The sequence below is a fragment of the Coregonus clupeaformis genome, chromosome 11 (assembly GCF_020615455.1).
Source record: "Coregonus clupeaformis isolate EN_2021a chromosome 11, ASM2061545v1, whole genome shotgun sequence".
NCBI lineage: Eukaryota > Metazoa > Chordata > Actinopteri > Salmoniformes > Salmonidae > Coregonus > Coregonus clupeaformis.
In genome coordinates, this window is record NC_059202.1 from 49,960,921 (window position 1) to 50,021,868 (window position 60,948).

Genomic DNA, 60,948 nt, shown 5'->3' on the forward strand with positions numbered 1-60,948 from the left:
CAACAGCTCCATATCACATAAAGTCGTCACTCTTTTCTACCCAAACTGTGCCATCCCTCCCAGGCTCATGTCTCACCGTGGCAGTTGGGATCACCATCTCAGTTGCCTCTGTTCTGTTTTTTCTGCGGCGAGGCTCTGAGGGGAAATTATATAAAATATATACAATTTCCAGCCTTTCGTAATAAAATAATTAGACTGCCCATAACGCCCACAATTCTTCATCAAAATTACACTATTGTTCAAAATTCAATCATCCTCTTCACCCTCATTATTCAGATCAATCCAATTCAATCACCCTCTTCACCCTCCTCATCATTCAGTTCACTGAAGTCACATGCACATTATCAGTTTCTATCTGGTTTCTATCGCCCATTCATCCATTGACGACAGAATAGTATATTTAAATTATACGTTTATTATGTTACTAGTTTTTGCTTAGTAGCCAGAGCAATGCTGCCGCGCAAGTGGTCATGCGGTGAATGCATGGATAGCACGGATATTCTTGGGAAAAGTTACATTTGGAAATAGAGCTGCACCTCTTGAATTATGAGAGTTATATGACAAAGGTAAGTGTAATCCAAATGTTTTACCTGCATGTGACTCTGAAGAAGGATTTGATAAAGTGATGCTCCTTTCCCTGTATCTGTAAATTACAAGATGCGCCTTGTCTATAGGCTAACTCTTATTATGTGTGAAATTAGTTTCGGTATAGTTTAGGTGTAGGTTAGATGGGCCGGCTGTGCAGGCTGACTGGCATCGTTTGTTTCTGCTCATCAACTTGGATAGTCACGGATATGTTTTGCTTTATTCTAAAGGCCTACTGCAACACATAGCATGTTTTGATTTCCCTTACAATAAATGTGATTAGTAACAGAGTTACAGTAAATAAAACAGTCCTGTAACAGCTTATTTTTACAAAGTAAAACGTAAAAGAGAATGGTATCAACCCGCAAGGCGCGCGGTCAAATTATTAACATGAGCGCCAACGCTAATAAAAGGCATAACACAACCTCATCATTACACTATTGTCTTTCTAAACTAAATCAACCTATTCACCCTCCTTATCATTCAGTTAGGCATAATTAAATTCGATTGTGAAGTAACTTGCATAATTATCGCCCATTCCACCCATTTGTCATTCATTCAGTGGGCTGGCATGTTTGTTTCGCTGGATAGAGTCAATGATATGTTTTTTTTTTTTTTCACCTTTATTTAACCAGGTAAGCCAGTTGAGAACAAGTTCTCATGTACAACTGCGACCTGGTCAAGATAACGCAAAGCAGTGCGATAAAAACAACAACACAGAGTTACATATGGGGTAAACAAAACATAAAGTCAAAAATACAACATAAAATATATATACAGTGTGTGCGAATGTAGTAAGTTATGGAGGTAAGGCAATAAATAAATAGGCCATGGTGCAAAAATAGTTACAATTTCGTAATTAACACTGGAATGATAGATGTGCAAAAGATTATGTGCAAATAGAGATACTGGGGTGCAAATTAGCAAAATAAATAACAATATGGGGATGAGGTAGTTGGGTGGGCTAATTTCAGAAGGGCTGTGTACAGGTGCAGTGATCGGTAACTGATCTGACAACTGATGCTTAAAGTTAGTGAGGGAGATAAGAGTCTCCAGCTTTAGAAATTTTTGCAGTTCGTTCCAGTCATTGGCAGCAGAGAACTGGAAGGAATGGCGGCCAAAGGAGGTGTTGGCTTTGGGGATGACCAGTGAGATATACATGCTGGAGCGCAGACTACGGATGGGTGTTGCTATGGTGACCAATGAGCTAAGATAAGGCATGGATTTGCCTAGCAGTGATTTATAGATGACCTGGAGCCAGTGGGTTTGGCGACGAATATGTAGTGAGGACAGTGGCGGCTCCTGAAAAAATTCTCAGGAGGGGCAATTTTTCTGATGATTTAGGTGACCTACACACATTTAAAAAAAAGATATGTCCAGCAACAACATGAAGACAGGGGCAGCATATAAGTCAATACCAGAAGCATTTGTTGACTGATCTCAAAAGTGTTGGCTTACCAGGGTTGGTGGAGCCCTCAGTTTCATCTTTGCCTCCAAAGCTAACTCAAACACTCCGCAAAACTTCACACACTGGATTAGCCGGCTGAGGATGTGGCGGTTCTTGCTAATGTCGTAGTAAATATATTTGTTATAGTGAATATGGAATATGATATGTTGAGTAAAATGTTGTGCTAAGATCTATTTAGGTCAGGAGCTGGTTATAAGTTCTGTTCCTATCCAATAACAATGGACAAAAGGGTCCTATCTTGTCAGCCTTGTCAGCAGGTGGCCAAGGACAACACCCACGCCATAGGCCTCTCAGTTCTTCCAACTCACGAGTTCTTGCTCTGAGGACACACACACAAACACACACACACACACATCATCACTGTTAAACACACACACACACACACACATCATCACTGTTAAACACACACACACACACACACAAAAATCCCTCTCTTAGGCTGAACATTTGAAGACAGAGAACCCGACTCAGAGCCAATGCAACAGTGACAGTAGCCTGGAGGTGACCTCGCCCAACTCATCAGGACCAATCAGAAGATCAGAACTACTAGATTGAACCTACTTCATTTATTGCATAAAATGTCTGCACACAATGTTTCGGGGCTCTCTTCAGATAATAATAATAATAATAATAATAATAATGCCATTTAGCAGACGCTTTTATCCAAAGCGACTTACAGTCATGCGTGCATACATTTTTGTGTATGGGTGGTCCCGGGGATCAAACCCACTACCTTGGCGTTACAGCAGCACCATGCTCTACCAGCTGAGCTACAGAAAGTGGATACTCATGGATGCGCATTGCAATTGTAAAATGTCAACACAATTGGAGACACCACGTCATTTTTGGAGACATGTTATTGACAGTAAACTATTGTAGATGCGACTGCTAACTAAATAAAACATTTTAGCTGGCTAGCTAATCATCTTAGCTAAATGTGGGGCAAACAATTCAGTTATTTACCGTTAATTTGAGGGATTGGGGTGAAATAAATCGAGTTACATAGTGATACTTTACGATATACTGTATTGACAATATCGCAATATTTTAGCGCTAGTTGGCTGTACCTGCACCAAAACACCATTATTGTTCCTTCATAGCTTGTTCTCAATCTTTTCACATTGGGAGCCAATTAGTTTTCAGCACTTTTATTTCCATGACTGATCAAAACTCGTTCTCATGGCTTTCTGATCCCTCTGCAACAGACATATGGTGCGCAATAAAATCACAGTATCGATCACGAATACGTATAGAATCATGAGACTCGCAATGCTGATGCATATATCTTATCGTGAGGTTCCTGGCAATTCCCAGCCCAAGTTCATTTGCCACAACAAATCTCTTCGCTAGCAAACGCTAATATTTTGGTAAGTGATGCAAATAGTGAACTATGTAGGGCCAGGATGTAAAATATATGTAGCTGCAGCAATTTCTCTTATCTGATATGGTAAGTAATGGGGCTTAATTTATAGCTCCCTAAGAGTTTGACGAACGGGTCCGTGAACGCGATTCCAGATATATTTACCTCTGAATAAACTGCCTTTATTACACCATATCCACATCCAGTAAACTTGTGATTATCAACACTAACCTCATCGTTGTGGCGGCGGACAGCTAGCCTGTATCCCTCGTCATCCAGTTGAGTGAGTGGCAATGTCTTTTTCGTTCGTACCAATTTTTGGAAAATCCCCGGGTGTAGGACTTTCCGCCTTTTAGTAGAAACCTGTTGAATTATTAAATTTGGTCTGGGAGGTCCTAATTGTTTCGTTGCCAATTTATCTTCATTTGTTCGCCGACAAAAAGGAACTTCTTTCAAAGACACAATCGAGTTGGACTGAAGCCTAGCCATTTTGATAGTAGTAGTGAATTGATTGAGGCTGCTACCTGGTCTTTTCTTGAGTTACGTTCATTCGTGGTTACGTTATGTATGACGAAGCGTAAGTGCAAGCCCACAGACACCCATAGAGAATGTATTGAAAGCTTTGAAATGTGAAACAAATAGATTTTACATGACAGGCTATGAGAGACTTCTGGGCGATTTTCAACCTGACTGAAATCGCCCAAAAAACGGGCGGGGCCATTTGAAGCACGACTTTAGCCTGATTTGACATTTAGTGGCTGTCAGATCAGACGTGAACACTGATAACTGCTGTTGCCGTGATATAATTTTTTATAAATTTATAATTTTTTTTTATAATTTTATTTTATTTTATTTTTTTATAATTGATTAGAAAAAAAATCCCTTCCTTTTCCCGTTTGGCAGTGCGTCGCCCATATCGCCCTATTGAACAAGCCGTCCCTGAGTGAGGACCAGCCAACAAGAGCGTACAGGTCACAATGGTGGGTAGTATATGGGGCTTTGGTGACAAAACGGATGGCACTGTGATAGACAACATCCAATTTGCTGAGTAGAGTGTTGGAGGCTATTTTGTAAATGACATCGCCGAAGTCAAGGATCGGTAGGATAGTCCGTTTTACGGGGGTTATGTTTGGCAGCATGAGTGAAGGAGGCTTTGTTGCGAAATAGGAAGCCGATTCTAGATCTAACTTTTGATTGGAAATGCTTAATGTGAGTCTGGAAGGAGAGTTTACAGTCTAACCAGACACCTAGGTATTTGTAGTTGTCCACATACTCTAGGTCAGACCCGCCGAGAGTAGTGATTCTAGTCGGGTGGGCGGGTGCAAGCAGCGTTCGGTTGAAGAGCATGCATTTAGTTTTACTAGTGTTTACCTTACAGTAAATTCGATTAATAATAGAGTTATAGTAAATAAAACAGTCCCATAACAGCTTATGTTTTACAAAGTAAAACAAAAAAGAGAACGGTATCTGCTGCTGATAAATAGGCATAACACAAACTCATCATTACACTACTGTCTTTCTAAATTAAAATCAACCGCTTCACTCTCCTTATCATTCAGTTAGGCTTAATTTAAATTCAATTGTGAAGTAAGGTGCACAATTATCGCCCATTCATGTGTCATTCGAGAGAGACGCATTAGCGCCTGCCTACAGCACATTGCTTGGAGGTTAAATTAGGAATAGGTGTGAAAAAAACAGGTAAAAAGGCTCTAAATACTTTTAAGTGTGTGATTAAAAAATTCTGACAAATGAGCAGTGTAAAATACAAACATTTAGGAAAAGTCAGGGAATGAGCAGGACATACCTGTTTTTTGGGCTGATTTTTTTAAGTTTACAAAATCAAACGTGAGTGGCAGTTCGTCTATGGCGGTTCTAGTATTAAAGGACCAACTCATGATATTGACCTGGGCCCGTGTGTGTGTGTGTGTGTGTTTTCTACTCTCCAGGGGACTGATTGCCCTTCAGACTCTGCAGAAACTGGAAGCCCTGACAGGCAAACCCATCTACCAACTGTTTGATTACATCTGTGGTGTCAGCACAGCACAGCACAGGTACACAGTGCTCTTGCCCTACATTATATCTGGGTTATAGAGTGTATGTGACGATGTGCCTGTGAGCCATCTGTACATTTCCCTCCATTTCTCCCTACACAAACGGACTGATTGTATGGTGCAAACATTTGCTTGCTAAATAGACTATGATTTCGCTAATCGCCTCAAAAAGTGCATTGTGTCGTGTAAAGAGCACAAACGAATTCCTAATTCTCCTGTTCTATTGTTGTTTATAAAGAATAATGCTAATCTTTGCTGTGAGACCAAGGAGTCCGCTTACACTGTACTTTGATTATAAAGGTTTATTTATATCACAAGATTTCAGCATAAGTTTACAGACGTCTGCAGGCATCTGGAGAACAGCGACCCAAAATAATATGTTTGTTCTGACCTCCTTTGTCTCAACCAAGTATTTTATAATCTTTACCATGATATGGGTGGTTTCCCATACAGACCAATCACCTGTCTCCACACAACATACTTCCTCTGTTCTATGGGGTGTCCCTATAAAACTGCTCCCCAGATGCTCCCCTAAGCTGAATAAACATCCTCTCAGATACCATTTGAAAACGTTAGCAAAGTCATACATTCCTCAGATACCACACTATCGCCAACATGTTCTACTCACCACTATTTGTACTTGGTTTATCCCATTTAAGGGGTGTTTCATTGTTAAGCTAAAATAATAACGTTTGTGCATATTGTGTCTTTGTTTTCATTAATGAGTTAACGATCGGACATTGTGTGTTATCACTGTCATTGAGAATTTGTCTGTTGAAAGGTGAGAATGGTTTATGCCAGGTTAGGGCAGGTCCATATAGGTTCCTCCTCCTCATTCACGGAGAGCTGCTTGTCAGATAACATGCTGTTTCTATAGGTCTGCCATATTCAACAGATGTGTGAGTTTATGGACGTTTTGCCTTTTGTTTGAGGCATGCTGCCTTAGTCCTGGTGTGGAGGTTATTCTGCTAAAGGTCATTTACGTTTGTAGTTTTCAAATTATATATTTGACAACTATTTTAAATAATTTTTCATTGCTTGTGTATTTTGTCAATAAATTACAACCTCTGGATCCAGTCTTCTCTCCTCACAGTCTTCTCATCACCTGCACTATGCTCCCTCTAATTCTGTCTCTCCCTCCCCTCCCAGGAGGACCTGAGCCCTAGGTCCATGCCTCAGGACTACCTGGCCTGATGACTCCTGGCTGTCCTCAGTCCACCTGATCGTGCTGCTACTCCAGATTCAATTGTTCTGCCTGCAGCTATGGAACCCTGACCTGTTCACCTAACGTGCTACCTTGTCCCGCACCTGCTGTCTCGACCTCTGAATGCTCGGCTATGAAAAGCCAACTGACATTTACTCCTGAGGTACTGACCTGTTGCACCCTCTACAACATCTGTGATTATTATTTGACCCTGCTGGTCATCTATGAACATTTGAACATCTTGAAGAACAATCTGGCCTTAATGGCCATGTACTCTTATAATCTCCACCCAGCACAGCCAGAAGAGAACTGGCCACCCCTCAGAGCCTGGTTCCTCTCTAGGTTTCTTCCTAGGTTCCTGCCTTTCTAGGGAGTTTTTCCTAGCCACTGTACTTCTACATCTGCATTGCTTGCTGTTTGGGGTTTTAGGCTGGGTTTCTGTATAGCACTTTGTGACATCTGCTGATGTAAAAAGGGCTTTATAAATACATTTGATTTGATTTGCACTGTTAAATAAATTCCACCTATTTTAGCACCTGAAACCTCTAACTCCGTCTGAACTGTTGCTGCTCCACACTAAATAGGCTGCAGGGTCCTCTATCTTAACAGTGTGCGTGCGTGTATGTGGCTCGCTTGCAGGCGGGCGGGTGTGTTCTCTTGTGTGTGTGTGTGTGTGTGTGTGTGTGGCGCACTCGTGCATGTGCTTGTGTGTCTGAGTGTGTTATTGTGTGTGTATCTGTGTGTGTGTACATGGGTCTTTCTATAAACTAGGGTACCAGTGAGCATTTCTTGTAGTGGACAACTGTTTGAAACGGTTACAAAATCATTAATAATAATTTGCCTTTTTTTCAGGTGAATACTTTAAGATATAAAGGGGGAACATAGATACATTCATGAGTTGAATCAAAGCCTATGTTTAAACCCTTTCTCATACTTGGAGTCTTCACAGATTTGGCTAAAATCGTGTGACATAAAACACGACCTTTCTTTCCTTACATTTATGTAAGTCGCTCTGGATAAGAGCATCTGCTAAATGACTAAAATGTCAATTTTAATTATACTGCTGTTTGTCATTATATCATATACTAAGCATTTAACAATTGAATTACACATTGTGTCACGCCCTGGCTCTGGGGACTCTTAAATGTTGAGCCAGGGTGTGGATTTTTCTATGTTTAGTTTTTCTATGTTTTCGTTCTAGATCGTTTAGATCTGTGTTGGCCAGGGTGGTTCCCAATCAGAGGCAGCTGTAGCTCGTTGTCTCTGATTGGGGACCATACTTAGGCAGCCTGTTTTCACTAGTCATTGTGGGATCTTGTTCCGTAAGGTTTGTTTTGGTGTTAACCTAGGACTTCTTGTATCGTTTGGTTTGTTGTTTTGTTCGTGAGTTAAGTACGTTAAATAAATAAAAATGTACGCTTACCACGCTGCGCCTTGGTCCGTGTTTTCATCAGTCAACGAACGTGACACATTGAACTTGATCCTATAAAATTCCTGGATATTGCTGTCACTCTTTTTTGTATGGAGATCTTGGAAGTGCACTGTAACCTCATAATATTTCGTATCTCCCTATGTTATGGTGTAAAAACAGTTTTCATGGGCACACATATCCAAAACAATGTATGGATTGCAAAATCAAATGCTTTTAACAGAAAGAGTAACTTTAACAAGATGAAATCAAATAAAAATCGATACTGTCAATAACATGGTTCTTCAATAATTATGCATAATTGTTGTTCGATGCGCAGTTGATGTTTAGTTATGTGGGGAAATTATAGTGCAACATCAGCTGATTCAGAAAATGCTTTTCTAAATGACAGTCAATTGATAAAGAGCTGGTATGATAATGCACGCGATTGAACAACAGCCAAAGTGCAGGAATTAATGTTGATCTGGAGAATTGACCGAACATTTTGGTGTCCATGTTAAGGCGGTCAAGATAATTAGCCTATTACTTGGACAACATATTCCTAAGGTAAGATTGTGGTCCGTGTATGTTTTGATCATTTGTTTTCCGAGTTAAAATGGAGTAATCGGGAACTGCTTGTTTATTCGTTTTTGCATATAAAACCAAAACACACAACTTGATATTTCAATTTTCACATGTGGGTGGGGTTAAATGTGGAATGCCTGTCATTGGTTAAGTGCACAGCCAACACTTCCTGTACTTTCAAAGTAGTTCACCCTTCTAACTCCATTCTATGAATCTAGTATCTATTAATTAAGCAGTTAATAGCTGCCCATACCACAGTGCCAAGATAAAGTAAGATTTCTCAACTTCTGCATAAGATTTAGTGTGTATTGACTTATTAATGAACTGCTGTCACTGTAAATGGTTAGCTGACTCATATATTCTAGTTACCTAACGAACCATTGGTAATCTTAGTCCATGATGCCATACAGCCAAAACAGCAGTATCTGTTGCTAGACTAGAGATATGCCCCTAGCTACAGTTAGTCAGTGGTTGCACATCTAACTAGCTGGAATGAAGCAAGGGTGTGAATTGTAGACATGTAAATACAGTGGGGGAAAAAAATATTTAGTCAGCCACCAATTGTGCATGTTCTCCCACTTAAAAAGATGAGAGAGGCCTGTAATTTTCATCATAGGTACACGTCAACTATGACAGACAAAATGAGATTTTATTTCTCCAGAAAATCACATTGTAGGATTTTTAATGAATTTATTTGCAAATTATGGTGGAAAATAAGTATTTGGTCAATAACAAAAGTTTCTCAATACTTTGTTATATACCCTTTGTTGGCAATGGCACAGGTCAAACGTTTTCTGTAAGTCTTCACAAGGTTTTCACACACTGTTGCTGGTATTTTGGCCCATTCCTCCATGCAGATCTCCTCTAGAGCAGTGATGTTTTGGGGCTGTCGCTGGGCAACACAGACTTTCAACTCCCTCCAAAGATTTTCCATGGGGTTGAGATCTGGAGACTGGCTAGGCCACTCCAGGACCTTGAAATGCTTCTTACGAAGCCACTCCTTCGTTGCCCGGGCTGTGTGTTTGGGATCATTGTCATGCTGAAAGACCCAGCCACGTTTCATCTTCAATGCCTTTGCTGATGGAAGGAGGATTTCACTCAAAATCTCACGATACATGGCCCCATCCATTCTTTCCTTTACACGGATCAGTCGTCCTGGTCCCTTTGCAGAAAAACAGCCCCAAAGCATGATGTTTCCACCCCCATGCTTCACAGTAGCAGAGGTGGGACAAAGTCATTGTTATGCAAGTCACAAGTAAGTCTCAAGTCTTTGCCCTCGAGTCCCGAGTCAAGTCGAGTCAAAGATGAGGCAAGTCCCAAGTCGAGTCAAAAGTCAAAGCCATCAAGTCTCAAGTCGAGTCCAAAGTCCTACCATTTTAGTTTCGAGTCATTTCAAGTCCTCTTACCACAGAAATAAAATGTATACAAATCATGTATGTCTGTAAGATTTGTATTTATTTAAACCTTTTTATACAATAACATTAATCAAATACAGCAAAAAACATAACATTTAATTTTCACAAAAAAAATGCTTGTATTTGAACAGCATATTGCACTAGAACAATGCAGAGAGAGAGAGAGAGAGAGAGAGAGAGAGAGAGAGAGAGAGAGAGAGAGAGAGAGAGAGAGAGAGAGAGAGAGAGAGAGAGAGAGAGAGAGAGAGAGAGAGAGAGAGAGAGAGAGAGAGAGAGAGAGAGAGAGAGAGAGAGAGAGAGAGAAAATGGTTTACGGGGAAGGACAAACACCAAAGCTCTGGAAGTAAAAACAGTGTGGGAACCTGCACTGCAAATGAACAGATCTTACTCCATGTGAAACTCCTACCACAGGAGAGAGAGAGCTGTGTGGACAGGTGATGAGCAGAGAGTGAGTGTGTGTGCGCGCATGCGTGCTGTGGACAGGTGGAGGGAGGCCCCTATACTGCATTGCATTTGCAAAAGATCAAATTGGCCAAAAGTCTGTCAGTCATTTGTGCCCGATGGGGACGCAGAATGATGCCACCATGGCTGAAAACTCGCTCCACTGGAGCACTAGAAGCAGGCACTGCCAAGACTCGGATGGCTACTTGAAAGAGTGAAGGAAGAGTCTTACTGTTCAGTGCCCAGAACAAAAGGGCATTCTGTCCTTCTGCCATGTCAATGTAGTGACTTAGCTGTACTGCTGGTGGGGTCCCAACATCCCTTTTCTGCCTCTTATGGTATGCAGCAAACAGCCCTTCTCCTTCCATGTCCTCTAGTTCTTCTTCAGCAGGCACCGGCACAGGCTGCTCTGTCTCTGCAGCATCTTGCAGGATCAATTCTAAAAATAAAAATAAAACGTGTCACAACAGCAGAAACAAAAGAGCCCTTATTTCTGATGTTGATGATACTGTTCAAGACTGAAATTTTTTATTATTGTTAAAGTCAGATTAATATCACATTAGATCCTATATCAGATTAAGATCAAATTATTGTACGTTGCATTTAAGTTGCATTGCAAGTCAATAATATTTACCTTTAACTCGTTGTGCCACCTCTGCCTTGATGTCACGGTTGACCAGCACATGGGGCTCAATCCACAGCAGACAAAAGGCTGGATCCAAGGCAGCTGCTTTCAGGTAGACTGTGTCTGAAAAGGGGGCAGTGATCCCTTCTTGAGACTGGGCCATTTTTACATTAATGAAGATCCCAAGAAATCTTTTTTTCAGGGATGCCTGCAGACCTCTGACCAGGCCACTCAGGAAACGAACTTGAGGCTTCAGCTTCTCAAGATGGTGATTGAGGGACAAGATGGATGGAACAACTGCACTGATTGTAATGACTTTCTCCCCCTGTGTCAAATCAGTTGCTTCTCCGAACGGTTTTAAGATGTCCACCAACTCCTTCAGCAGATTCCACTCTCGTGGTGTGAATGACAGTTCTTTATGCCCGGCCTTCTCAAGAACTGCGCAGAGCTTTTGCTGATCACAATGAAGGACTGCTTTTACCTGCCGCAGTGTGGAATTCCACCTCGTGCTCACTGCAGCAGGGATGCCTCTGTGCTCCCCAAATTCACCATCGAAGATGTCTTTAAACGTTGTGCTTGTGTGGAGCAGGGAGCTAAGTTTTGATAACTTGGAGAGAGAAGGACATGCCGCTTTTGTTTCTTTCAAACCGTCTCCCACAACCAGCTGCAATGTGTGTGCAAAACACTGCAGGCGCTGTTTCTTTGCCATAGCAGCATCGACGGTTTGCTGGTCTTCTTGGGTTAAGTCATGCCATAGCTCAGGATCATCAAGATTATCTCCAGCATCTTCATCTTCCTCCTGTTCGCTGGGGAAGCAGACTGTAAATGCCTTGCGCATGTTAGCAGCATTGTCACTAATTATATAGTCCAATTTAGCTTTGATGTTGTATTCATCACATATTGCCTCAAATTGGTCACAGATTCGCTCTGCTGTGTGAGAGCCTTTGAAGCGGTTGCAGGCCAAGAGATTAGTCTTTAGCTGTACCCTCTCTGCATCTCGCTCCATCCAGTGCACAGTGACACCAAGGAATCCCCTCATCTTTCGATCAGACCAAATGTCCACAGTGACTGAAACATGGTCAGTGTTGCTCAATTGAGTTTTTAACTTTGACCGTCTCTCCTCAGCAAGGCTCTCTGTTTTTGTGGTCAGCGTTCGGCGACATACTGGGGTATACTTGCTGTCCAGCACAGCCAGAAAGTGACGAAAGCTCTTATTTTCCACAATAGACAGAGGGAAATTGCAATCAATAATCAAGTCAGACAGTATCGCATTGGAGATGGCCTTCTGCTGTGGGTGGGTCAGGCTGTAACGCCCTACACGAGTGTCAAGGAATTGTGAGATTGAAGGCTGTTGTGGTTCATCTACGATGATTTTGTTCATCTGGTATTCTTCATACCTGTAACAGAGAAGAATATGAAACAGATGTCAGAAAATCCTTTACAGCCACACATGTTGTATTTGAAACTACTCTTTACTCATATCAATGTTGTTGTGTTAATATTCATTGCCTATTGTACACTACGGTTTACGATAATACATTTCAGTTTCAGTGTATGCAATATTAAGAATATTTTCACTGCTTCAAAATTCATAAGAAAGCCCTTTCCCTCAAGAAACTGAAGTCATATGCTTTATAGCAGTGGTTTTCAAAGTGGGGACGGGGACCCTTGGGTGCCGCGAGGGGGTTCTAGGGGGGCCATGGCAAGTTGGCATGAAAAGTATAGAAAAACAAAATAATTGAATAAATTAAATAACTAAAGTAAACCAAATTAAACCAAAAATAAGCTAAACAATATTCCCATTAGTTAAGAACTGCACTATAATAATCTATTGCATCTCTGAACATTACTACTATAATCGTTATTATTTTATTATATACTGTATATATCCCAGTGGTGCGCTGCCTCACAGACCTACTGTAGACTACGGTAGCACTCTGTCCATGCGCTGTCTGCTGTTTGGGCATGATATGAAAAGGGAAGGCTAATGGTGGATCTACTGTGACTGTGTTATCATTTTCCTCTTTACAATGTATACGTCTTACTATGTTTCCTGTTGTACTTGGATGGGTTTAGGGATGCACCAACTACATCCGAGTTGTGAAAGGGGGTGCATTCATTGTTTAATTGTGATATTTTGTCTTCAGCGACAGTTCTGCTTAGTTGTGATTAACCAAAATTACATAAACGACCTCAATGAGGCAGCACACCAGCAACTCTGAAACTGAATTCTAAAACGCTTAACGTGAAAACCGCAACGTTGCTTAATGCTTAATATACTAAGACAGTAATATTATAAGACCAAACTCTGCAAATATCATATTAATAAAGCATACTATGTACAAAACATCAGATGAGCCCAGAATATGAACGAAACACGTTTAATAACACGTTGCGTTTTCCTCCCATAGAAAACCATTATAAGAAAAGGCTTAACGTGTCTTATGTACTAAGACAGTGTTATTAAAAGACCAAACTAAGTAAATATCATATCAATAAAGTATACTATGTACAAAACATCAGATGAGCCCAGAATACATAGTAGCCTACATAAGACATGTTAAGCCTTTTCTTATAATGGTTTTCTATGGGAGGAAAACACTTAACGTGTTGTTAAACGTGTTTGCGTTCATATTCTGGCCTCATCTGATGTTTTGTACATTTAGTATACTTTATTAATATGATATTTATAGTTTGGTCTTTTAATATTACTGTCTCAGTATATTAAGACACGTTAAGCCTTTTCTTATAATAGTTTTCTATGGGAGGAAAACGCAACGTGTTATTAAACGTGTTTGCGTTCATATTCTGGGCTCATCTGATGTTTTGTACATAGTATACTTTATTAATATGATATTTACAGAGTTTGGTCTTTTAATAACACTGTCTTAGTACATTAAAGAACGTTAAGCGTTTTTTCACGAAAGCGTTTTAGAATGTCCATATAATAGCAGTTCAAAAATCCATATTTTTGTAAGCATGAACCAGCAAGGGAGACGTGCGTTTGTCTCGTTGATACAGTAAATATGCAGCAGCTAGCTAGTAAGTTACGGTACATCCGATAAGGTGCGTAGCATTCGTTCAAAACTTACCTTTCTTTGTGCAATTTCAGGTGTCGAACAAAGTTGGACGTTGTGGCAGCTCCGTCTGTAATCTTCGATCCGCATGTTTTGCAGATTGCAACTCGTTTTTTGTCGACTACCTCGTAATTTTTATAGCCAAACCAAACTATCTTCGGTATCATTTTGACAACTGGCGCGTTGTTGCTTGATGTGCTTCATTGGTTGTCTTGCAATGTGCCTGCTTAGATGCTGTCGAATCAAAACAACGTGGGACTACAGTGATTGGATAACGTGCAGGCAGCGCGCTCTCTGTATGCATACAGGTGGATGGTGCAAATTTTTTTCACAGATGCAGATAAACGGAGAGCGGCGCGGCCGTGTGAAAAATTTTTTTCCCCAGTTTTCATGGGAAGTAGCAAGTCTTCTCGAGTCATAAGGCGCAAGTCCAAGTGAAGTCACGAGTCATTGATGTTAAAGTCCAAGTCGAGTTGCAAGTCTTTGTACATTTTGTCGAGTCGAGTCTGAAGTCATCAAATTCATGACTCGAGTCTGACTCGAGTCCAAGTCACATGACTCGAGTCCACACCTCTGCACAGTAGGTATGGTGTTCTTTGGATGCAACTCAGCATTCTTTGTCCTCCAAACACGACGAGTTGAGTTTTTACCAAAAAGTTCTATTTTGGTTTCATCTGACCATATGACATTCTCCCAATCCTCTTCTGGATCATCCAAATGCACTCTAGCAAACTTCAGATGGGCCTGGACATGTACTGGCTTAAGCAGGGGGACACGTCTGGCACTGCAGGATTTGAGTCCCTGGCGGCGTAGTGTGTTACTGATGGTAGGCTTTGTTACTTTGGTCCCAGCTCTCTGCAGGTCATTCACTAGGTCCCCCCGTGTGGTTCTGGGATTTTTGCTCACCGTTCTTGTGATCATTTTGACCCCACAGGGTGAGATCTTGCGTGGAGCCCCAGATCGAGGGAGATTATCAGTGGTCTTGTATGTCTTCCATTTCCTAATAATTGCTCCCACAGTTGATTTCTTCAAACCAAGCTGCTTACCTATTGCAGATTCAGTCTTCCAAGCCTGGTGCAGGTCTACAATTTTGTTTCTGGTGTCCTTTGACAGCTCTTTGGTCTTGGCCATAGTGGAGTTTGGAGTGTGTCTGTTTGAGGTTGTGGACAGGTTTCTTTTATACTGATAACAAGTTCAAACAGGTGCCATTAATACAGGTAACGAGTGGAGGACAGAGGAGCCTGTTAAAGAAGAAGTTACAGGTCTGTGAGAGCCTGAAATCTTGCTTGTTTGTAGGTGACCAAATACTTATTTTCCACCATAATTTGCAAATAAATTCATAAAAAATCCTACAATGTGACTTTCTGGATTTTTTTCTCTCAATTTGTCTGTCATAGTTGACGTGTACCTATGATGAAAATTACAGGCCTCTCTCATCTTTTTAAGTGGGAGAACTTGCACAATTGGTGGCTGACTAAATACTTTTCCCCCCCACTGTATATCATTTCACTGTTTACAGCAGGTCTCCAGCTACCCAGACCTGTCTGATCAGCCTGATAGGGTACCGTGGGTGTGTCCAGTTTACACCTGTGCAAATCCATGTGTGTCTAGCAATGGAATGAAACATCCAACCAATGCCTCGAGTCGTGCTGTAGGTCCACCACACACCCGGAGGGTTGTGGCGTCCTGTCCAGAAACCACTCCTAGCCGCTATCCATAGACACTTATGGAGATCTGAGAGGATTGGACAGGTTTAAGCAATACCGCAAAAATTCCACCAAGCCTTTCAGAGGGTAAGGTGGAGCTCTCACCATGTCACGACCACCCATCAATCCCTCTGAGATCTCCACAAGTGTCTTGACTCTGGGCAGTAGGGGCTAGGGGTTGTTTCTGGACAGGCCATGGCTATTATGGTAGCGCAGTCAGTCAGTCAGTCTGGCACTGTCTAAAAATGGTAAAGGGGCAGTGCAGTTAACTAGATTTTCCTGTTTGTAATGATATTTCCGCACACACTATGAAGTAGGAAAGCACAAATAGATCCTCTACTGTCTATGGATGTGAGTGCGGACAAAGTAAGCACAGAGATTGATAACAACATCTGCCAGTGCCACACACTCAGTCAATGGAGAACATTGGATAAACTTGAACGCAGTGACCGTTTGACAAACCACACACACATACTACTGTACCTGGTTCGCCCTCCGTCCAACCCTAATGCCCCAGCCTTTAACAGGGTTGTTGTAACCCACCAGAGTGAGGGCCTCCCTGACCGCTGCCTTCAGAGGTTCTCAGCCTGTCGGAGACAAAGTAGGCATGGTATCATCTTCTCCTGAGGGCCACACACAGAAAAATAATATTATAATACTACATGGTAAACAGACACTAATTTATTCAGTTCTCAGTGCTAGTTTTTATGTAAGCAGCCCTTTTTGTGCAAAGCAATGACGAAGGCACGTGTTTCCTCTACTGTATCCTCACTTGAGGCCTGTTGATTAGGTGAACCAAAGTTTCACTGGGTCAAGGCCTTGGGTTAAAATGGGTTAAGTGTCCAATCGGAAAGTCCCTACAGATAAGGGTATCTGTAATGTAAATAGCCTATATGATAAGGGAACAAACAGGGCAGGGAAAACTTGTTTTGGTGCTTTCTGGTAAATCAACAAAATAAATAAATCACATCACGTTTTTGTACTCATTCAGCAGTTTTTACCTGATTAAATACAATATCATTGGAAATTAATGTTGAAGTTACATTTATATTCCTAAAACTTAAGTTGATAATGATTCTGACTCTGCTTCCTGATGACAAGACGTTTTGATAAATAGCCCAATGTCAAAACACAGTTTTAGCATATCCAAATCAATAACCACATTAAGTCCTGCGACAGACAGGCGAGTTTAACAAAATCAACAGTACCAAACCAAATATATGAATCTGTTTAAAGCAATTGATTGAATGTATTAGTGATGACTGTGAACTTGTATACTAACATCACCAATCTGAAGCAAAAAGGATATGTAATTCCACTATGTGGTGAAAACGCAAGCTTGTGTAATGTAGCAACATGTTTTGTCCAACATAAGGAAATGTGCGTAATATAACATCATTAAGTATGTCAAAGCAATTCAATATTTTAATATGGGATGATAGTAAATGAAGCACACTCACACATTTTCACAACGATTACATTTATTTCTTCCTAATTTAATCATGAGAGTAAAAAATGCTCCTAAGCACAATTTAACCAGGCACTCTAGACTAGAGCGTCCATAGGGTCTGTGCAGCAGGCTGAACGTTTGACGTCTCTACTATACAGTAAGACAGTTCTCTCATTGACTGACTTATCTTATATAACACTATGTATGCTATGCTGTTGCCATAGCAAAACTTGACATTTAGGAAGTCATCAGAGAGCTTAAGGTTGTGTCCCAAATGGTTGTGTCCCAAATTGATGATCCGATAAATGGTTGATTTAGGTGCAATCTTACTAGCAGCAATATCCTTACCTGTGAAGCCCTTTTTGTGCAAAGCAATGATGAAGGCACGTGTTTCCTTGCAGGTAACCATGGTTAACAGAGGAAGAACAATGATTTCAAGCACCACCCTCCTTTTAAAGCAATAGTGCACTACTTTTGACCAGAGCCCCATGGGCACTTGGCCCTGTACAAAAGTAGTGCACTAAAGGGAATAGGTTGCCATTCTGGACTCAGCATAGAAAAGCAATACAAGCAAAACAGCTGCCCCAGATTCTCACCAGGCACAACATGATTATGAAGGCAAAAACAATGCTGTACTGCATACTGCTCTGATGTGAGGTAGTGTCAAAATGAAGGATTTAGGCCTAGAGGACTTGATCAGGATGGACAGGTTGGACACACTGCTTAATATAGTTGTTAGTGTGCTGAGACATGACCATAAACGTGGCACCTGAAACACCGTAGTGGATTTGGCACAAAAGCTCTAACAGGATAACTGATCAGTGGAGGCTGGTGGGAGGAGCTATAGGAGGATGAGCTCATTGTAATGGCTGGAATGGATTAAATGGAACGTTATCAAACATATGGAAACCACATGTTTGACTCCGTTCCAATCATTCCATTCCAGCCATTACAATGAGCCTGTCCTCCTCCCACCAGCCTCCTCTGTAACTGATATGTCCTAACATGACTTTGTCGGGTAAAGACTCTAATTCACAACTCAAAAGGACAGACTGTGACTCCTCTGTTACACCACGCTCACCACCGGGTCTGCGTGGCACCAAATGACGGGCGTCACAAACACCAGGAATCTTCCATTTCAATTGCTCCACCTCCACCCTTAACGCTACCCCAGAAACCACTCCTTTCAATGGTGCCCTGTTCCTAAGAGCAAAACAAGAAATAGATCTTGACCTGTGTTGCGGGGCACGGAGCGCCCGCTCCTTCTGGGCGGAAGAAACACAAACAAACATCACAAGTCCACTTCGGGTAAGGCCTACTTTCATTAGCATCATGGCAGCAACATTAAGACTTCCGGTCTTCCGATATAGCGTTCAAAATAAAATGCGTTAAAACGCTACAGTCGTATGAAAAAGTTTGGGCACCCCTGACAATTTCCATGATTTCCATTTATAAATAATTGGGTGTTTGGATCAGCAATTTCATTTTGATCTATCAAATAACTGATGGACACAGTAATATTTCAGTAGTGAAATTAGGTTTATTGGATTAACAGAAAATATGCAATATGCATCAAAACGAAATTAGCCAGGTGCATAGAATTGGGCACCCCAACAGAAAAATCACATCAATATTTATTAGAGCCTCCTTTTGCTAAAATAACAGCCTCTATACGCTTCCTATAGCCTCTGATGAGTGTCTGTATTCTGGATGAAGGTATTTTGGACCATTCCTCCTTACAAAACATCTCCAGTTCAGTTAGGTTTGATGGTTGCCGAGCATGGACAGCCCGCTTCAAATCATCCCACAGATTCTCAATGATATTCAGGTCTGGGGACTGGGATGGCCATTCCAGAACATTGTACTTGTTCCTCTGCATAAATGCCCGGGTAGATTCTGAGCAGTGTTTTGGGTCGTTGTCTTGTTGAAATATCCAGCCCCGGCGTAACTTCAACTTTGTGACTGATTCTTCAACATTATTCCTCCTCCTACTATGACTCGGGAAACTATGTAGTTTATTAGGCTACAGTACAGATGAAAATAAGTTGTTTTTCCGAGGGCGGAGACCGGGCCTGTAAAATGGCGGAGAGGAAAAAAAGGAGGAAAGTAGAACATATTATAAAATATGGAGTGGGGGATTTCACAAGCCTTCTTGAAAATCTGATGAAGGAGAAGATGGTGGACAAGAACAAAAGGAGAAAAGTAGAACATGTTTTGAGTGAATATGCAATAGAGGACCATATAGAACGTTTGGAAGAGCTATAGAAGAAAATTGAATGTGATGAGAGTGAAGATTAATAATATGCAGTGGCAGGTGCAGTGGTGACCGCCGAAAAGGAACTGAGTGTATAGATAAGCGGTGTGGTGTGGAAGGTTGACGTCAAGTGCAAAAAGAGGGATACGTGCTCCAGTAGCTCAGCGATGGAACTTGACGAGAGTGAGGATGAAGTATCTGCCGTCAGGACCACCAAGTTCGAGCCTCATCTCAATAATGACAAGGATGATTCTGGCCCAGTGGAAGTGAGATTTGTGAAGAGAATGGATCCTTGTATTCTGGCTGATCCATATGTGGTGGCAGGTAGCTTAGTGGTTAAGAGCGTTGTGCCAGTAACCGAAAGGTCGCTGGTTCTAATCCCCGAGCCGACTAGGTGAAAAACCTGTCGATGTGCCCTTGAGCAAGGCACTTAACCCTAATTGCTCCTGTAAGTCGCTCTGGATAAGAGCGTCTGCTAAATGACCAATTTAATTTAATGTGGTGTCAGGTTGGGTGGAGAAGAGGTTGGGGACTGTTGAGTTGGTGAAGGGGACTCGTGATGATTTATTGTGTTTCTTCCGTCCAGATGGAGCGGGCGCTCCAGATCACACGACTAGGGACAACAACTGAGACTTGCTTTGCTCTTCGGAGCATGGCGCCGCTGAAAGGAGTGTTAAGGGGGGTGGCATTAAGTATTGAGGAGGATCAGCTGAAATGGAAGATTCCTGATGTCTGTGATGCCCACCGTTTGGTGCGACCCAGACCCGGTGGAGAGCGTTGTGAAATGGAGAAGACGTTATCCGGTCTGTTGAGTTTTGATTCAGTCTTTGCCTGAGTTAGGATGTGTTAGTTATCCCATAAGATATTTTGTTCTGAAAATACTACGGTGTTTTAGGTGACAAGCATATTGGTCATGTTGCAGTAGTGTAGGAGGGAGATTCCTAGATGTGAGAAGAGTGGAGGAGGGCATGACACGAAGGAATGTGTAGCAGTGGAGGCTGCTAAGGGGAGGACGGCTCATAATAATGGCTAGAATAGTCAATGGAATGGTATCAAACACATCAAAGAAGTGGTTTCCATGTGTTTGATACCATTCCATTGACTCCATTCCAGCCATTATTATGAGCCGTCCTCCCTTCAGCAGCCTCCACTGATTTGTAGTATCGGTGGAGAAAGTTGTGTGTGTAAGTTGTGGGGGTTCCCATGGGGCTGGAGATCGGAGGTGCCTGGTGAGAGAAAGGTAGGTTGAGGTTGACAGAGTCAGAGTAGTACAGAAAGTGTCATATGCTGAAGCAGTGAAGAGAATGGTAGAGGAAGATGGGTACAGGGTGAGGGATCCTTAGAGGATTCCTGTGAGTAGGCAGAGACCGATAGAGATGGACGGAATAATTAGTACTTCAGTAAGGTGGGTTTCTTAGCATTCATAGCCGTGGTTATCAACTGTACTGCAGAAATGGAACGTAAGTCACAGAAAATAGAGGTTGTGGTGGCAGCTGCAGAGAAGTACTTGGGATTGCAAGGTTTTACTGCAGAAGATTTGCAGGGGGTGTTGAGTGGTAGAGTTCTGTCCTCACAGACAGTTCAAATCAAATCAAATCAAATTTTATTGGTCACATGCGCCGAATACAACAGGTGCAGACATTACAGTGAAATGCTTACTTACAGCCCTTAACCAACAGTGCATTTATTTTTAATAAAACAACAACAAAAAAAGTGTTGAGAAAAAAAGAGCAGAAGTAAAACAAAATAACAGTAGGGAGGCTATATATACACAGGGGGGGTACCGGTGCAGAGTTGGCCTGGGGTAGGATTAGATAGGGCTAAATAGTGGAATGGAGCGGTGTTTTTTTGAGTGAGGGCTAATAGTTGGCAGGGTAATTTTCCTTTTTCCCAATTTTGACATTTGAAAAAAATCACAAATATTCTGCCATTTCAATATCTGAGTTGCAAAACACACAATGGTTGAAGTCAAAGTTAAATCTCCGTCATAAGAAATCATTACCTGGGTAAATGTCATTATATGTTTTGAGATGAACTTCTTTAGCTTTAGGTGATAATGGAAAATAAAGGTATCTGGTTCTTATTCTGACTATAGAACATCTAGTGAAATCTTGTAACATATATTTCCTTTTCAGTGGTGAAGGGAAACTCTCTGCAGTAAGAGTAGTTCTTAAGAATTTGCTATTAGATTTTTTGTCTAAGAAATTGTATCCATATATAACTAATGAAAACATATGTGGTACTGCAGCACAATAAGTCAACATTCCATTGACTAAAATAATAATTGCTTGTGGAATTGCCTTTACCGCTGTAGGATATTGTCTATTGGTGCAAACAAGATTATATTTTTGAATGAAATTGTCATACAAGAAAATATTTCCATTATCATCCATTACATTTTGAAAAGACCAGATACCTTTCTCCATCCACGCATTGTAAAATAATGTTTTTTTCTTAATTAGGATGCATCTACTGTTCTTCGTCTTTGGTCTTAGTTTATTTCCCTTTTCCGTTTTGGATTTCCCGTCCTTTTCCCATCAGCATCCAGTAGGTGGCAGCAATAGACATTTTCCAGTGTAGTCTGCGCTAAAACACCACCAAAGAAGAAGAAGAAGGTGCGCGATGGAGCGTCAAAATAGAGCGACGAACTGTTAACTGAAGTTATCCTTCGCAGTTCAGCAAAAAGGTAAGGAAAACTGTATTGTTGCGGTTATATGTCCTCGCATAACTCCATGATTAGGGTCATTCAATCATTGTTTTTTTGGCTTTACTGGGCAATCAAGCTTGCTAGCGTTAAATTGTGAACTAACCGTCAGCTAACATTAATTAGCTAACGTTAGCTATGTAAGATTGCCAACCTCATCACCAGCAATGTGTCGTTTGTTGTGCCGGTATCTTTGGATGAATGAAAACGATACATGAAAAATATTGCTAATATCGAGTCAGTTCAGGTTAACTGAGTTTTCTTAGCCAGTTAATATGCAGTTAATAGACTGCAAAATAGCTAGCTAGCTCAACCAGGCTCAATCTGCCTGGCTGACTGTCTCCATCAATACTGTAAATAGTTTCGTCAAGATGCAGCTGATCAGAGTAAGTGTGATATCACTGCTCTCAACTCAAACTGTTGATAGTAAAAAATGTCACACGATTAGCTAAAACTGCTATACTACATGATGTGGGAACAGTGGGATCTTTATGTGGGAGATGATATCAATACCAGTAGTAGACCTTTTCTGCCCACTCCTTTGCATAAATAATACATGGTACTGTGGTCTCAATTGATGCATTGTACGTTTTTTACATGTTTATACTGTAGTATAGCTTCAACTGTTCTTCTACTCCTCCCATATCTACTTTACAGAAGCCACCAGCACCATGGCAACTGCACAGTCAGCATTCACATTTGCAGTTTGTATCCTGATAATAACAGAGTTGATACTGGCCAAAAAGGACTACTATGACATATTGGGAGTGCCGAAAGATGCCAACGAGCGTCAGATAAAGAAGGCTTTTCACAAGCTGGCTATGAAGTATCACCCAGACAAGAACAAGAGCCCAGATGCTGAGACAAAGTTCAGAGACATTGCTGAGGGTAAGTGTAATTTCCAGGTGAACAAAAGAGAAGAGCAGTCACAGATAAAGTAAATCAAAAGTCAATCTGGTTTATTATGAATCCAGCACAAGCAGAGAAAATGTCTAACTGGCCTTCTCTGAGCAGGCCCCCATATGTCCTAATCAAAAAGCGCCAAATGTTCTTTAGGAAGTCAAAACCAAAAGGCAGTGACTTTGCCTACAATACAACAAGGAATAATCAGTGCGTCCTCAGTCCTTGTACCTCAAGTCTGGAGTCAATCACTATCAACAGATATGAGAATCCATAACATTTAGCTTCAAGTCTAGTGACCATCAACCCACACCTTGAGTGTAACTCTGCAAATTATTTGTATTACAGAAACTCAAAATATGCTAAACATTGTGTTGATCATGCTAAATGAAATATGAAGTTTAGTCATCTTAAATATTCCCATTACAGGTTGATACCTTATTTATGTAAAAATGTCAACTCACGTTCCAGCGTTTTCTTTCTTTTTATTGTGTTACATCACTGTTGTTTTTTACACTACTGCTAATAGAATCATTGGTATGATCTGAAACCCTTTCTTGCAACTCTTTCATCTACAGCATATGAAACCTTGTCAGACAAGAAGAGGAGACAAGAGTACGACCAGTTTGGACATGGCACAAACGGTCCAAACGTCCACCAGCCCTTCGACTTTGGCGACATGTTCAAGGACTTTGATATTTACAGCCAGAACCGGCACGCCCGTCACAAGAGGCACTTTGAGGGCCACTTCCGGGCCAACCAGGAGGCCCACCACAGCCGACACAAGAGACACTTCCAGGGGGCTTTTGGAGCAGCAGGTGGTGGTGGCTTTGACGGCATGTTTGACGACATGAAGAAGATGTTTACTTTTCACAGGGACACTACTAAGCAGACTGAGAGCAGGTTTCAGAGTACTACAGCGAAGCAACACTGCAGAACAGTGACACAGCGCAGGGGGAACATGGTCACCACGTACACTGACTGCACTGGCTCCTGAGGACAGAGGTCATGTCCGTATCCACATCACCTGGGTCGTGTTCATCAGGCATGAAATGGAAGAAAGCGGTCTGAAATGGGGAGGTACTATCTGAACCAGTTGTGACTGCTGGGAGGAGCTATAGGAGGACGGGCTCATTGTAATGGCTGGAATGGAATTAATGGAACGGTATCAAACACATCAAACATATGGAAACTACATGTTTGACTCTGTTCCTCTATTCTAGCCCAGCCATTACGTCCTCCTATAGCCCCATCCACTAGCCTCCACTGATCTGAACTTGTCCAATAAGAAAGGGTTGTTTTCGCCTCCCGAGTGGCGCGACGGTCTAAGGCACTGCATCGCAGTGCTTGAGGCGTCACTACAGACCTGGGTTCGATCCCAGGCTGTGTCACAACTGGCAGTGACCAGGAGTCCCATAGGGCGGCGCACAATTGTCCCAGTGTCGTCCAGATTAGGGGAGGGTTTAGCCGGGGGACCTTTACTTGGCTAATCGCGCTCTAGTGCAGCTCCATTGTGTGAATCCAGCAGCCTTTAGTTGGGAAAAAACAGTGTAGACAATGACACTGGGACAGGTTTGCTTTTGATTGATAAATGGAGAACAATGTCAGCTAAATGTCCCCTCAGTTTGAACATTTAGTGAAAACATAATGCAGCATTTTGATGTAGCCTTGTAAAGGGATGCTCACCACTTGTAGTTGAAATTAGCTCAAACTATTCAGATCTACAAAAACTCGTACGCCATGGGAACACATTGGAAACTACCTGCAGTTGATGTAGCCAGCTGTTTTTGTTGCTGCTGTGACCTGAGTGCTGGTCATTGCTACTTTGTCAACATCTATCCTCCTGTCTGCATGGACCACTTGAATTTATAAGCTGACGTTGGTGTAAATACAATCCAGTGTTCATGCAACACCTCATAAACATCCGTTCCCTGTTTCACCAGTCTGTAAACTAGAAATGTATGTTATCCAGTTTTGTTATGTCATGTGCAAAGCCAGCACTCTTTTTTTTCTTCTTTTTTTGCTACTGTTGTTTGCTGGCTTTATCGTTGTGATAAATTGACCCATATAAGCACTTTCATTATATTAATCCTATGGATAAAATGTGTTACTTTGACAGAAAAATTGTGTATCGTCCCTGTAAATAAAAAAAGTGTTCAGGAAATAAAATATCAGAAAATAAACTTTGTGTATTTGCATTCTTTGGAGTTGTGCTGAATATTGGCAGGTGTGTGTATGCAACCTCCTAGTAGACTTTTTTGTTGTTGTTGTAGTGTCAAGGAAATTCCCAACCCTGATTTTCTCAATACATTAATCAGTGCCTAAATATTTTGGTACCCACTCCCTAGTTACTGTTGTCTTGGAAAATACATTTAGCTCTACATTGGTGCAGCATGAATCACGTCAACACTGGTAAATGTATCCTGAACAAAAATATAAACGCAACATGTATATTGTTGGTCCCATGTTTCATGAGCTGAAATAAAAGATACATTTTCAATACGCACAAAAAGCTTATTTCTCTAAAATGTTTTGCATACATTTGTTTACATCCCTGTTAGTCAGCATTTCTCCTTTGCCAATATAATCCATCTATCTGACAGGTGTGGCATATCAGGAAGCTGATTAAACAGCATGATCATTACACAAGTGTGCCTTGTGCTGGGGACAATAAAAGGCCACTCTAAAATGTGCAGTTTTGTCACACAACACAATGCCACAGATGTCTCAAGTTTTGAGGGAATGTGCAATTGGCATGCTGAATACAGGAATGTCCACCAGAGCTGTTGCCAGATAATTTAACGTTTATTTCTCTACCATAAGCTGCCTCCAACGTCGTTTTAGAGAATTTGGCAGTACGTCCAACCGGCCTCACAACTGCAGACCATGTCAGCCCAGGACCGCCACCCGGACAGCTGCTGAAACTGTGGGTTTGCACAATCTAAGAATTTCTGCACAATCTGTCAGAAACCGTCTCAGGGAAGCTCATCTGCATGCTCGTTGTCCTCACCACGGTCCTGACCTGACTGCGGTTCGGCGTCGTAACCGACTTCAGTGGGCAAATGGCACGCTGCCTGGAGAAGTGTGCTCTTCACGGATGAATCTCGGTTTCAACTGTACACGGCAAATGGCAGACCACTAGTGGTTTTCTGATGTCAACGTTGTGAACAGAGTGGCCCATTGTGGGTGTGGTTATGGTATGGGCAGGCATAAGCTACGGACACAGTTGCATTTTATTGATAGCAATTTGAATACACAGAGATACCATGACGAGATCCTGAGGCCCAGTGTTGTGCCATTCATCCAGCGCCATCACCTCATGTTTCAGCATAATAATGCACTGCCCCATGACGCAAGGATTTGTACACAATTCCTGGAAGCTGAAAAGGTCCCAGTTCTTCCATGGCCTGCATACTCACCATTTACATTTACATCATTTAGCAGACGCTCTTATCCAGAGCGACTTACAAATTGGTGCATTCAACTTATTATTTTTATGGGGGGTTGGGGGGTAGAAGGATTACTTTATACTATTCCAGGTATACCTAAATGAGGCAGGGTTTCAAGTATCTCCGGAAGGTGGTCAGTGACTCCGCTGTCCTGGCGTCGTGGGGGAGCTTGTTCCACCATTGAGGTGCAAGAGCAGCAAATAGCTTTGACTGGGCTGAGCGGGAACTGTGCTTCCGTAGAGGTAGGGGAGCTAGCAGGCCAGAGGTGGATGAACGTAGTGCCCTCGTTTGGGGGTAGGGTCTGATCAGAGCCTGAAGGTAAGGTGCCGTTCCCCTCACAGCTCCGTAGGCAAGCACCATGGTCTTGTAGTAGATGCGAGCCTCAACTGGAAGCCATGAGAGAACTTGGGAAGGAGCGGGGTGACATGAGAGAACTTGGGAAGGTCGAACACCAGACGGGCTGCAGCGTTCTGGATAAGTTGTAGGGGTTTAATGGCACAGGCAGGGAGCCCAGCCAACAGCGAGTTGCAGTAATCAAGACGGGAGATGACAAGTGCCTTGATTAGGACCTGTGCCGCTTTCTGTTTAAAGTCACCAGACTTGTCACCAATGTTCCCTCCAAAGAAAATCGGCACTGAGCAAATTTTAGGTCTGCTGAGCGCAAACTTGAACTTTGTGAAAATTCTGTGCAACTTCCAGCGAGCATTTACTGTGAACACTGAGGCTGTGCCCGCTTTAAGTTACAGTTTTAACAGTGGCCATGTAGGCTGCTGTGGCTATTTGATCATAATGTAGGCCTACCAGAGTGGCCTACCATCAAAAACAATGGAGAAATTCCATCCCATAATATTTTTTACATGGAAATAGCTGTTCTATCATTCAGCCTACAGTAGCAGCCAATGTGTGGTGTTCAGTGTAGGCCTACATTCCATGAAACCTTTGAAAAAGACATGCAGTGCGTGACATTAACCTGTTTATCCACTTGTCCTTCAGACAAGGAGGTGACTGAAACTGTTGTTGTTGTTTGATGCAAGAAACAACTTTACAAAATAAAATGCATTATTATTCCCATACCATTATTACAGAGAATCAGACAAATTATGCTACCCTCTGCCTATTGGCTACTTAGCTTATTCAAGCCTGTCTCAAAATACAACACTGCCCCTTTAAGACAAAAAAAAAGCTATTTCCCTGACTTGCTTTTCAAAGATGTCCAGAAAGGTACATGTTTTGTGCTCTTGTAGGAAGCAATCACTCCCCTATTGCTGACTACAAATGATCTATAACTGGGCTACTAACTCACTATCAAAGATATAAACAAAATGTGCTACATGCAGCTCTTGCTTTGATCTCAAAACAGTATGAAAATGTATGCACTCACTAACTGTAAGTCGCTCTGGATAAGAGCGTCTGCTAAATGACTAAAATGTAAAATAAGCGCATCTAATTAAGACCGCTCATCCTGTAAACACAGTCCAGTTCAAAGTAAATGGCACAGATCCGTATATGGCAATGGTCTATTTGCATATAGGCCTACTGGAGCTCTGATGGTTTATGTTACACCGGTCTGTCTAGAGTATGGGCTGAGTAGTGAGTGTCAATGCAATAGAATCCTACTCCCATGCGTTCTGCCTACAACAAAATCTCTTGCATAGTTTGTATTGTTTCGGTATGTTGCATTGAAAGAGGCTAATATTGCATTGATTCGATCACAATTGCCAGAGTAAAGGGAAACGTTGATAGAGTTAACAGGGATAACTCTAGAACAGTGGTCACCAGCCTTTTCTGAGTCAAGATCACTTTGAGTCAAAATGAAAGCCGAGATATACCGCTTAGATTTCTTTTTTTGACATTAACCAATTTAAAACAGTCTGTAGCAAATAGTGGGCACTTTGAATACAGTGTTGTTTGACATGACAACGAATTAAAATGCCAGGTAGGAGTAATTGTGACAGGGATATGAACAAAGTGATGGCCAGTGTTTCCTTATACACTGCTCAAAAAAATAAAGGGAACACTTAAACAACACAATGTAACTCCAAGTCAATCACACTTCAGTGAAATCAAACTGTCCACTTAGGAAGCAACACTGATTGACAATACATTTCACATGCTGTTGTGCAAATGGAGTAGACAACAGGTGGAAATTTTTGGCAATTAGCAAGACACCCCCAATAAAGGACTGGTTTTGCAGGTGGTGACCACAGATCACTTCTCAGTTCCTATGCTTCCTGGCTGATGTTTTGGTCACTTTTGAATGCTGGCGGTGCTTTCACTCTAGTGGTAGCATGAGACGGAGTCTACAACCCACACAAGTGGCTCAGGTAGTGCAGCTCATCCAGGATGGCACATCAATGCGAGCTGTGGCAAGAAGGTTTGCTGTGTCTGTCAGCGTAGTGTCCAGAGCATGGAGGCGCTACCAGGAGACAGGCCAGTACATCAGGAGACGTGGAGGAGGCCGTAGGATGGCAACAACCCAGCAGCAGGACTGCTACCTCCGCCTTTGTGCAAGGAGGAGCACTGCCAGAGCCCTGCAAAATGACCTCCAGCAGGCCACAAATGTGCATGTGTCTGCTCAAACGGTCAGAAACAGACTCCATGAGGGTGGTATGAGGGCCCGACGTACACAGGTGGGGGTTGTGCTTACAGCCCAACACCGTGCAGGACGTTTGGCATTTGCCAGAGAACACCAAGATTGGCAAATTCGCCACTGGCGCCCTGTGCTCTTCACAGATGAAAGCAGGTTCACACTGAGCACATGTGACAGATGTGACAGAGTCTGGAGACGCCGTGGAGAACGTTCTGCTGCCTGCAACATCCTCCAGCATGACCGGTTTGGCGGTGGGTCAGTCATTGTGTGGGGTGGCATTTCTTTGGGGGGCCGCACAGCCCTCCATGTGCTCACCAGAGGTAGCCTGACTGCCATTAGGTACCGAGATGAGATCCTCAGACCCCCTTGTGAGACCATATGCTGGTGCGGTTGGCCCTGGGTTCCTCCTAATGCAAGACAATGCTAGACCTCATGTGATTGGAGTGTGTCAGCAGTTCCTGCAAGAGGAAGGCATTGATGCTATGGACTGGCCCGCCCGTTCCCCAGACCTGAATCCAATTGAGCACATCTGGGACATCATGTCTCGCTCCATCCACCAACGCCACGTTGCACCACAGACTGTCCAGGAGTTGGCGGATGCTTTAGTCCAGGTCTGGGAGGAGATCCCTCAGGAGACCATAAGTCACCTCATCAGGAGCATGCCCAGGCGTTGTAGGGAGGTCATACAGGCACTTGGAGGCCACACACACTACTGAGCCTCATTTTGACTTGTTTTAAGGACATTACATCAAAGTTGGATCAGCCTGTAGTGTGGTTTTCCACTTTAATTTTGAGGGTGACTCCAAATCCAGACCTCCATGGGTTGATAAATTTGATTTCCATTGATAATTTTTGTGTGATTTTGTTGTCAGCACATTCAACTATGTAAAGAAAAAATTCATTCAGATCTAGGATGTGTTATTTTAGTGTTCCCTTTATTTTTTTGAGCAGTGTATATAGGGACCCTATATATAACCTTTGGCTACATTGAATGTTTTTTCTTAGCTACTTCATGTAGCTAACATATTCATGCTTTACGTATCCCTCTTTGATTTAGAAGATACAGTTGCACAAACAACATGCTGATTTAGGTCACACCATCCCTGGTATTATCAGGCTGTATAGCTAGTTACACAAAAGTATTCATCCCCCTTGGCGTTTTTCCTATTTTGTTGCATTGCAACCTGTAATTTAAATTGATTTTTATTTGGATTTCATGTAATGGACATACACAAAGTAGTCCAAATTGGTGAAGTGAAATTAAAATAGAACTTGTTAAAAAAAAGTATAAAAAAATAAATAACAGAAAAGTGGGGCGTGCATATGTATTCACCCCCTTTGCTAAGAAGCCCCTAAATAAGATCTGGTGCAACCAATTACTTTCAGAAGTCACATTATTAGTTAAATAAAGTCCACCTGTGTGCAATCTAAGTGTCACATGATCTGTCACATGATCTCAGTATATATACACCTGTTCTGAAAGGCCCCAGAGTCTGTAACACCACTAAGTAAGGGGCCCCACCAAGCAAGCGGCACCATGAAGACCAAGGAGCTCTCCAAACAGGTCAGGGACAAAGTTGTGGAGAAGTACAGATCAGGGTTAGGTTATAAAAAAATATCTGAAACTTTGAACATCCCACGGAGCACCATTAAATCCATTATTAAAAAATTGAAAGAATATGGCACCACAACAAACCTGCCAAGAGAGGGCCGCCCACCAAAACTCACGGACCAGGCAAGGAGGGCATTAATCAGATGCAACAAAGAGACCAAAGATAGCTCTGAAGGAGCTGCAAAGCTCCACAGCGGAGATTGGAGTATCTGTCCATAGGACCACTTTAAGCCGTACACTCCACAGAGCTGGGCTTTACGGAAGAGTGGCCAGAAAAAAGCCATTGCTTAAAGAAAAAAATATGCAAACACGTTTGGTGTTCGCCAAAAGGCATGTGGGAGACTCCCCAAACATATGGAAGAAGGTACTCTGATCAGATGAGACTAAAATTGAGCTTTTTGGCCATCAAGGAAAACGCTATGTCTGGCGCAAACCCAACACCTCTCATCACCCCGAGAACACCATCCCCACAGTGAAGCATGGTGGTGGCAGCATCATGCTGTGGGAATGTTTTTCATCGGCAGGGACTGGGAAACTAGTCAGAATTGAAGGAATGATGGATGGCGCTAAATACAGGGAAAATCTTGAGGGAAACCTGTTTCAGTCTTCCAGAGATTTGAGACTGGGACGGAGGTTCACCTTCCAGTAGGACAATGACCCTAAGCATACTGCTAAAGCAACACTCAAGTGGTTTAAGGGGAAACATTGAAATGTCTTTGAATGGCCTTGTCAAAACCCAGACCTCAATCCAATTGAGAATCTGTGGTATGACTTAAAGATTGCTGTACACCAGCGGAACCCATCCAACTTGAAGGAGCTGGAGCAGTTTTGCCTTGAAGAATGGGCAAAAATCCCAGTGGCTAGATGTGCCAAGCTTATAGACTGTGTTGCCAACTTAGCGACTTTGTCGCTATATTTAGCGAGTATTCAGACCCCTCTAGCGACACATTTTCAAAAAAGCGACAAACGACAAATCTAGCGACTTTTTCTGGTGTTATTGGAGACTTTTGGAGACTCTGACGTGAAAGCACGTATCGTTCTTACTCTTCTCAATAAGCAGCGGGTGCTGCCATGGGCCCCATCCCTGTCCCAAAGCACTCACAGGCAGCCCAGTCCTCGCACAGCAGTCCCTCCCAGCTGCAGTCAGAGCAGGAGATGTTCACCCCTCCGCGTCCAGACTGCAAATGAATCGCGCATGCGGGAAGCCGCCGCTGGCTGATCCCGCCCTGGCTTACATTCAGGGCAGGATGTAAATGTAAAGAAAGTTCATTTGTAGTTCTAAACATATTTAGGGTGTTTTTTACTCACTTTATGTCTCTCTCACGATGTTATTCCTCTCTCCTACAGCGTCCGTCACAATTACATGCACATGGCCAAATTATGCAAATTAGGTGATTACATCATTTAGCGACTTCTAGGACAGCCAATAGCCACTTTCCTTACTGAGGAGTTGGCACAGATCTGTGCTAGATCTGTGTGGAAAGTGGCATAGAGAGACAGTGGAGAGAGATGACTCAAGTAGCAGAGTAAACTATAAAAATGGACGTTACACACGGCTTATCACATTTAACAAACCAAACATACAAATACCATTAAGTAAAAACCCAACCCGGTTCCTACATCAATACTGTTATATACGGTATACCGCCCAGCCCTATCTGTGACCAACATATGCATATCTGTATTCCCAGTCATGTGAAATCCATAGATTAGGGCCTAATTAATTTATTTCAATTGACTGATTGTAACTCAGTAAAATCTTAGAAATTGTTTCGTTTATATTTTCGTTCAGTGTAGTTTTTCAAAATGTTTGTACTCTTCCTTTAATATTTTCCCTTTGTAAAAACTCAAAGTCCCATAATACAACGCTGAATTATTTTGTGCGCAGTTTTCTGGGCCGGATAAATGGTGGCAGTGTGAGGGACATTGGATGACTTTGTGCCTGTGGTTAGCAGGGTAGCTGGATAGTTAGGTCGTTTATTTGACAGTTACTACATTTTCAGAGCCATGGAGGCCCTTATCCCTGTCATCAATAAATTACAAGATGTGTTTAATACAGTTGGCGCGGACATTATCCAGCTGCCGCAGATTGCTGTTGTTGGAACGCAGGTAAGAATCGCGAGCCAACTAACTAGCATGCCTTCACCTAGTTGCATTCCCTTAACGTTAGATAGCTAACGTTAGCTACTGTTGTCTGTATCACGCAGTTCCACTTCGAGATATTTCACTGCACATTAACATTTACGTGTGCTGTGTTTTCGAGGAAAGGTTAGCTAACGTTAGTGACCTTAGCTGTAGCAACTTAGTTAGATAGTTAGCTGGCTAGTGGCTGTGACTCATGAACTGCTAACTAGTTAACTTAGTTATCGCGAATTTGACAGGCAGTAGAACCTGGCTAACGTTACCCCTGTGTAATGTTAAAACACAGCTGTGCTCAGCAGGTGTCATTGAAATGAAATGGCATCACATGCCTCTAAATTTACATGTTACACATTTACTGATTTGTTTACACTGGTATCCCTCTCCTAGCCTTTGAAGACTTCAATGGTTTTGAATGAATGAATGAAAACATAATTGAAATCTTCCAAGACATCCATCCCTCCCTTGTCTTATTCCTTGAATTACCATCCATTTGCCCAGAGGAATTGAGAGTAAACAGCATTGCCAACAGCGTACTACCCTGCATCCCACTCAGTGGCGGCTCCTGAAAAAATTCTCAGGGGGGGGGGCAATTTTTCTGATGATTTAGGTGACCTACACACATTTTAAAAAAGATATGTCCAGCAACAACATGAAGACAGGGGCAGCATATAAGTCAATACCAGAAGCATTTATTGACTGATCTCAAGTGTTGGCTTACAAAAGCAAAATAAGTTATCACAGTAAAAATAATCAAGGGTGTTCTTTCACATTCCTCAACACTGCATAAACAATATGCATTTCCATAAAACACCTCATCTAATTGTGCCACAAAGTTGACAAGTCCAAGAAAAATACCAGGGTTGGTGGAGCCCTCAGTTTCATATTTGCCTCGCAAAGCTAACTCAAACACTCCGCAAAACTTCACACACTGGATTAGCCGGCTGAGGATGTGGCGGTTCTTGCTAACCTCATCGTTGTGGCGGCGGACAGCTAGCCTGTATCCCTCATCCAGTTGAGTGGCAATGTTCACTCTCCCCAAAGCAGACAATCTCAAACAGCTATCCATGTGGGTCTTTGACAGCTCATGTTTCTTAATCTTTTCTGAAAGATGGTGCATGTCCGTTACACCAGTCGCTGTCCAAGCGGTGCTGTCTGCCGTGCCGCCTTCAGGGTGAAAGAGTAAGCAGGGGTAGCAGAAGACTGCATTAGCTACATCGCAGCCTGCTAGCCAGGTTTTTCGTTCGTACCAATTTTTGGAAAATCCTCGGGTGTAGGACTTTCCCCCTTTAGTAGAAACCTGTTGAATTATTACATTTGGTCTGGGAGGTCCTAATTGTTTCGTTGCCAATTTATCTTGATTTGTTCGCCGACAAAAAGGAACTTCTTTCAAAGAGACAATCGAGTTGCACTGAACGCTAGCCATCTTGACAGTAGTACGTGAATTGATTGACGCTGCTACCCGCTCTTTTCTTAGTTACGTTCATGGTTATGTTACGTATGACGAAAGCGCGTAAGTGCAAGCCCTCCCGGAACCCATAGAGATTGTATTGAAAGCTCTGATATTTGAAAAAAAAAGATTTTACATGAGAGTCTATGAGAGACTTCTGGGGCGATTTTCAACCAGACTGAAATCGCCCCAAAAGGGGCGGGGCCATTTGAAGCACGACTTTAGCCTGATTGGACATTTAGTGGCAGATCAGACGTCTAGATTAGAACACTGATAACTACTGTTGCCGTGATATAATTGATTAGAAAAAAAATCCTTTCCTTTTCCCGTTTGGCAGTGCGTCGCCCATATCGCCCTAATGAACTCACCGCCCCTGATCCCACTGCTGGTTTGCCTCTGATGCTTAGTAGGGTCGGTCCCAGGATGCGAGACCAGATGCTGCTGGAAGTGGTGTTGGAGGGCCAGTAGGGGCAAGGTTTCCGTTAGCGGGTAAATGACGGCTTTTGGCCCATAAAAAAATAAAAAAATGAAAAGCCAATTTTAAAAAAATTGTTCAGGGGAAAAAAACAATCCATTGCAAAATAATGTTTTTTTTTATTCATTGATGGAAATACCAGTTGATGTGCTCCAACTTCAAAGACAAAGATACTTTATAGGCTTACATGTTGACCACACCGACAGCGTCGCGTGCGTGAGCGTTGCAAAATAAATGTACACATACATGTTATTCAATCATTGCTCGCCAGCGTCTGCATAGCCAGGCGCTAAACTAGAACTTGGTTCTATTTGTGATGCTTGAAGTGCTGGAAGTCCCGCCTCTCCCATCTCCTCATTGGTTTTTAGTAGCAAATACCCACGTGTGTGATTGAAAGATGAAGTGAGGTCCACACTCCAGTCCAGTTGGTGGTGGTAATGCACCTTAAAGTTGGTTGCCAACCGCCATATAAAGTCCAAAGAAGAATCCTGAAGGAGGAGAGATTACTAGAAACTAACTCTGTTTACTCTTTTATCTGTGGATTAGTTGTTGGAGTAGAGGACCTTGTGCATTTCAGGTAAAATAACAACCCAATGTTTACATCCCAGGACAAATTAAATCAAATCAAATTGTATTTGTCACATACACGTGTTTAGCAGATGTTATAGCGGGTGTAGCAAAATGCTTCTGCTTCTAGCTCTGACAGTGCAGTAATATCTAACAAGTAATATATAACAATTTCACAACATATACCTAATACACACAAAACTAGTAAGGAATGGAATTTAAGAATATATACATATATGGACAAGCAATGACAGAGCGGCAAGGAATAAGATACAGTAGAATATTATAGAATACAATGCAGTATATACATATGAGATGAGTAGTGCAAGATATGTAAACATTATTAAAGTGACTAGTGTTCCATTTCTTAAAGTGGCCAGTGATTTCAATAGGCAGCAGCAGCCTCTAATGTGCTAGTGATGGCTATTTAACAGTCTGATGGCCTTGAGATATAAGCTGTTTTTCATTCTCTTGGGTTCCAGCTTTGATGCACATGTACTGACCTCGCCTTCTGGATGATAGCGGGGTGAACAGGCAGTGGCTCGGGTGGATGATGTCCTTGATGATATTTTTGGCCTTCCTGTGACATTGGGTGCTGTATGTGTCTTGGAAGGCAGGTAGTTTGCCCCCGATAATGCGTTCAGCAGACCGCAACACCCTCTGGAGAGCCCTGCGGTTGCGGGTGGTGCTGTTGCCGTACCAGGTGGTGATACAGCCGAATAAGATGCTCTCAATTGTGCATCTGTAAAAGTTTGTGAGGGTTTTAGGTGCCAAGCTGAATTTCTTCAGCCTCCTGAGGTTGAAGAGGCTCTGTTGCGCCTTCTTCACCACACTGTCTGTGTGGGTGGACCATTTAAGTTTGTCGGTGATGTGTATGCCAAGCAATTTTAAGGTTTCCACCTTCTCCACTGCGGTCCCGTCGATGTGGATAGGGGGGTGCACCCTCTGCTGTTTGTTGAAGTCCACGATCATCTCCTTTGTTTTGTTGACGTTGAGTGAGAGGTTATTTTCCTGGCACCACACTCCCAGAGCCATCACCTCCTCCCTGTAGGCAGTCTCGTCATTGTTGGTAATCAAGCCTACTACTGTTGTGTCATCTGCAAACTTGATGATTGAGTTGGAGGCGTACTTGGCCACGCAGTCATGGGTGAACAGGGAGTACAGGAGGGGGCTGAGCATGCACCCTTGTGGGGCCCCAGTGTTGAGGATCAGCGAAGTGGAGATGTTGTTTCCTACCTTCACCACCTGGGGGCGGCCCGTCAGGAAGTTCAGGACCCAGTTGCACAGGGCAGGGTTCAGACCCTCGAGCTTGATGATGAGCTTGGAGGGTACTATGGTGTTGAATGCTGAGCTGTAGTCAGTGAATTCTTACATACAGTGAGGGAAAAAAGTATTTGATCCCCTGCTGATTTTGTACGTTTGCCCACTGACAAAGACATGATCAGTCTAATTTTAATGGTAGATTTATTTGAACAGTGAGAGAAAGAATAACAAAAAAATCCAGAAAAACGCATGTAAAAAACGTTATAAATTGATTTGCATTTTAATGAGGGAAATAAGTATATGACCCCTCTGCAAAACATGACTTAGTACTTGGTGGCAAAACCCTTGTTGGCAATCACATAGGTCAGACGTTTCTTGTAGTTGGCCACCAGGTTTGCACACATCTCAGGAGGGATTTTGTCCCACTCCTCTTTAAAGATCTTCTCCAAGTCATTAAGGTTTCGAGCCTGACGTTTGGCAACTCGAACCTTCAGCTCCCTCCACAGATTTTTTATGGGATTAAGGTCTGGAGACTGGCTAGGCCACTCCAGGACCTTAATGTGCTTCTTCTTGAGCCACTCCTTTGTTGCCTTGGCCATGTTTTTTGGGTCATTGTCATGCTGGAATACCCATCCACGACCCATTTTCAATGCCCTGGCTGAGGGAAGGAGGTTCTCACCCATGATTTGACGGTACATGGCCCCGTCCATTGTCCGTTTGATGCGGTGAAGTTGTCCTTTCCCCTTAGCAGAAAAACACCCCCAAAGCATAATGTTTCCACCTCCATGTTTGACGGTAGGGATGGTGTTCTTGGGGTCATAGGCAGCATTCCTCCTCCTCCAAACACGTTGAGTTGATGCCAAAGAGCTCGATTTTGGTCTCATCTGACCACAGCACTTTCACCCAGTTCTCCTCTGAATCATTCAGATGTTCATTTGCAAACTTCAGTGCTTTCTTGAGCAGGGGGACCTTGCGGGCGCTGCAGGATTTCAGTCCTTCACGGCGTAGTGTGTTACTAATTGTTTTCTTGGTGACTATGGTCCCAGCTGCCTTGAGATCATTGACAAGATCCTCCCGTGTAGTTCTGGGCTGATTCCTCACCGTTCAAATGATCATTGCAACTCCACGAGGTGAGATCTTGCATGGAGCCCCAGGCCGAGGGAGATTGACAGTTCTTCTGTGTTTCTTCCATTTGCGAATAATCGCACCAACTGTTGTCACCTTCTCACCAAGCTGCTTGGCGATGGTCTTGTAGCCCATTCCAGCCTTGTGTAGGTCTACAATCTTGTCCCTGACATCCTTGGAGAGCTCTTTGGTCTTGGCCATGGTGGAGAGTTTGGAATCTGATTGATTGATTGCAGGTGTCTTTTATACAGGTAACAAACTGAGATTAGGAGCACTCCCTTTAAGAGTGTGCTCCTAATAAGTGTGCTCCTAATCTCAGCTCGTTACCTGTATAAAAGACAGCTGGGAGCCAGAAATCTTTCTGTTTGAGAGGGGGTCAAATACTTATTTCCCTCATTAAATAGCAAATCAATTTATAACATTTTTGACATGTGTTTTTCTAGATTTTTTTGTTTGTTATTCTGTCTCTCACTGTTCAAATAAACCTAACATTAAAATTATAGACTGATCATGTCTTTGTCAGTGGGCAAACGTACAAAATCAACAGGGGATCAAATACTTTTTTCCCTCACTGTAGGTATTCCTCTTGTCCAGATGGGATAGGGCAGTGTGCATTGTGATGGCGATTGCATCGTCTGTGGATCTATTGGGGTGGTAAGCAAATTGAAGTGGGTCTAGGGTGACAGGTAAGGTAGAGGTGATGTGATCCTTGGCTAGTCTCTCAAACCACTTCATGATGACCAAGGGAGGTCCAATTGAGCTATAGTCATTTAGTTCAGTTATCTTTGCTTTCTTGGGTACAGGAACAATGGTGGCCATCTTGAAGCATGTGGGAACAGCAGACTGGGAAAGGGAGAGATTGAATATGTCCATAAACACACCAGCCAGCTGGTCTGCGCATGCTCTGAGGATGTGGCTAGGGATGCCGTCTGGGCCCGGCAGCCTTGCGGGGGTTAACATGCTTAAATGTCTTAATCACGTCGGCCACGGAGAAGGAGAGGCCACAGTCCTTGGTAGTGGGCCTCGTCAGTGGCACTGTGTTATCCTCAAAGCGGGCGAAGAAGGTGTTTAGCTTGTCTGGAAGCGAGACGTCGGTGTCGGCTAGCAACAGCAAGCTAGCTAAATTGCCATAAATGTTTAATGCTTTTCAACCGGTCTCCAAATTAATATAGTTGGTTTAGAGTTTGTTTTGATATTTCAACCTGCGTGTCCTGATCGCGTCTGGTGTGGGTGGACAAAATCAACATGCACAACAGCACATGATGGCGCACACGGACGCACGCTTGCGAGCGGTCTGGTCAGCATGTAATAAATCCTCAAGCTGCTTGGAAATTAGCGTCGGGTGTATGTGTTTCTTATTTTTACTCAAACAAAAGACGAAACATCCTCATAAGGGACATCCGCAAAGTGTACCCCGACTGGCCAACATTGGCGAAGATTGTGTTGATTATCCCCGTTTCCAGTGTGCCCGCCAAGAGGTGATTGTTTCTCCAAAACAGAGTAAAGACGGCCTCAAGATCGCACCTTCTTGAGGACAAAGTAACAAGGCTGATGCGCATCGCAAGCTGCTCCAAGCAGTTGGACAGTTTTGACTTCCCAACAGCAGCGGCTCTCTTTGAGCAGGCCAAGGTCCGCCGCAAACGCAAGTAAATTAGAGGAAAATTACAGCCTCCTTAATTTGAGCTTTGGAAACAAGTGCTTTCATAAATGCATGGCGCGGGCCTCGTTTCACAGGAGCATTGTAAAATAAGCTTTCTCTCAATGAATCAGACTTAACAAATTGTGCTTATTTACAGATCGAATTTGATTGTCCAACATCAGTTTTATTTCTTCTTTTTGTGGCCGCCTAGTGTCCTATTTCCACTGCTGAATTGCAGTGGGAGTGGGGCGGGCCGGCCTGGTCATGGCTAGATTGTATTTGAAAACAGCTGTTTTGTTATTTATTAATAATACATTTCATACAAATATCCTATAGGACAGGTTGTTCACAAATTATATTATACAAATGTTATCTTTTGAAGTTGTATTACGGTGTTGGCGACTTGTTCTTCTATAGGCAACTTTCTAGGCCTAATGTTTTTTTTCTTAAATTGTTTTAATTTATGATTCATGCCAGGGATGAAGACAGAATGTTTTTCTTTTCAAAACCTGTCATGTTGGTATAAGAACATTGTTCTACTTTATTTTATTACAACGTTACAGGCAAATGTCTATTCTGTTAAAACGAATTACAATAATCTAAATGTGATTTCTTTAGCACCTTGAGGGGACGCCCTAGTGCGTTATTTTATTTATTTTTTACACACCCATTGCATATGGATGTCTGGTAAATTTCTCAAATGTCTGGTAAATGAAAACGTTGCCGGTCACGTTGTCCGGTGCCAAATTTTCTTCACGGAAACCCTGAGTAGGGGGCACTCTTCCCTCTGGTCTAAGGAGAGCCCAATGTCCCAGGGCAGTGAAGGGGACATTGCACTGCGTAGGGTGCTGTCTTTTGGATGGGATGTTAAATGGGTGTCCTGACTCTCTGTGATCATTAAAAAATCCCATGGCACATATCGTAAGAGTAGGGATGTTAACCCCGGTGTCATAGCAACATTCCCAACCCGGCCCCATTCCATCATGGCCACCTAATCATCCCCTTTATTCCTAATTAGCATATCACTCCTCACCTCTGCACCTAATAGCTCATGTGTGGCAAGCATTAATGGCACAAAAATGGTCGACCTGCATCACCCAGGTGGGTGCCGCACATTGGTGGTGGATGAAGCGAGTTTCCCCCTACTATGTAAAGTGCTTTGAGTTCCTCAGTTGGTAGAAAAGTACTATATAAATCCAATTAGTTATTATTATCATATAGGCTACACCTGTACTCTTCTCTCCACACACAGCTCTTGTTGGCCTAGGTGTTACCTAATAGGTTTACAGTAGCATGGCATCCTCTCTGACGCCTTCATTTTCACTGGTCTGTCACCTTCTTTGTCACTGTCTCAGCCCTTTGGCAACTGTCTGAACTGAAGGTACCATGGCGACATGGCGACACTTGGATGCCCCAAGTGTGTGTCTGCCCTTGTCTCGTTATTCGTTAGTGCTTTTCAAAGGACAGATACACACAGAGGGGCTCTTTTGAAAGATCCTTGACCCTGTCTCTGTCAGTTCTATAATTACCACACATGAATCGAGCCCAAACTAAGTTAGATCAACTACAGCCAGGCGCAGCTGAGGTGAGATCAGGTAGGTTCAAATGTTGACTTGTGATGAGTTGTCGCTGTCGTAGCCTCAGTTGAACTTTAGTTTTGTAAGTGATGTTTACTGCTAGCTCACTTTTACTTTTGCTCTGTAGGTGAGCATGTTGTGTGTTTCTGTCTCCAGAGCAGTGGGAAGAGTTCAGTGCTAGAGGCTCTGGTGGGCAGAGACCTTCTACCCCGGGGTACTGGCGTCGTCACCCGTCGGCCCCTCATCCTCCAGCTGGTCCACGTGGACCCAGAGGACCGCAGGAAGACCAGCGAGGAGAATGGTACTGTGAACACAACACTTATCACTGCTTTAGGGTTGCAAAATTCTGGGATTTTTCCCAAAAGTTCCCAGGTTTTCAGAAACCCTGGTTGGAGGAGCCCCCCCCTCTGCTTAGGCTATTCCCTTCTAATTCTGCATGGGAATCCTCCAACCAAGGTTTTTGAAAAAGATGCCCATGTACCAATGTTCCCTCCTAATTTTTTCGGCACTGAGCCAATTTCAGGTCTGTTGAGTGCAAACTTGAAAGTTGTGAAAATTCTGTGCAACTTCGAGCGCGCGTTTACTGTGAACACTGAGGCTGTACCCGCTTTAAGTTAGTTTTAACCGTGCCCAAGTAGGCTGCTGTGGCTATTTGATCATAATGTAGGCCTATCAGAGTGGCCTACATTAAAAACAATGGAGAAATTCCATCCCATAACATTTTAACATGGAAATTGCTGTTCTATCATTCAGCCTACAGTAGCAGCCAATGTGTGGTGTTCAGTGTAGGCCTACATTCCATAAAACCTTTGAAAAAAAACATGCAGGTCTTAACATTAACCTGTTTTTCCACTTATACAAAATACATGCAGTGCGTGACATTAACCTGTTTATCCACTTGTCCTTCAGATAAGGAGGTGACTGAAAATGTTGTTGTTTGATGAAAGAAACCACTTTACCAAATAAAATGCATTATTATTCTCATACCATTATTACAGAGAATCAGACAAATTATTCTATCGTCTGCCTATTGGCTACTTAGCTGTCTCAAAATACAACACTGCCCCTTTAAGACAAAAAAGGTCTTTACCTGACACGCTTTTCAAAGATGTCTAGAAATGCCCACATTTTGTGCTCTTGTAGGAAGCAATCACTCCCCTATTGCTGACTACAAATGATCTATAACTGGGCTAATAACTCACTAACTAGCAAAGGATATGAACAAAATGTGCACACGTGGCTACATGCAGCTCTCTCTTTGATCTCAAAACAAGTGCATCTGCTCACGACCACTCATGCTGTAAACACAGTCCAGTTCAACGTAAATGGCACAGATCCATATATGGCAATGGTCAATTTGCATATAGGCCTACTGCAGCTCTGATTGGTTATGCTGCACCAGTCTGTGTAGAGTACGGGCTGAGTCGTGTGTGTCAATGCAATAGAATTCTACTCCGATGCGTTCTGTTTACAACAAAATCTCTTGCATAGTTCATTTTGTTTCGGTATGTTGCATTGAAAGTTGCTAATATTGCGTTTATTCGATCCCAATTGCCACAGTTGAGGAATGTTCAATCTTGTGTTTCTCTCTGTGGGCTGATATTTCTTCTGCATGGCAGTCCACATGTTGTTGTAGACCTAATTCCCCCCTCGTCCCTCATGTCTACAGATTCTACTCAAGTTATATCTAGAGGCTCCTGAATATTATTACTGAGCCATTAAATTATTACTGAGCCAATGTCGCGTTACTCAATCTTCAATGTCATCCAAGACATTTGAACACAAAACCAAGCCTATGCCCTGCTGCTGGGAATAGCCACACACCGGATGGATCGTGACAAAGAGGACTGCATTGCTGCAGATGGCGTTTGGTGCAGGAGCTGCAGCTAGGCTAACTGCTAACCATTTTCCCCCTGTCATCTGATCTCTCCTGAACCACAGACCCCAATGCCTGGAAAAAGGGGCGCCTTTACAAAGGTCTCCTTTTCATTGTTTCTCCTTGCCTTTTGTCTGTGTTCAATCATCCGCTTTTTACTCTAGGCCCCTCCCTTTCATTTTGCTCCCCTTCCATCCTGCCTATTGTTTTTGTAGCCTCGATTAAAGCTGCCAAACTTAGGCTTAGCTTGATTCAGCAAATCAAGCCCAACAAGGTCAGTCTCATGTTTCAGACAAAACACTTGTTTTGTCTGTATAAGGACATCCTGTATAAAAGAGAAACTATTCTGGAGTGCATGAGCAGTGTCAACTTTTTCAGAAATTATGCTAAGTATGGCCTTTAAGGGCAAATGAAGTGTTCTGTTCCAATTCACGTTCATTTAAACATGCTGAAAACAAACACCTCTTAAAATGTCCTCAAATAGCTGCGTGTACCGAACTAACAGCTGATTTGGTTTTCTTAGTTTGGTAGGTAATTATTTCAGTATAAATAATCCAACTAATACATAGATTATTAGTTGAAAAAGTAACTTTGTTGTTTATGCTCCCCATTACGCACCAACCATGTTTTGGCTTGTCTCACAGGCATATTTTTGTTGTTGACAATGTTTCTCACTGTATTGTTTGTTTGTTCAAATCTCTGGCCCTATGCCTCTGGGTGATTGGCCTGCAGGACGTACTCCCATCCCAGCTGAACAAACAAGCAAATGGCCTATATTCTTCCTTGAGACATGACTAAACCCGACCCAATGACAATATCAGCCGGTCCCAATTCACTCCCCTTCCCCTGGCCCTAACCTTTCTTTACAGATCTGTAAGATGTAAATTATCTGGTGGAAGCTCCACCACTGCACTTTTGATGTCTATCTACACCATTCAGATATGCAAACATGGGTTCGGGCCAAGGTAAAGGGGTAGGGAGTGAGTTGGGACCTGCTCTATAATCACAACACTGGTCATTAAATTACCACTCCAAATGACATCTGCCAGACAGGCTGGGGAATGTGAATGACACTGTTTTGTTCCCTTAGGCGTCGATGGAGAGGAATGGGGCAAGTTTCTACACACCAAAAACAAGGTGTGTCTCAGTAACCATTCCTCAGAGCTAGTTTCTCTGTTGGTTCAAAGCCTGCAGGTTGCTGACAAAGTGAGGCACCTCCTCCAACTATCTGTTCATCTCAGTGGAGGTCCCTGCCCTTTCACTACTACAAATATACATGCAGCTTAAATATTTGATTAACCTGACCTGATATAGACATGCATTCATGCAAAGCATTGTATTGATTTATTGACTGAAGATCACTGGAAAAGCTATATGGGTTTTGTAGCTTTGTATGGAGTGTTTGTTTGACAGGAATCCTATTTAAATCACCTCAGGCACACACCCTCTCACAGTCGCAGGCAAAAAAGACACAGGAGTACAGTAGTACTAATGTCTTCTTAAGGGAATGGCCCAGAGCATAAAGTAGAGATGAGGGAATAGGGCAGAATATACAGTCGAGATGAGGGAATAGGGTAGAATATACAGTCGATGAGGGAATAGCGTAGAATATACAGTCGAGATGAGGAAATAGGGTAGAATATACCGTCGAGATGAGGGAATAGGGTAGAATATACAGTCGAGATGAGGGAATGGGGCAGAATATACAGTCGAGATGAGGGAATGGGGCAGAATATACAGTTGAGATGAGGCAATGGGGCAGAATATACAGTCGAGATGAGGCAATGGGGCAGAATATACAGTCGAGATGAGGCAATGGGGCAGAATATACAGTAGAGATGAGGGAATAGGGCAGAATATACAGTAGAGATGAGGGAATAGGGCAGAATATACAGTAGAGATGAGGGAATAGGGTAGAATATACAGTAGTGCTGAGGGAATAGGGCAGAATATACAGTTGGGTCCAGATCATAGTAAATCACATTTACGTCATATGCAGCTATATAAACCGTAATTTAATCATGTGTTATACCGTGCAGTACCCTTAAAAAATATTTTTTTGTTTTTAGATCTACACAGACTTCGATGAAATCAGGCTTGAGATCGAAGCTGAAACAGAAAGAGTTTCTGGCAATAACAAGGTATGTCAACAATAAAAAGGATTTGGTGCAAAGGTAGTCCCAAGCAATGTCAAACAGATGTTATCATTGCCAACTGCTGAACTGACATTTCTTTGTTTTCTTCCAGGGAATCACTGACGAGCCCATTCACCTGAAGATCTTCTCCCCTCACGTAGTCAACCTCACACTAGTGGATCTGCCAGGTATCACAAAGGTACACACAAAGCAATGTGTTTTTATTTCAAATCTAAATGCTAATTGAGTTGCGCAAGTGTGATCGAATTGGTTTGAACCCGCAACAATACTTATTTAGCCAGCTGAGCTAAAGCCTAGGCTTTCACTCCAGGAGCTAACGCAAGTCTTCAGATCTCAGGCAAGATTACTCATCATGCACTGAACCACCTCTCTTTCCTAGTATATTGAGTGAGACAGAAGTATGGTTTGAAATATGAAATGGGCAGGTATTAATTGTGTGTGTGTGTGCATGTTCTACCCAGGTCCCGGTGGGAGACCAGCCCAAAGACATAGAGGTGCAGATCAAAGACTTGATCGTGAAGCACATCTCTAACCCCAACTCTATCATCCTGGCTGTGACTGCTGCCAACACAGACATGGCCACCTCAGAGGCCCTTAAAGTTGCCCGCGAGGTCGACCCCGATGGTAAACACCTCAATCTCTTTCTCTTCTTCACTCAGTCTCTGTTTCTCTTTTTTTGTTTTTCTATGTCTCTCTTCTCTTTGTGTGCGACTGTCTCTCTCTCTGCCTGTCTCTTTGCCTCTATGTCCTCTCTCCCACACTCTCCCTCTCTCTCGCTCTGTCTCTATCTGTTAACCTCAACTGTCTGTCACCTACAGTGGTTTCCTCTGATCCTTATATCAGACACGCCATGGCATACACCGCCTTTCAAAAACTCTTGATTACCTGGAAGTTGGCCCATGAGTTTTTCCTGACCATCTCACTTGACCAGGAAAACTCTACCCTCTAGTTATAGGCTAAACTCCTGGCCCTATTTGGAGGTAACAGTTTAAGTGTTTAGTTATTATGGCTTTGGATCTGGTCCCATATCCATAAAGCATCTCAGAGTAAGATAGACGACCTAGGATCTGTTTTGCCTTTCAGATAATAATGAATATGATTTTATGGACGGGGGGACCTGATCCTAGATCAGCACCTCTACCCTGATACGCTTTATGAGTATGGGTTCTGGGGTTTGTGTCACTGTGTGTAGGCAGGAGGACGTTAGCGGTGGTGACCAAACTGGACCTGATGGATGCTGGGACTGATGCCATGGACGTTCTGATGGGCCGGGTCATCCCTGTTAAACTTGGCCTCATTGGCGTGGTCAACAGGTCTGCACCATGACACAATAATCTTCAGTCTCTAACATGTTGAATATAGCAAGGGTTCAGCCCTATGGAAAATCCAGTATGTAAGGGTGTTATCAAAGGATGTTAGAAGCCAACAGTCACTTAGGATCAAAATGGAAAAAGGGCCAGCATTCCTTAAGTTTTGTTAGGATTTTTCATTTAGCACTCTCTTATCCAGAGCGACTTAGAGTTAGTACATTCATCTTAAGATGGCTATGTGGGACAACCACATATCTCCGTCATAGTAAGTATATTTTTCCTCAAAGTAGCTATCGTCAAAGTCAGTGCTAGAGGGGGGGGGGGTTAATTGTGAGTGTTAGTTCACGAAAGCGGGCTGCTGCGTTCTGGATAAGTTGCAAAGGTTTGATGGCACTAGCGGGGAGCCCAACCAACAGTGAGTTGCAGTAGTCCAGACGGGAGATGACAAGTGCCTGGATTAGGACCTGCTCCGCTTCCTGTGTGAGGTAGGGTCGTACTCTACGGATGTTGTAGAGCATAAACCTGCAGGAGCGAGTCACAGCTTTGATATTTGCAGAGAACGACAGGGTGTTGTCCAGGAACACGGCAAAGTTATTTGCACTCTCCGTGATGGACAGGTCTTGGAGCTGGCAGGCCTTGCACTTGAGGAACAGCAGCTCCATCTTGCCGAGGTTGAGCTTGAGGTGGTGGGCCGACATCCAAGCTGAGATATCTGCAAGGCACGCAGAGATGTGTGTCACCACCTGGGTGTCAGGAGGGGGGGAGGAGAAAAGTAGTTGAGTGTCATCTGTATAGCAATGATAGGATAGATAATGTGAGAATATGACCGAGCCTAGTGACTTGGTCTATAGGGAGAACCAAGCCTTGTGGGACACCAGTAGTGAGAACACGTGGTGCAGACAAAGATCCTATCAACGTCACCTGGTAGGAGCGGCCTGCCAGTTAGAGAGCAGAGCCTGAGACGGCCAGCCCGTGACAGGGTGGAGAGGAGGATCTGATGGTTCACTGTGTCGAAGGAAGTTAATAGATTTAGGAGGATGAGAACAGAGGAGCGAGAGTGAGCTTTGGCAGTGCGGAGAGCCTCCATGACACGGAGCAGAGCAGTCTCCGTTGAGTGACCCGTCTTGAGGCCTGAGTGGTTAGGGTCAAGATGATCGTTCTGCGAGGGAGTTGGAGAGACAGCATGCTTAAGTGTTTTGGAAAGAAGGGATACCGGTCTGTTGTTTTTTTGGATGTCGGAGGGGTCGAGTGTTGGTTTCTTGAGAAGGGGAGCGACTCTGGGCATTTTGAAGTCCGAGGGGGATGAGTTGCCGGTGGTCAGGGATGAGGAATGGGAAAGATGGTCTGGAGGAGGGGATGGGGTCGAGCGGGCAGGTTGTCGGGTGGCTGGTCATCACTATTTGCTGTAATTAATCTAGAGAGAGAGGGGATAAAGAAGTTAACGTAGGGTAGTTCTGTGTGAGTGGGACCAGTGGACTCAATAGGCGGAGTGAATGAGGAGCTGATGTCGTCAACTTTCTTTTCAAAGGTAGTAAAATAACCTATCCTTCATTACTTTTTCCAGGAGTCAGCTGGACATCAACAATAAGAAGACAGTGGCCGACGCCATCCGTGATGAATATGCCTTCCTACAGAAGAAGTACCCCTCTCTCGCCAACAGAAACGGAACCAAATACCTGGCTAGAACATTGAACAGGTATGAGCAATGTTCCCTCAAATTTTTTTCGGCACTTAGCAAATTTCAGGTCTGCTGAGTGCAAACTGGAATGTTGTGCAACTTCCAGCACGCGTTTACTGTGAACACTGAGGTTGTACCCGCTTTAAGTTAGTTTTAACAGTGGCCATGTAGGCCACTGTGGCTGTTTGATCATAATGTAGGCCTACCAGAGTGGCCTACCATCACAAACAATGGAGAAAATCCATTTTCTGTTTTGTTTTAGGGTATTATTATTTTTTGTATATTTTTTTTACCCCCATTTTCGCCCCAATTTCGATCTTGTCTCATCGCCACAACTCCCCAACGGGCTCAGGAGGCGAAGGTCGAGTCATACGTCCTCCGAAACATGACCCGCCAAACCGCGCTTCTTAACACCCGCCCGCTTAACCCGGAAGCCAGCTGCACCAATGTGTCGGAGGAAACACCGTTCAACTGACGACGAGGTCAGCCTGCAGGCGCGCGGCCCGCCACAAGGAGTCGCTAGAGCGCGATGAGCCAAGTAAAGCCCACCCGGCCAAACCCTCCCTTAACCCGGGCGAAGCTGGGCCAATTGTGTGCCTCCTTATGGGACTCCCGATCACGGCCGGTTGTTATACAGCCCGGACATCCCATAACATTTTAACATGGAAATAGCTGTTCTATCATTCAGCCTACAGTAGCAGCCAATGTGTGGTGTTCAATGTAGGCCTACAGTCCATAAAACTTTTGAAAAATACATGCAGGGCTTGACATTAACCTGTTCATCCACTTGTCCTTCAGACAAGGAGGTGACTGCTAAAATGTTGTAGTTTGATGCAATAAACCACTTTACAAAATAAAATGCATTATTATTCCCATGCCATTTTACAGAGAATCAGACAAAATGTTTTTTTGTTCCATCATCTTTGAAATGCAAGAGAAAGGCCACAATATAATATTGCAGTTTAGGCGCAATTTAGATTTTGGCCTCTAGATGGCAGCAGTGTGTGTGCAAAGTTTCTGATTGATCCAGTGAAGCATTGCAATTACATTTACATTTAAGTCATTTAGCAGACGCTCTTATCCAGAGCGACGTACAAATTGGTGCATTCACCCTATAGCCAATGGGTTAACCACTATAAAATATATATATATATATATTTTTTTTTTATATATATTTTCTTTTTCTTTTTCTTTTTTTTTGGGGGGGGGGGTGGCGGGGGCGTAGAAGGATTACTTCATCCTATCCCAGGTATTCCTTAAAGAGGTGGGGTTTCAAATGTCTCCGGAAGGTGGTGAGTGACTCCGCTGTCCTGGCGTCGTGAGGGAGCTTGTTCCACCATTGGGGTGCCAGAGCAGCGAACAGTTTTGACTGGCCTGAGCGGGAACTATGCTTCTGCAGAGGAAGGGAGCCAGCAGGCCAGAGGTGGATGAACGCTAATGCCCTCGTTTGGGTGTAGGGACTGATCAGAGCCTGAAGGTACGGAGGTGCCGTTCCCCTCACTGCTCCATAGGCAAGCACCATGGTCTTGTAACGGATGCGAGCTTCAACTGGAAGCCAGTGGAGTGTGCGGAGGAGGGGATGACGTGAGAGAACTTGGGAAGGTTGAACACCAGACGGGCTGCGGCATTCTGGATGAGTTGTAGGGGTTTAATGGCACAGGCAGGGAGCCCAGCCAACAGCGAGTTGCAGTAATCCAGACGGGAGATGACAAGTGCCTGGATTAGGACCTGTGCCGCTTCCTGTGTAAGGCAGGGTCGTACTCTCCGAATGTTGTAGAGCATGAACCTGCAGGATCGGGTCACCGCCTTGATGTTAGCGGAGAACGACAGGGTGTTGTCCAGGGTCACGCCAAGGCTCTTTCGCACTCTGGGAGGAGGACACAACGGAGTTGTCAACCGTGATGGCGAGATCATGGAACGGGCAGTCCTTCCCGGGAGGAAGAGCAGCTCCGTCTTGCCAGGGTTCAGCTTGAGGTGGTGATCCGTCATCCATACTGATATGTCGGCCAGACATGCAGAGATGCGATTCGCCACCTGGTTATCAGAAGGGGGAAAGGAGAAGATTAGTTGTGTATCGTCAGCGTAGCAATGATAGGAGAGGCCATGTGAGGATATGACAGAGCCAAGTGACTTGGTGTATAGGGAGAAAAGGAGAGGGCCTAGAACTGAGCCCTGGGGGACACCAGTGGTGAGAGCACGTGGTGCGGAGACAGCTTCTCGCCACGCCACTTGGTAGGAGCGACCGGTCAGGTAGGACGCAATCCAGGAGTGAGCCGCGCCGGAGATGCCTAGCTCGGAGAGGGTGGAGAGGAGGATCTGATGGTTCACAGTATCAAAGGCAGCAGACAGGTCTAGAAGGACAAGAGCAGAGGAGAGAGAGTTAGCTTTAGCAGTGCGGAGAGCCTCCGTGACACAGAGAAGAGCAGTCTCAGTTGAATGACCAGTCCTGAAACCTGACTGGTTTGGATCAAGAAGGTCATTCTGAGAGAGATAGCAAGAGAGTTGGCTAAAGACGGCACGCTCAATAGTTTTGGAAAGAAAAGAAAGAAGGGATACTGGTCTGTAGTTGTTGACATCAGTGGGATCGAGTGTTGGTTTTTTTGAGAAGGGGTGCAACTCTCGCTCTCTTGAAGACGGAAGGGACATGGCCAGCAGTCAAGGATGAGTTGATCAGCGAGGTGAGGTAGGGGAGAAGGTCACCGGAGATGGTCTGGAGAAGAGAGGAGGGGGATGGGGTCAAGCGGGCAGGTTGTTGGGCGGCCTGCAGTCACTAGTCGCAAGATTTTATCTGGAGAGAGAGGGGAGAAAGAAGTCAAAGCATAGGGTAGGGCAGTGTGAGCAGGACCAGCAGTGTCATTAGACTTAACAAACGAGGATCGGATGTCGTCAACCTTCTTTTCAAAGTGGTTGACGAAGTCATCCACAGAGAGGGAGGAGGGGGGGGTGGGGGGAGGATTCAGCAGTGAGGAGAATGTGGCAAAGAGCTTCCTAGGGTTAGAGGCAGATGCTTGGAATTTAGAGTGGTAGAAAGTGGCCTTAGCAGCAGAAACGGATGAAGAAAATGTAGAGAGGAGGGAGTGAAAAGATGCCAGGTCGGCAGGGAGTTTAGTTTTCTTCCATTTCCGCTCCGCTGCCCGGAGCTCTGTTCTGTGAGCTCGCAATGAGTCATCAAGCCACGGAGCTGGAGGGGGAGGACCGAGCCGGCCGGGAGGATAGGGGACACAGGGAGTCAAAGGATGCAGAAAGGGGAGGAGAGGAGGGTTGAGGAGGCAGAGTCAGGAGATTGGAGGGAGAAGGATTGAGCAGAGGGAAGAGATGATAGGATGGAAGAGGAGAGAGTAGTGGGAGAGAGAGAGCGAAGGTTGCGGCGGCGCGTTACCATCTGTGTAGGGGCAGAGTGAGTAGTGTTGGAGGAGAGCGAGAGAGAAAAGGATACAAAGTAGTGGTCGGAGACATGGAGGGGAGTTGCAGTGAGATTAGTAGAAGAGCAACATCTAGTAAAGATGAAGTCAAGCGTATTGCCTGCCTTGTGAGTAGGGGGGACGGTGAGAGGGTGAGGTCAAAAGAGGAGAGGAGTGGAAAGAAGGAGGCAGAGAGAAATGAGTCAAATGTAGACGTAGGAGGTTGAAATCCCCCAAAACTGTGAAGGGTGAGCCATCCTCAGGAAAGGAACTTATCAAGGCGTCAAGCTCATTGATGAACTCTCCAAGGGAACCTGGAGGGCGATAGATGACAAGGATATTAAGCTTAAATGGGCTAGTGACTGTGACAGCGTGGAATTCAAATGAGGAGATAGACAGATGGGTTAGGGGAAAAATTGAGAATGACCACTTGGGAGAGATGAGGATTCCTGTGCCACCACCCCTCTGACCAGATGCTCTCGGGTATGCGAGAACACATGGTCAGACGAGGAGAGAGCAGTAGGAGTAGCAGTGTTTTCAGTGGTAATCCATGTTTCCGTCAGCGCCAGGAAGTCGAGGGACTGGAGGGTAGCATAGGCTGGGATGAAGTCAGCCTTGTTGGCGGCAGAACGGCAGTTCCAGAGGCTGCCTGAGACCTGGAACTCCAGGTGTGTGGTGCGTGCAGGGACCACCAGGTTAGAGAGGCACCAGCCACGCGGTGTGAGGCGTTTGTGTAGCCTGTGCGGAGAGGAGAGAACAGGGATAGGCAGAGGCATAGTTGACAGGCTGCAGCAGATGGCTACAATAATGCAGAGGAGATCGGAATGAAATGAACTAAACATCTGGGAAAGGAGAGAGCAGGCCTCCCTCACCAAAAAAATATAACTCTCCCAACTTCCACCTCAGAAACTATAATTGTTTCACTGAACCACCCGAATAAAACTCTCCCAACTTCCACTTAGAAATTAGAATTGTTGTACACTACAGCGGTTCAATGTTTCAATGAATAGGCTCAACTTACTTTATTCAGCTAGCTAACTATGACGCCATAGCTAACTAGCATGCTAGCATCCAATAACACACAGTTTAGCACCAATACTTGGTTACAACAAACTACCAATAGTGTGTGAACACACTAAACAGATAATTCGTGTCCGTGTCTAGTTCTTTCATAACGCAGCAATGATTAAACGTTGGCTAGCTAGCACAAAGATATTGTATTTAGCTACTACAGTACAGCCAGCTGGTAGTGTTGGCTAGCTAGCAATGGCTGCTGTGTTGACTTTGTTTGAAAAAACGGCGTCGCTGCGAACGAATGTAGCTGGCTAAAAGGATATTGTTTTTAGTTGCTACCGTTGCTAATAGCTACTCGCCAGCTAATCCAGGAGGTGAGTTAGCTAGCTAGCTTTGTGCTACACCCGGCACCGCCGACTACAAAAGTAACCTACAATAACTACACAACAACTACCCACAACAGCCCACGATGCCTACCTATACTACTTAATAATATACAGCCCACGATGCCTACCTATAATACCTAACTACAATCTAAATACATAGTTTAAGCCTTACTCGACAAAGCCCAAGCTATGTATAAAGCCAAACTGGCAGACTGCAATCAGTAGCTGTAATTAAGTACAGCAGCTACCAACCACCTAACGTTAATGCCTCGGATAATGAGGTTAGAAAAACAGCTGAATGGTGGCAGCTAGCTGGCTCAATCACAGGTACTCTTAAGCGTGAAATAACATTGGAAACAACTAACCACAGTTGCTAAAAGTTACCAGTAGCTACCCGCTAGCTAGCTAGCTAGCTTTGTTGGTCCAAGTAGTGGGTAGGCTAGCCTCGTGCTTCGCCGGGGTCCGCCGAATACAATACTTACCTACAATAATTACCTACAATAACCTACAATAACTACCTGAGTAAACTACCTATAATACCTAACTACAATACCTACCTACAATCTAAATACATGGTTTAAGCTTTACTCAACACCATATAAGAAGCCAAGCTTACCTCCTGCTAGAGAAAACACAACCTCTCCCGACAACCGCTCCCGAAAATACTGCAATAATGGACTATTTTGTATCAAGTCTGCCCAAATGTGCCGAATTGGTCAATTGATACATTTTCAAGTACATAACTATAGAGAACATACAAAAAGGATATGGTAGTACAAAATGTAAGTTTACACACTCCCAGCAATGTCATACATGATGGATCATTAGTTTATACACTAACTTTCACACATCTAGATGGCCGGGCGGGGTGGGTGTGGAGCCAGAGACGGCAGGGGTTCAAACTGTAGAACCCAGTTCCTACATTTGAATATAAAAATTGATTTTATCAAACAAAACTATGCTACATTTTATCTATGGGACTCTTAGGATGACAAATCAGAGCAAGATTACTGAATGTAATTACATTATTTACCTTCAGAGGTGAATGTATCAAACCAGTTGCCGTGATACGTTTTTTGTTGTTGTGCACTCTCCACAAACAATAGCATGATATTCTTTCACTGTAATAGCTACTGTAAATTGGACAGTGCGGTTAGATTAACAAGAATTTAAGTCTATGTCCTGGAAAGTTTGCTGTTACTTACAACAGTCATGCTAATCACATTAGCGCACGTTAGCTTAAACGTCCCGTATACAGGACACCGATCACGTAGAGGTTAATTAAGACAAAAAAGAAAGCCCTTTACCTGACATACTTTTCCAAGATGTCTAGAAATGTACATGTTTTGTGCTCTTGTAGGAAGCAATCAGTCCCCTATTGCTGACTACAAATGATCTATAACTGGGCTTGTAACTCACTAACTAGCAAAGGATATGAACAAAATGTGCACACGTGGCTACATGCAGCTCTTGCTTTGATCTCAAAACAAGCACATCTACTCACGACCACAGCTGTAAACACAGTCCAGTTCAAAGTAAATGGCACAGGTCCATATATGGCAATTGTCTATTTGCATATAGGCCTATGCAGCTCTGATTGGTTATACAACACCGGTCTGTGTAGAGTACGGGCTGAGTCGTGCTGCAATAGAATACTACTCTGACGCGTTCTGCCTACAGCAAAATCTCTTGCATAGTTCGTTTTGTTTCCTTATTTTGCATTGAAAGTGGCTAATATTGCATTGATTCGATCACAATTGCCACAGTAAAGGGAAACGTTGATAGTGTTAACTAACAGCGAAACCTGTAGAAAGTTGAGTAAAGTTCAATCTGCGCGGCAGTCTTGGGGCTACTGCACGCACGCGCGCAGCTTAGAAGGAACATTGTGTATGAGAAAAAATAGATATATTAGGCATTCAAGGCCTCAACAGAAGTGTACTTTTGAGGTTTGAAAACATCTGGCCGACTATGATTTTAGAGTGTAATGTCACTCTAGAAACTAGCAACTATCATGTTGTCTGTTACCTTTTCTCTCTTTTCTCCTTCTCCTTGATGCCAGGTTGTTGATGCACCACATCAGAGACTGTCTCCCGGAGCTAAAGACTCGTATCAACGTTCTGGCGGCCCAGTACCAGTCCCTGCTAAGCAGCTATGGTGAACCTGTAGAAGACCAGAGCTCCACACTGCTCCAGCTCATCACAAAGTTTGCTGCAGAGTACTGCCACACCATCGAGGGCACCGCCAAGTACATAGAGACAACCGAGCTGTGAGTAACTTCCTTTCACTTGAAGGTCCAATGTAGCTGTTTTTCTCTATCAAATAATTTCTGGGTAACAATTTCAGTACCTTTCAGTTATTTATTTTTTTTTAATTGTCAAAATTAAATAGAAATAGCTTCTTAGCAAAGGGCAATTTCTAAAGCAATAATTTGGCTAGGACTGTCTGGGAGTGGTCTGAGTGGGAAAGGGAAAATTAGCTCATATTGGCAGAGAGGTTTGGAACTCTGTCTTATTGGTCTATTAACTAATTTACCACCTAGTGATGTCACCATGGAAGGCCAAAACTCCATCCCACCAAACAGGCTGACATTTCAGGCGGTCTTTTCAAACAGCTCTTACGCTAAAGGCATAATCATTTTCAAAATTTCAAGGAAATATATAGAGAACACAGGAAAATCACATTCATGACTGCACTGGGCCTTTAAATAAAGTGTGAAATCCTACTCTTTAGTATTTTTTCATTTATTTGAAGAGATTGACAGGAAGGATGGAGAACCTTTTTCAAACATCCTTGTACTTCTACTAGTTACCAGAAGGGGGCATACAAATTGAGCATCACAAGTCAACCAATTGGAAGCTTTTGCAGTCTAATGTAGTGGGTAGATTAAATGGCCTAAATTAAGTAGGTTACTACATTGATCACAAATGTCAAACATTTTGTTGCATGTATATGTAACAGTGGACATTCTCTTTCAGGTGTGGTGGAGCACGAATCTGTTATATTTTCCATGAGACTTTTGGTCGGACGCTGGAGTCAGTGGACCCTCTAGGAGGTCTGACCACCATAGATGTGCTAACAGCTATTAGAAATGCTACGGTGAGTGTGCAATGCTATATACTGTATGGATGTGCGCTACTATACTGAACAAAAATATAAATGCAACATGTAAAGTGTTGATCCCATGATTCATGAGCTGAAATGAAAGATCCCAGAAATGTTCCATACACACAAAAAGCTTATTTCTCTCAAATGTTGTGCAGAAATTTGTTTACATCCCTGTTAGTGAGCATTTATCCTTTGCCAAAATAACCCATCCACCTGACAGATGTGGCATATCAAGAAGCTGATTGAACAGCACGATCATTACACAGGTGAACCTTGTGCTGGGGACAATAAAAGGCAATCTAAATTGTGCAGTTTTGTCACACAGTGCCACAGATGTCTTAAGTTTTGAGAGAGTGTGCAATTGGCATGCTGACTGCAGGAATGTCCACCAGCGCTGTTGCCAGATAATTTAATGTTAATTTCCAACGTCGTTTTAGAGAATTTGGCAGTACGTCCAACCGGCCTCACAACCGCAGACCACGTGTAACCACGCCTGCCCAGGACTGCCACATCCGGCTTCTTCACCTGCGGGATCGTCTGAGACCAGCCATCCGGACAGCTGATGAAACTGAGGAGTATTTCTGTCTGTAATAAAGCCCTTTTGTGGGGAAAACCCCATTCTGATTGGCTGGGCCTGGCTCCCCAGTGGGTGGGCCTATTCCCTCCCAGGCCCACCCATGGCTGCGCCCCAACCCAGTCATGTGAAATCCATAGATTAGGGCCTAATGAATTTATATGAACTGTATCTCAGTAAAATCATTGAAATTGTTGCATGTTGCGTTTTTTATATTTTTGTTCAGTATATTTATCTATACAGGCTCACATTGGGCTGTATGTTTGTTGCGGAGTAGAATGATGGAATGTTGAGTGTTTTGATAATCAGTTTGATATGTGTTTTCGTTTCTTTGAGATTGGAAAAGAAGAACTTTATCGACCTCATGATTTATTGTGAGTTGAGATGAGTTGCATGTTAGCCAGAGAGGCTGTTGGGTAATGTAGTCTCTGTCTGTCTGTGTGTGTGTATAGGGCCCGCGGCCTGCCCTGTTTGTGCCTGAGGTGTCGTTTGAGCTGCTAGTGAAGAGACAGGTGAAGAGACTGGAGGAGCCCAGTCTGCGCTGTGTAGAGCTTGTCCACGAGGAGATGCAGAGGATCATCCAGCACTGCTCCAACTACAGCACACAGGTAGACTAGAGAGAGACACACACACACACGCACACACACACACACACACACACACACAGCAACTACAGCACACAGGTAGGCTGTTCATACACACATTCACATCAACAACACTTGCTTTGACTCTTGACATCTGGCCACAGTCACTGATGAGTGTTGTATCTCTCTCTCTCTCCAGGAGCTGTTGAGGTTTCCAAAGCTCCATGATGCCATAGTAGAAGTGGTCACGTCCCTCCTCAGGAAACGGTTACCGGTCACCAATGAGATGGTGAGCATTTTTTGGTTACACTTAACATTCATCAGTAATCCATTTTAAATGCTATCTGCTCCACTTGTAGTATGTTTGCTTATCTTTAGTGTACTAATTCCAACTCCTCCTCAGGTTCACAACCTGGTGGCCATAGAGTTGGCCTATATTAACACCAAGCACCCTGACTTTGCTGATGCCTGTGGCCTCATGAACAACAACATAGAGGTAAGAAACGTTCACAGCTTTAGAAATAGCTTTATTCTGTATTTTCTAACTTTCTTAAATAGTACATGAAGTGTTGTAATTAATTAGTAGTAATGGTTATCTCCTAGGAACAAAGACGCAACAGAATGAGAGAGCTTCCCTCTTCAGTTCCCAGGGAAAAGGTAACATAACACACTCAAGACTCTCCCTCTTTCAATGTGCTTTTGATTTGTTTAATTGCTACAAAAACGGTTTCTTTACTGCTCCAAGTGAAGATCTCTACCTTTTACAGCAGAGATATAAGCCATATGCTGTTTTTTCCACACCAGACTGTCGCAGCTCATTCAGTAAGGGTTTTCTTCCGTTGCCATGCTTTTTAGGTTCCTATTTCGAACTCTGTCCACTCTTCCTGCTCTCTCTTTCTCTCTGTCCCTCTCTCTCTAGTCCTTTAAGGGCCCAGGTGGTCAGTCTCTCTCCCCCACTGAGCTTCCTCCCCCCGAGGGAGAGGGACCCAAGGTGTGTCACTGACCCTCCCAATGCCTGCACGGCCCTGCCTGCATCCTACCTCAACCAGGATTGGGGTCAATTCCATTTCAGTTCAGGAAGTTAACTAAAATTCCTGTTTTCATTAGTTCCTTAAAATGTCAGTTCATTTCATGAATTGACTGAATTGCAATGGACTTTCCACCGACCCACCCCCCACCCTCATACTCCCCTCTGCAACCCTGTAGACGATCCTACTTTGTGTAGGCTGCTATTCTGAATTCCCCTTATCTGTTCCCTTTCAATGTCCCACACATATGTATTTTAATAAATTGATGAGCCCCCACCCGAACTAACTCCACCCCCTGAGGATGAACTTTGACTCTGTCATTACATTTCCCATCTATCACCTCTTGCTTGACCTGTGCTTCTGTACAGAGGAAGGGTCCTGGAGTGAAATCTTTGTACAATATGACCCTGCCGCTGTCAGAATGGCGATTTTAATCCAAAAAGTCAGTATATGTATCTACAGACATGACTGAATAGTCTGTAGATATTACATCATACAAGCCTAGGTGATGTAATAGCCATGACAGAAGCATGCTCCATCTTTGGGAATAAATTGTAACGAGCATATCGATTGTTGCTGTCAACAGTTCTCTCTTGTAAAATAGATTTTTAATCTCAGGGAGACAACTGTATGAATAAAGGATGAATCAATAAAAATGAATAAACCACTAGACATGATCTCTAAACATTCTGTCTGTGTCTATTGCCTGTGTTTCCAGACAGCAGGTGGGGGTCCCCAGGGGGACCAGGATGGAGGGACAGGGAACTGGAGGGGCATGCTGAAGGAGGGGATGGGTGGAGATAAGTCCATGCTCCAGACCTCCAACCCTGCCAGCCCTCAGAGGGGCCACGCTGTCAACCTGCTGGATGTGGTGAGTAATCTATGCTAGTCAGATACTCGGTCCCAATTCTATCACTTAACCGTTGATGTTTGCAGAACTGTGATCTTGGTTAACCCAGAACTAAAGTCTCACGTAGTTGGTCAGCTGCTCAATTTAAGTTCTGGGTCCAACACGTGTTAAGAGAAGGGATGAAGAGATGCTAGAATGAGGAGCGGAACCCTCTCTCTTTGCAAATTATGGGCCGAATGTCTCCTCCCCGTCCGAAAATCGAAAGATGCCAAAACCTGCGAAATCATGATTTCATCAAATAACCAGTGACGAAAAACACGAACTACTGCTGCTCTTTATCCTATGCATTCCATTCCTTACCGACAGATTCTAGAATACCAGTTATGTTGACGTAGATCTGTCCACAAGAGATGAGCAGAACTGTGAAGTGTAAGCAATTCATATTGTGGAAACTTCCCACTACACTGCTTATGCCTATCCAGCGCCTTCAGATTTGCAAACATTGAAGGGTTAGGGCAAACATTGAATGGGACTAACTACTGCTCGAAGTCAAAACAAGTTCCATACCACCACATGTTAATGACTTCTGAGATGTAGCATGTCAGTGATTGGTCTGTTTGACTCTGTGTATCCCCCAGCCTGTTCCCGTTTCCAGGAAGCTGTCGTCCCGAGAGCAGAGGGACTGTGAGGTCATCGAGAGGCTCATCAAGTCCTACTTCCTCATCGTCAGGAAAAACATCCAGGACAGGTATGGCGCTTCTCTGCTTTACTTGCTGTTGTTAGACTCCCTCTCCTGTGGCTTCTGTAAGATTTCTCTCTGTGTTTCATTCTCCTTTCTATTTGGTTCCATCTCGTTTGCTTACAAATCATCTGTTGTCTCCTCCTCTTCACCTCTTTTTTTTCCCCCCATTCACCTTTTCCATACGTCGCTCTCCCTTTGCACTCCCTCCCTGCAGTGTGCCCAAGGCAGTGATGCACTTCTTAGTGAACCATGTGAAAGACAGCCTGCAGAGTGAGCTGGTGGGCCAGCTGTATAAGGCAGGGCTGTTGGATGACCTGCTCACTGAGTCTGAAGACATGGCCCAGAGACGCAATGAGGCTGCAGACATGCTCAAGGTAGTGTGTATGTGTGTGTGTGCGCACATACTATTTGTATCTATATGAATGTTTTGACCCCCTTTCCACCCTGTGTCCACAGGCCTTGCAGAAAGCCAGTCAGGTGATTGCTGAAATCAGAGAAACACACCTGTGGTGAGGGCCTCTACCTCCCACATGGACACTATGCCCTAAACCCTTCCCCCTAAGCCCTATTCTCTCAAACCTACCTGGACTGCAGAGACGGCCAACTTGAAAATGCACTGGTGTCAATTTGTGTTTTATAGCGTCTCTATTATCAGTGCACTTGCACACTCCCTGTCTTGGATTTAAAGCATTCGATTAGTGTAAGCATTGGCAGGAGGGAGCTTCCCCCATTGTTAATTCCATGACAGGGAGTGTAGAAGTGCACACTTCTGGAGAAGAGTGGAGAATCGGGAGGTACATTTTGAATATAGTTTTATGATGTACAGTTGAAGTCGGACGTTTACATACACCTTCGCCAAATACATTTCAACTCAGTTTTTTCACAATTCCTGACATTTAATCCTAGTAAAAATTCCCTGTCTTAGGTCAGTTAGGATCACCACTTTATTTTAAGAATGTGAAATGTCAGAATAATAGTAGAGATAATTATTTATTTCAGCTTTTCTTTCTTTCATCACATTCCCAGTGGGTCAGAAGTTTACATACACTCAATTAGTATTTGGTAGCATTGTCTTTAAATTGTTTAACTTGGGTCAAACGTTTCGGGTAGCCTTCCACAAGCTTC

General features: G+C 43.5%; 2 protein-coding genes across 3 annotated transcripts; both read left to right on the forward strand.

The window, feature by feature from the left end:
• The first annotated feature begins 22,227 nt into the window (after positions 1 to 22,227).
• LOC121577055 (dnaJ homolog subfamily B member 9) lies at positions 22,228 to 24,578 on the forward strand. Its single transcript, XM_041890780.2, has 3 exons — positions 22,228 to 22,315; positions 22,991 to 23,221; positions 23,812 to 24,578. Exons 2-3 carry the CDS (start codon positions 23,005 to 23,007, stop codon positions 24,228 to 24,230), a joined length of 636 nt encoding a protein of 211 aa, XP_041746714.1. The 5' UTR covers positions 22,228 to 22,315; positions 22,991 to 23,004; the 3' UTR covers positions 24,231 to 24,578.
• Positions 24,579 to 32,774: 8,196 nt separating this feature from the next.
• On the forward strand, positions 32,775 to 60,715 carry LOC121577056 (dynamin-1-like protein). 2 transcript variants are annotated; one of them, XM_041890781.1, is made up of 19 exons: positions 32,775 to 32,993; positions 41,276 to 41,420; positions 44,086 to 44,132; positions 45,065 to 45,136; positions 45,243 to 45,329; positions 45,613 to 45,775; positions 46,344 to 46,464; positions 48,026 to 48,157; positions 55,000 to 55,206; positions 55,916 to 56,036; positions 57,072 to 57,227; positions 57,403 to 57,492; positions 57,607 to 57,699; positions 57,807 to 57,860; positions 58,123 to 58,194; positions 58,950 to 59,102; positions 59,720 to 59,829; positions 60,038 to 60,197; positions 60,280 to 60,715. In XM_041890781.1, the coding sequence occupies exons 1-19, from the start codon at positions 32,892 to 32,894 to the stop codon at positions 60,334 to 60,336; spliced, it is 2,142 nt and encodes a 713-aa protein (XP_041746715.1). In that variant the 5' UTR covers positions 32,775 to 32,891; the 3' UTR covers positions 60,337 to 60,715. The 2 variants fall into 2 exon arrangements, with proteins under 2 accessions (XP_041746715.1, XP_041746716.1); XM_041890782.1 differs by lacking the exon at positions 58,123 to 58,194.
• The last annotated feature ends 233 nt before the right edge of the window (positions 60,716 to 60,948 follow it).

Bases quoted from the DNA above. Each gene is read 5' to 3' on its own strand.
- LOC121577056 (XM_041890781.1), top strand. From the start codon at position 32,892: ATGGAGGCCCTTATCCCTGTCATCAATAAATTACAAGATGTGTTTAAT. The intron at 48,158-54,999 runs GTATGAGCAATG...CCTTGATGCCAG, and splicing joins CTGGCTAGAACATTGAACAG to GTTGTTGATGCACCACATCA. The intron at 59,830-60,037 runs GTATGGCGCTTC...CCCTCCCTGCAG, and splicing joins AGGAAAAACATCCAGGACAG to TGTGCCCAAGGCAGTGATGC.
- LOC121577055 (XM_041890780.2), top strand. From the start codon at position 23,005: ATGGCAACTGCACAGTCAGCATTCACATTTGCAGTTTGTATCCTGATA. The intron at 23,222-23,811 runs GTAAGTGTAATT...TTTCATCTACAG, and splicing joins GTTCAGAGACATTGCTGAGG to CATATGAAACCTTGTCAGAC.